Source organism: Nicotiana tomentosiformis, chromosome 2 (genome assembly GCF_000390325.3).
Source record: "Nicotiana tomentosiformis chromosome 2, ASM39032v3, whole genome shotgun sequence".
Lineage (NCBI taxonomy): Eukaryota > Viridiplantae > Streptophyta > Magnoliopsida > Solanales > Solanaceae > Nicotiana > Nicotiana tomentosiformis.
This window is the reverse complement of record NC_090813.1, coordinates 187,084,348-187,156,436: the sequence shown is the minus strand read 5'-3', so window position 1 is coordinate 187,156,436 and position 72,089 is coordinate 187,084,348. Positions and strand designations below refer to the sequence as shown.

At 37.0% G+C, this 72,089-nt stretch overlaps 1 protein-coding gene and 2 long non-coding RNA genes across 4 annotated transcripts; all 3 read right to left on the bottom strand.

Moving 5' to 3' along the window:
* Positions 1 to 19,286: 19,286 nt before the first annotated feature.
* On the bottom strand, positions 19,287 to 31,328 carry LOC104087880 (uncharacterized). The gene is made up of 2 exons (XR_011414432.1): positions 28,243 to 31,328; positions 19,287 to 19,963 (listed from the first exon to the last, which is right to left on the bottom strand). It is a non-coding gene; the product is annotated as an uncharacterized lncRNA (long non-coding RNA).
* A 10,153-nt stretch (positions 31,329 to 41,481) lies between these two features.
* Positions 41,482 to 51,749, bottom strand: LOC104087881 (putative late blight resistance protein homolog R1B-23). Of its 2 annotated transcripts, none has more exons than XM_070196439.1 (6): positions 51,542 to 51,746; positions 51,301 to 51,401; positions 47,960 to 48,178; positions 46,937 to 47,236; positions 42,616 to 46,123; positions 41,482 to 42,540 (listed from the first exon to the last, which is right to left on the bottom strand). In XM_070196439.1, exons 2-5 carry the CDS (start codon positions 51,388 to 51,390, stop codon positions 42,650 to 42,652), a joined length of 4,083 nt encoding a protein of 1,360 aa, XP_070052540.1. In that variant the 5' UTR covers positions 51,391 to 51,401; positions 51,542 to 51,746; the 3' UTR covers positions 41,482 to 42,540; positions 42,616 to 42,649. The 2 variants fall into 2 exon arrangements, with proteins under 2 accessions (XP_070052540.1, XP_070052541.1); XM_070196440.1 differs by lacking the exon at positions 41,482 to 42,540 and having other exon boundaries at positions 43,185 to 43,350; positions 43,433 to 46,123; positions 51,542 to 51,749.
* Positions 51,750 to 69,667: 17,918 nt separating this feature from the next.
* On the bottom strand, positions 69,668 to 70,739 carry LOC108943663 (uncharacterized). Its single transcript, XR_001967615.3, has 2 exons — positions 70,384 to 70,739; positions 69,668 to 70,031 (listed from the first exon to the last, which is right to left on the bottom strand). It is a non-coding gene; the product is annotated as an uncharacterized lncRNA (long non-coding RNA).
* Between the last annotated feature and the right edge of the window lie 1,350 nt (positions 70,740 to 72,089).

Below are 72,089 nucleotides of genomic sequence, written 5' to 3'. Positions count from 1 at the left end.
TAAAAGGGTATAGAAAGATGTCAGTTTGAGGCCAAACAGGCAGGTTATCACCTGCAGGGTAACTTACAGATGTGTGATCCTTATAATGTTGAGTGGAGAGTTTCTTTTCTACCAGCGGAGTGTATGTGTAAAGATTTGAATTTGAATCTAGGTGAGAAAGTTGACTTGATTGTCAACAGAATAAATGCGATCTTAGCGGATGATTGAGGTATTTTATGGTTAGTGTTGCCTGAGCTTGAGAAGAATTTTCGTTGAACTGACTGCAGTATTATGGGAGTAATAGAGTATGAGTATTATGAGCTATAGAGTGTTTTAATCCATGGATTTGAGCCAAGTGGGGGAGCCTGCTATTGACAATTCAATTTAATCGTTATATGTTAAATTTTAGTTTTGTTATGAGACATACTTGTGGGTTAGTCATGACTTGCAGAGGTTGAGATCAAGGCTGACTCGGGTAAGGAAAATTTTTGAATACGGGTTACACTGCACTTTATGAAAATATGAAAATCATGGAATGATTAAGTTGTTACTTTGAAGAATGTAGTGCGCACGAAGTATGAATTTGATTGATGGTGTTAAGGCAGTATTATTTCTTCGAGTATTGTTGTACTAATGGGACATCTGTCTTTCGGCCTGTTTGGGAGATGCAATTTGGGTTTGAGAAAAGTGTGTGACTCTCGAGAATGTTCTAATGGGTTCGAGATTTATGTATAACAATTAAGAATTTCTCCGGACTGGTGTAAGGATAAAATATGAGAGCTGCATTTGATGGTGCATGGACTTGCGATAATTCTGTATGACTATGGACTCTACATTCCAGTATAAGAAAGGTAAAAAAATAATTTTAAATTTACGTAAGGTATTTTCAGAGTGGGAGTTTCGGTTGTGGTACTTACGGGGGTGCTTAAGAAGAATATAGTGGTTTATGGGTCTTAGGGCGGTGTCGTTTTATGTTAGGATGTCTCGTAGTGAGATTTGGGTAATTATGATATGGTGAGGCTCTACAAATATTTTGGTGGCAATATTCTTGGGTTTTGGTGATCTGCGTGGTTTGGTCGAGTTAGAGGAATTTAGTTCTAATAGCTTGATTATGTGCAAATAGATTTCAAAGTGTTCTTGATGGGTTCTACCATGGTTTGAACCGGATATTTTCTATCAGTGTGGGTAATGTGTTGTGTATTGTGATTTCCTCCTGGATGAGAACAAATGGAAGGTTTCTAACTAACCGGGTATGTAATTTGCTGGTGACTCAAAGCTGATAATGGGATTCTTGTGCTTGTCACGTGATGGCATAATAGATGTAGTGTGTTGTGCGGGATTAGGATTTACATGTGCAAGGTGGCAGTTCAGTCTTAAAAGGAAGATCACGAATTTTGGACGGAATGGTCAATTTCAGATATTTAGATAAATGTTATAACTGCTCGGTAATTCCTGAGAAGGGTGCGCATTTCAGAAGGCGCATTGTGTTCTGACTTATGGATGTTCGTCAGTATTGAGGTACTCATCCGGTTGATTGACTGCTGATATTCAGATTCTGCTATGTGACATGGGAGAATTATAGAAGTAATCCTCATGGGATGATCGTGAATGGAAGATGTGTTAGTCATTATAGTGCTGGTGTTGGGATAAGTTACGGTGATTCATGTGTTCGATGAATTTGGAGACTAAGAGTTCTCAGAAGTATATCGTTTCGGGTTACGGCCTGTTTGAGGTGAGTATTTTATTTTAACTCAGTGGAGGCACTAGTTGCGTTAATTATTTGTGATAGCTACGCTCTATAAGTGTGCATATATGTGAGGTTTGAGCCAATGTGCGGGCATCGGGGCAAGTATTCATGCTCGAAAGAATGCTTAGGCTATGATATGCCTAGAGTTGACTGTTAAGCGTAAAGTTATAACGTTTCTCGTGTTTGTACCTTTGTTGAGAACTATCTGGACTACACTTGAGGTTACAAAGAGGATAATTCCCTGAATAAACGGGGTTGTTACTATTTCTGCGTTAACTTGCCGATTTGAAGTGTGATAGCAGACTTTGCATATGCTTACACTATGGCGTGTTATTTACACCAGTTTAGGAGCATGAGAATCTTATTTCATTATCATATACATGTGTACTTGTTTAGTTGCTCCTGTATGATATGCTGGGACTGGAGGCCTGTGACCATGCCAGGCAATTTATATTATTGGCATTTGAGTTGTCTGTGCCGTGTGTGAGAATTTTATTTCTATGATAATTTATCCGATTCATTACTTTCCTTCCTCTACAATTGTGCACATGAGACTATGGTTATCCTCTTCATGAAATTTGAGGAGTTGGTTGTAACATTGAGGTTGTCGTGGTGCTTGTTGAACTTGCAATACGATTCTATTCCTTGGGATATCTCCCATATTTGGGTACACGGATTGCACAGTTGTGGCTTGAGTTATATTGGTGTGGCATGTCTGTGGGATAGTTGTGTTTAATAATATAAGGTCATTCGACCTAGAATGAGCACTATCAGGTTTGATTACGGTGTGTTGGAAGATTAATTTAAAATTCGTCTTAAATAATTGGCCATGGTACTTGTTGAACAAGGAAAAGCTCTGTGACCTGTTGATCTGGTGAGTGGTTATCAGTTCATGTATGTTTCTTTCATTATCAGCAGTGTACGAAGGTTTTGGAATGAGGTTTTGTTTGATATGGGGTTTAATATCAGTACCGGGTTGGTTTTGGAGTAGAAACTATGATCGGGAATGGTGCTACGAGCATGCAAGTTGTGTAGTATATTATGTGATTATATATGCGGTTATGGTTATGGCTTGATACAGTTTGTTCAGTCTTATATAGTGTGTAAATGTGAGATTCGGGTCTTGTAAGAAATTCTAAATGTTGGGAATTGAATTCCAAGGTTTTTAGGCTAAGGTTAAATTATTAATTTTCAGTTGTGTTGTGTTGTCAGGCCTATATAGAATAGGGTGACGTGAGGTCACCTCCGGGTATGTTCTTGGTAAGGTAGAATAGTGATTTGATAGCTTGTAAACAACTTTTGGCACATTCGAGGATGAACGTATATTTAAGTGGGGGAGAATGTAATGACCCGACCGGTCATTTTGGGAATTTACGCTCCTTTTAGCTATTTGAAGTATTGAATTGCTTCATACGATGTATTATGACTTATGTGATTTTTCGGTTTTGGTTTTCAGGTATTTCGTAGATAGTTTGGAAGAATGAAATTCAAGGTTTAAAGCTTAAGTTGAAAAGGTTGACCGAATGTTGACTTATGTGTAAACGACCCTGAAATAGAGTTTTGATGATTCCAATAGCTCTGTATGGTGATTTTGAACTTAGGAGTGTGTCCGGAAAATTATTTGGAAGCTCGTAGTTAAATTAGGTTGGAAATGGCGAAAATATGAAGTTTAAGTTTAGAATTTTGACCGGGGAGATGACTTTTTGATATCGGGATCGGAATTTGATTCTGGAAATTGGAATAGCTTCATTATGTCATTTATGACTTGTACGCAAAATTTGAGGTCAATCGACCTTGATTTGATAGGTTTCGGCATCGAATGTAGAAGTTGAAAATTTTTAGTTTCATTAAGCTTGAATTAGGGTATGATTCGTGGTTTTAGCATTGTTTGATATTATTGGAGGATTCGATTAAGTTCGTATGATATTTTAGGACTTTTTAGTGTATTTAGTTGAGGTCCCGGGGGCCTCGGGTGTATTTCGGGGTGGTTTCGGACCAAGTTTGGCTGAGTCGCTACTGCTGATGTCCGGTGCGTGGTTGTGTTCTTCGCGAACGTGAAGGTGTTCACGCATTCGCGAAGAAGGATCTGTTGGGCACTACTTTTGTGCTACGCATTCGTGACTAGGGCCTCGCGTTCGCGTAATATTACAAGGTGAGGCTACGCGTTCGCGACTGGAAGATCGCGTTCGCGAAGGGAAAACTTTGCCTGGGAAATTTTAACCTTCGCGTTCGCGGAGAGAGCCATGCGTTCGTGAAGGGTTATTGGTGAGGCAGATGAGATCATACTTCGCGTTCGCGAATGAGGGACTGTAATCGCGAAGGTCAAGCTCAGTATTCATCGCGTTCGCATGGGCTGTCTCGCGAATGCGTAGAGGAATTTGACAGTAGTGAAATTTTGTGCTTCGCGAACGCGTGGAATGTTCCGCGTTCGCGAAGAAGAAAAGCGTGGGCAAAAACTTTAGGTTCTGACCCATTTTCCATTTTTGACGAATTGGAGCTCGGGAAGAGGCGATTTTCTGGAGATTTTCAAGAAAAACAATGAGGTAAGTGTTCTTAACTCAATATTGGTCAAATTACTCGAATCCATTGTTGTTTTTAACATTTAATTGGTGAATTAAGTTGGGAAAATTTAGAAAACCCTCTTGGTTTAATTTGAAGATTTGGGGGTCGAGTTGATGTCAGAATTTAGTAAAATTTGTATGGTTAGACTCGTGGTTGAATGGGCGTTCATATTTTGTAACTTTTGTCGGGTTCCGAGAGGTGGTCCCCATGGGCAATATTTGAGTGTAATTTTGGATTTACTCTAAAAACTAGTATTTTGATATGGAATTAATTCCTATAATTTGTGTTGACTGAATCGAATTAATTGTGACTAGATTTGAGCCCCTCGGAAGTTGATACGCGCATAATATAATTTCTTGAGCATTGTATAGCTTGCTCGACATTGAATTCGGCTTGTTCGAGGTAAGTAACTCTTCTAATCTTGGAGTTGAGGGTATGAACCCTGATTATGCGTGTTATGTGTTTGGTATTACGGTGATGCACATGCTAGGTGACGGGCGTGCACCGTATGAACTATGACTCCGTTAATCCTGTGGTACTGTGTAGTTACCTGAACTATCCGAAATCATGTAAATCTCTACGTACTAGAGTTATTGAGTTGTAATCCATGTTAGAAACCATGTCTAAGATACATGCTTATTCTGTTGGGACCCATTGAGGTCGTTACTGTTGTTGAGTTATTTGCTTACATTACAAATGTTCATTTATTTCATATCATATCTTGGTCTCTATTGCTACATATTGACACATCATATCATCATTTTTGGGCTAGTTTCATGACATTGTGAGCCCAAGAGACTGGGAGATCGATGACTGAGTGAGGCCAAGGGCCTAATTGTGAGGATATTGATCCTATGGCACGTGAGTTGTCCGTGCAGCATGTGAGTTATCTGTGCGGATCCAAATATTGATACTATAGCACATGAGTTGTCTGTGCAACATGTGAGTTGTCTGTGCGGTTTACAGCGCTTGGGCTGAAGGAGCCCCTCCGGAGTCTTCACACACCCCCAGTGAGCGCGGTTGATTTATATTGAGGGATGGATCTTCCCTGGACATGGATCTTATCCGAAATATTTATATCTGGGGAAGGATCTTCCCCACGGGTTGGATTGGCCCTACTCAGTACTGAGTGACTGATGGTCAGTTGCTGTATATATTTCGGGATGGATCTTCCCTATGCGGGATTGGCCATATACAGTATTGAGTGATTGAGCATGATGAGTGGAAAGTGTGAGACAATGAGATTGAGTACTCTGAGAGTGTGAGTACATGATTTCATCTCTGAGATACATTGCATTGACATGCACACTTGACATACAGGCACAGAGATGTATTTTCCTCATGTTGTACGATATCATGTCATTCATGACTTCTCACACATATTGACATATGGGCATAGTGATGCATTTTACACTGGCTATCTGGAAAGAAAATGAAATATCTTATTTATTGTTGAAAGGAGTTTGGGGAAAATTACTTTTTTCAAACTTACACATATTTTTGGCAACTTCGATAAACGACTAAGCTGAGCATTTTATCTCTAAGTTACTTCTTTTTTACTTGATTTATGTTGTTATGAACTGTTGTTGGCTATTGGTGTTGGACCCCGACCTATGTTCCGACTCGTCACTACTTTCAATCTAAGGTTAGGTTTGTTACTTATTGAGTACATGGGATAGGTTGTACTTATACTACACTTATGCACCTTGCATGCAGATTTCTAATGCTGATGTTGCTACGTACGGCAGGAGATGGATCTAAAGATGTACCTGTGTTCCAGTCATTGCTGCCTCTTGTTCATGATAACTTTAGAATTTTGAATCTGTTCAGGTATATTTCAGGCAGATGACGTATTTTTATTTCACACCAGTTTCGTAAACTCTAATCTTAGAAACTCATGATTTGTACTACCAGTCCTTGGGGAGTGTATTAGAGTCAGTTAAATATTACTTTAATCGGATATTTGTAAATTGGCTTATCTAACGGGTTGGATTAGGTGCCATCACGGCTAGTTGGATTTTGGGTCGTGAGAAAAGCAAATAGCAGTGATAGCAATAACAATCAACTAGTGATATAAACAGCAAGGCAGCAAGAACACCATAAATATTGTCCAAACAAATAATGAACACAAGCACAACCAATTAATCAAGTTTTTTGAATAGAGATGTTTAGAATATATTCCTTTCAAATAAATATCTTACGAATATAATTCTTTCAAATAAATATCTTTCGAATATAATTCTTCAAATAAATATCTTTCGAATATAATCCTTTCAAATAAAAGTCACCATGTGACACCTCATTTAACTTTCTTAGTGTGAGAAATATATTCAAAATATCACATCAAATGGCACGGCAATACCTTCGTGCACTTGTCTCATTCTCACCCTATATATATATATATATATATATATATATATTGTAGATCAAAACAATTGGCACGGTAACACCCTTTGTGCATTTATCTCTTTCTCACCGAGCATACATATAACAGTACCAACTAGGTGGGAAAAATGTCAATAACAATAAAAGAAATAAAGTGAGAGGCACATAGGAAGCGACAACGACTATAAGTCCCATAGAAAACATAGGTGCACAATAACAGCTCAAGATAAAGGCATGAATGTATACACAACGAAACGATATCACAAAATAATGTATGTCTCTTGTCCTCGCCTACATGGAAATACCCTTCGTGCCATGAATCTATTATAATATAAAAATAATGGAACGACATAACCCTTCGAGCTTTTACTCTCATCCTCACATGATAATATAAATGAAATGGAACTGCATTATCCTTGGTGCATATTAAGAATGGCACGGCACCACCCTTCGTGCATTATACCTTTCCTCACTTGATAATATAACTGAAATGGCACGGTATCACCTTTCGTGATTTACACTCTCCCTGACATGATAATGTATATGAAATGGCACGGCATCACCCTTCGTGCTTTACACTGTTCCTTACCAAGCACATGTATATAATTGACAAGCAAGGTAGGAAGCGTAAATAACATCAAGTAGAATATTTAAACGACAACACAATACAACAATTCATGTCATAATTTGCTAACAGGTCACAACTAACTCCACAGATATAACAAAATCAATTAATTTCATAGCAAAAAGCCCAAGACTCCACACAATGTATATAAAACCTCAAAACAACAACATAGATGGAAAAGTAACTCAGCATAGGACAACGCCTTCTTTAATCCAATTTTTTGATAAATATATATTAATGCCTCATTTTAAACTTTTTAATAATTATTTGCATATAAGGAATCCATAATGAGATTATTTCCAAGAAAGGTCAACCCAACTAACCACGGTATTTCACATAAAACAAATCAAAGTGGCAATCACACCAAATTATCATATAAAAACAACCTCGACAAATAAGGAATGAGGAATGACAAATAAAGGATCAAATAAGTGCCAAAAATATCCAATTTAATACATAAAGGCGTCTACAAATTTTAACCAATATAATTTGCACATATAAACCAAGTACGTACAGGTCACCTCGCGTATATGATTTTCAATTATACAATTTACATATAAGACGCAATGCCTAAGTGGTAATTTCCCCTACTCAAGGTTAGGCAAGATACTTACCTTTTAGAAGTTAGGCCGATATTCTAAAATAACCTTCTTGCTTGAATTGACCTCCGGACAGCTCACAACTATCCAAATTGATTGTATAACTTCATTAAAATTCATCGGAAACAATTCCGGATAATATAACATCAACTTAAAATTTACATTAAGTCAACGCGGGGCCCGCCTCCCAGAACCTGACAGAATTTTCACAAAATCCGAACACCCATTCCGATACGAGTTCAACCATACCAATTTTATCGAATTCTAATAACAAATCGTCCTCCAAATCATGAATTTCCGTTTTTGAAAAGGTTTTCAAAAACAATTTCCTCCATTAAACTCGAATTAAACGATGAATATAACCATAGATTCATGAAATATAATCACTTTCGGATATAGAACACTTACCCCAACCAAGATTGTGAAGAAATCCTCAAAATCGCCCAAGAACCGAGCTCCAAAAATCTAAAATCGAAAATGAAGAAATTACCACTTTTGGCCTTATGATTCTGCCTAGATTCCTCTTTTGCAGACTATTAGTCGCGCCTGCGAGCTTGCTTTTGCGGGAAAATTCTCGCTTCCGCAATTTTGGTGCCCAGCTGACCCCATCGCACATGTGGCAGAAGGTCTGCTTCTGTGATCACGCTGGTGCGAAATGGAACTCTGCTTCTGCGCTAGCATCGCTCCTGCGTTCCAGGCACCGCACTTGCAGTGTCGCAGGTGCGCATTTTCTTCCGCTTCTGCGACCAAACAATAGACCTATACAATTTCGCTTATGCAACGGCTGCCTCGCTTCTGCAATCAAGCCTCTGCATAAGCGATTGCACCAGCAAATAAAATTTCAAGCAGCTCCAACCAAGGTTCAAACGATCCGAACCCCGTGCTAAATTCACCCGAGTCACCCGGGACCTCGTTCGAATATACCAATAAGTCCCGTAACACAAAACAGACCTGCTTGAGGTTTCAAATTACATCAAACAATGCTAAAATTACGAATCGCACCTCGTATCGAATTATGAGTTTTCAAATCTTTCAACTTCTATAATTTGCGCCAAAGCGTATCAAATCAATCCGGAATAATTTTAAATTTTGCATACAAGTCATAAGTGACATAATGAACTTGTTCCAATTTCCGGAATCAAATTTAGACCCTATATCAATAAAGTCAACTTCTGGTCAAACTTTTTAAAAATCTTCCATTATCCAACTTTTGCCAAAATATGTCAAATTGTCCTACTGATTTCCAAATCCAAATCCGGACGCGCCTAAGTCCGAAATCACCATACGAAACTATTGACATCATCAAAATTCTATTCCGGAGTCGTTTGCTCAAAAGTCAAACTCCGATCAACTCTTTTCATTTAAGCTTCAAAAATAAAAATTGTTCTTTCAATTAAATTCTAAATCTTCTGAAAATCAAACTCGACCGCACACGCAAGTCAAAATACTCATCACAAAGCTGCTAAGGACCTTAATTCGCTAAACGAGACGCTAATTCACAAAATGACAATTCGGGTCATTACATTCTCCCCCTCTTAAACATACATTTGTCCTCGAACGTGCTAAGAAACTCTTTGAGGACTTTACATTACTAAGCATATTCTTACACACATACTCACGGGTGATTCTACGTCCCGCAATCGTCATAAGTCCGACAACACCATCTCAGTTGAGATTATTTCTTTTATCCACATTTATACACTTTAAAACCAATTTCTTACACTCCAAACATTTTCAAAGGTCTTATTTTCACATCAACGCACGGTATTAGTTTCAACTGGCTATAGCAACTCGTGCCTACACACACATCGTACGTATGCCCGTAACTACATCTCTGGTCATAATAGTTATTCATAATTAATTCCAGCATCGTCGATTAACCTCATATTAACCAGAACCTAGTTTCAAATCTTCACAACGCTGACATCAAAACGTGAGGCATGAATACCTCATAGTTATTTACCCGACTTAACGAGTGACATTTAACGCCACCTGGGCACTCACTTCGTAGGCCAAAACTCAATAATTACAGCACGTATATGGCTAAATATGCACAGAAACACATAAAAGAATTATCCAATAAGACTAACAGGCATGACTCCCTATTAATAGTACAAATTAAATTTCACAAAGGGAGAATTTAAAACACATGAATTTAATCACAAGGATCTCATCCTGATATAAGTTCCACCGCGGCACGCATCCCGGGTTAAACATATCAAATTACATCATATAAAATTGCGAGTATCTCGCCCTCAACTCTGAATCACAACTACTGTGCACATTGTGCCAACTGAAATTTTTCATTTCTTTTCTTTCTTCTTTTTAATAAATTCAGTGAAACAATTTCACAACACATAATGAACCCCCATACTAGTTGGGCATATAATTCATAAAATTGTAATCAATTATCCCGAAATTACATCAAAACCCACTGTAGTGTGTACTAAAAAGTCATTTTTGGACTCATAGCCCACAATAATGTACGAAACAAAAATGATAGACACAGGCTAACACCATCAAGTCTCCCAACGGGAGTAGAGTAAAGAATAGTGCTCCTCTATTTACAACTCACCATATAGGTAGCATGAAATGAGTTTTCACCTCGATAATCGGAACCGAATCAAAATAAGAATAGTGCTCCTCTATTATAAATCAAATCATACATGTAACTACACCATCTAGTGTATCGTCCTTAGCCAATTCATAGCAATTATATCAACGGGCGGGGACTCCCCCTCTTGGGCGCCCTCTACCTGCTTGTCCTCCACCCCTAACTAGCTGTGTACGTGGAGTATTAACTGGAATAAAGCCTGTAGCCTGAGTGTTCTGATGAAATCCACCCCTCCCAAGTCTGGGACAATCTCTCAGGATGTGCCTAGTATCACCACACTCATAACAACCCCTCTGAGGTCACGGATGCTCATACTGTAATCTATGCCAGATAATTGGAATAACCACCGGAAGAACCTTATGCCAGTGGTGCGCTAAAAGTATTAACTGGAAAACTACGAGTACTCTGAATTGCGGACTGGGCTGACCGACTGCCCGAGCCTCCGCTATGATGAGTCATAGCAGTAGAGTAGAATCCACTGAATCCTCTCGAGTTCCGAGATCTTTTGACCTCCTTAGACTCATTTTCCTCACTTCGAACACGTTCTAACATTCTGGCAATCTCTACTACTTGCTGAAATGGAATGTCAGTCTCCAACTCTCGAGACATACATATTTTAAAATCATAATAGAGCCCTTCGATGTATCTGTGAACTCGCTCTCTACCTGTAGGAACCAAGATAGGTGCATGACGGGCTAGCTCACTGAACATGATAGAATATTTTGACACCATCATGGTGCCCTGACGCAACCGTTCAAACTTTGTAGGCCACGCATCCCAGAGAGGTTGGGGAACAAACTCTTTCAAAAATATTTCTGAATATTGAGCCCAAGTTGGTGGCGAGGCATCAGCTGGTCTACCCTCTTCATAAGCTTGCCACCATCGATACGCTGCTACTGACGATTGAAATGTAGTAAAGTCAACTCCGCTCACTTCCACAATACCCATGGTGCGGAGAATACGGTGGCAGTTTGTTTTTTCTTGAAATCCCTGGTCATCCTCAGTAGTTGTGCCACTGAAGGTAGGTGGACTATATCTCTTAAGTCTCTTAAGACTCTTTTGTTATTATTGTGATGCCTCTAGCCTGAACTCATGCTGAACCAGAATAACATGATGTACCTGTACTATTCCCGGAACCTGACCAATATGAACCTGCAGTTATGGAGCACGGGAGGTAGGAGTTTAAACTCCTCCCCCAATCTTTGAAATATTTGGTGAAACGGAGATCAATCGTGCCTGAGTTAATGTACCAAACATGTTTAGGAACAGTGCTAAAGTCTCCTGATGTCCGGGGGTAACAACAAGTGTCTTTGGTGCATGTCCCCCAACTGGAGCTACTGGCAGCTCCCGAACTACTGCTCTGACATGTGTTCTAGCTGTGACACATGCCCTTCCTCGGCCTCTACCTCGGCTTCTACCTCAGCCTCAGCCTCTTGCAGCCCTAGCAGTATGCGCGGGTGTCTTTTCAGCTGACCCGGTAGCACATGTCCTCACCATCTGTGAGAGAATAGAGATATGAAGGCTCAAATTCAAAAATCAACAAATTTCATATGACGAGAATGAAAGAAATGGAAATTTCCTAACAGTTATGTAGCCTATCGAAGATAAGTACAGACGTCTCTGTACTGATTCGCAAGACTCTACTAGACTCGTTCGTGACTCATAGAACCTATAAACCTAGAGCTCTGATACCAACTTGTTACGACCCAAAATCCCACCATAGGCGTCGTGATGGCACTTAGTCTCTAAGACTAGGTAAGTCGATAACAATTTTATTTCGAACCATTATTTTTTTTGAAACATATAATTTAATACAAGTGTTAAAACCAACAATGAAAATAATTATAACAACCTCCCAAGACTGGTAATACTGAGTCACCAACTATAACTGAATACATGGAATGATCTCGAGGATCGAATATACAATAATGTTAGAATAAGTAATTAACAGTACATTAAAAATGGAAAGACTCCAAGGGACTATGACGACCAAGCAGCTCTACCTTAAGTCCTTGCGATCACACTCTAACTTTGTCTGAGTCCGATATTTCCAATACCCATCTCTGCACAAAAATGTGCAGAAGTGTAGTATGAGTACACCACAGTCGGCACCCAGTAAGTATCAAAAATAACCTCGGTGGAGTAGTGATGAGGTATAGTCAAGACACTCAGTAGTCAATTAAACTGTGCAATATAGCATACAAAAATAATATAAAGCAAATAGTAGTGATAGCAACAACAATCAACTAGTGATATAAATAGCAAGGCAGCAAGAACACCGTAAATATTGTCCAAACAAATAATGAATACAAGCACAACCAATTAATCAAGTTTTTCGAATAAAATCTTTAGAATATATTTCTTTCAAGTAAATATCTTACGAATATAATTCTTTCAAATAAATATCTTTCGAATATAATCCTTTCAAATAATAGTCACATTGTGACACCTCATTTAACTTTCCTGGTGTGAGAAATATATTCAAAATATCGCATCAAATGGCACGGCAATACCTTCGTGCACTTGTCTCATTCTATATATATATATATATATATATATATATATATATATATATATATATATATATATATATATATCTCAAAACAATTGGCACGACAATACCCTTTGTGCATTTATCTCTTTCTCACCGAGCATACATATAATAGTACCAACTAGCTAGGGGAAGTGCCAATAAGAATAAAAGAAATAAAGTGGGAGGCACACAGGAAGCGACAATGACTACAAGTCACATAGCAAATATAGGTGCACAATAACAGCTCAAGATAAAGGCCTGAATGTATACACAACGAAAAGATATCACAATATAATGTATGTCTCTTTTCCTCGCTTGCACGGAAATACCCTTCGTGCCATGGACATATTATAATATAAAAGATAATGGCACGGCATCACCCTTCGAGCTTTTACTCTCATCCTCACATGATAATATAAATGAAATGGCACGATATTATCCTTCGTGCATATTAAGCATAGCACGACATCACCTGTCATGACCCAAAATTTAACCGGAGTGATGGCGCCTAACATGGAACTAGACAAGCCACAACTCAACATCTCAACACAGTAAAATCTTTGAACATAAAGACGGAAGCAATTTAATAATTAAGGAAAGCCATTTTGAAAATAGAAATATCCAAAATACGATACAATCCACCCCAAACCCGGGGTGTCACAAAGTACATAAGCGTCTAAACAAGAATACAGTCCACTACAGTGTCTAGAAAATAAAAAAAACCTAAAATACAGATTAGAGATAAAGAAGGAGAGTCAAGGCCTGCGAACACCATGCAACTACCTCGATAGTCTCTGGGATCTGGCTCCTCAATCAGCAGTCGTCGTGACCAGAAACGCCTGGATCTGCACACGAGGTGCAGGGAGTAACGTGAATACAACCAACTCAGTAAGTAACAAGTCCAACCTTTGGACTGAAAGGTAGTGACGAACTCAACCGGTACAGTAAACAAATAGAAATAACTGTGCAGAAATGTAGGCATGCTTTCAAATTAAATAGATAGCTCAAAGCAGTAAAGTAGATTGAGTCTGAACAATATGAAGAATATAACTCTTCTACTTCTACATGCTAATGCATATGTTGTATATGATGCACCGTGCTCACAGCCTCATGTGCTCACGCCCTCAATGCTCAACCACTCGGTACTGTATATGGCCCATACGGCCCAGGGAAGATCCATCCCAGAATATATACATCACTGACCATCAGTCACCCAGTACCGAGGAAGGCCAATCCGGCCCGTGGAGAAGATCCATCTCTAGGTATCAAATGCTTCAGACAAGATCCATGTCCAAGGAAGATCCATCCCTCAATAATATCAATTGCGCTCACTGGGGGTGTGTACACACTCCGGAGGGGCTCCTACAGTCTAAGCGCTATCATAAAATATGTATAACTGATGCAGTGTGCAGCCCGAGCCCATAATTGTCACTCATAATCAGGCTCTCGGCCTTACTCGGTCATCAATCTCTCCAGTATCACTCACGGGCTCACAATGTCATGAGAAACTTGCCCGAAAAAATGATATGATGTATTAATAAATAACAACTAAGACTGAGATATGATATGAAATGAATGAATATGACTGAGTATGTAATATCAATGAAATCAGTAAGGTGACAGCAAGAAATGACCAATATGGATCCTAACAGTACCAATACAAAGCCTAAACATGATATCTAGCATGATTGACAGCTCAATAACTTTATCACATGATGAAAACACGGATATCAACAATATAGAATCGCTATACGGTGCCATGGAATCAACCAGGTCACAATTCTCCCGGCGCACGCCCGCATGCCCGTCACTTGGCATGTGTGTCACCTCAATACCAACCACATAACACATAAATTCGGGGTTTTAAACCCTCAGAGCCAAGTTTGAAAGTATTACTTACCTCAATCTGGGGAAAACTCAACTCTAAAATGCCTTTGCCTCTCAAATCGGTCTCCAAATGTCCCCGAATCTAGCCACAAGTAGTACAATGCAATCAATATAGGCTAAAGGGATCAATTCCACAAGAAAAGTACTAAATTATAGCCAAAATCTGAAATCGGCTCAAACCCGGCCCCCCAGTCCACGTCTCGAAATCCGACAAAAGTCACAAAACCCGAAATCCCATTCACTCACGAGTCTAACCATACCAAATTTATCAAAATCCGATCTCAAATGGCCATTCAAAACCCAAACATTAACTCTCTAAATTCTTAGCCTTAAACCCCCAAATTTCACCTCAAAAACTCACCAACTATGTGTAAAATCAGTGGGGGAACGTAATCATTGAAGAAAAATGGACACAACGATCTTACCTCAAGAATTTCCCTTGAAAAGCCCTCTCAAAATCTCTAAAATCCGAGCTCAAAATGTTGAAATGAGACTAAAATCGCGAACCCTTGTTTTTAAACATTCTGCCCAGGCTTTTCGCACCTGCGGACACTTAGATGCTTCTGCGGCACCGCTTCTGCGGTCCATCATCCACTTCTGTAGAAACTCACTTAAGGCAACCAACCGCTTCTGCGGTCCAAATCTCGCTTCTGTGGACTAGTGGCTCCCAGCCATTTCCCTTCTGCGATCCTCTACTCGCATCTGCGGACACGTTGGTGCTGAAAGGACCTCGCACCTGTGACTTCTGCTAGCCTCCTCCTTAACTGCATTTGCGAACCCCTTCTCGCTTCTACGAGCTCACACCTGCGGTGCCCACTCCGCAGGTGTGGTTACACCAGTAGCAGCAAAAACTTCAGTTGTTCTTCAAATCAACTCCAAATTCGTTAACCACCCGAAACAACCCGAGGTCAACGGGACCTCAACCAAAACACACCAACAAGTCTTATAACCCAATACGAAGTTAGCCGAATCCTCAATTCACCTCAAACAACATCAAAAGTACGAATTACACACGGATTTAAGCCTAATGAACTTTGAAGTTTCCAAATTCTACAAACGACACTGAAACCTATCAAATCATGTCACATTGACCTCAAATTTTGCACACAAGTCATAAATGACACCACGAACCTACTCCAACTTTCAGAATCGAAATCCGACCCCGATATCAAAAAGTCCACTCCCGGTCAAACTCTCCAAAATTCCAACATTCGCCATTTTAAGCCTAATTCTACTTCGGACCTCTAAATCATAATCCGGACACACTCCCAAGTCCAGAATTACCCAACGGAGCTAACAGAACCATCAAAATTCAAATCCGAGATCGTTTACACATAAGTCGATATCTAATCGACTTTTCCAACTTAAGCTTTCAATTAGAAAACTAAGTGTCTCAACTCACTCTGAATTCTCTCCGGACCCGAACCAACTAACCTGATAAGTGATAAAGCAACAGTGAAGTACAAAAATGAGTAGAAAAGAGGGAACAGGGCTACAACTCTCAAAACTACCGATCGGGTCGTTACATCACCCTTCGTGCTTTTTACTTTTTCTCACTTGATAATATAACTGAAATGACACGACATCACCCTTCATGCTTTACACTCTCGAATGGCACGACATCACCCTTCGTGTTTTACACTCTTCCTTACCAAGCACATGTATATCATTAACAAGCAAGGTAGGAAGCATAAATAACATCAAGGAGAGTGTTTAAACGGCAACACAATACAACAATTCATGTCACAATTTTCCCACAGGTCACAACCAACTCCACAGATACAACAAAATCAATCAATTTCACAGCAAATAGCCTAAGGCTCCACACAACATATATAAAATCTCAAAACAATAACAGAGATGGAAATGTAACTCGGCATAGGACAGATAAATATATATTAATGCCTCATTTTAAACTTTTTAATAATTATTTACAGATAAGGAATCCATAATGAGATTATTTCCAAGAAAGGTCAACCCAACTAACCACAGTATTTAACATTAAAAAAATCAAAGTGACAATCATACTAAATTATCATATAAAAACAACCTCGGCAAACAAAGAATGAGGAATGACAAATAAAGGATTTAATAAGTGCCAATAATTTCCAATTTAGTACATAAAGGCGTCCACGAATTTTAACCGATATAATTTGCACATATAAACCAAGTACGTACTCGTCACTTCACGTACATGATTTTCAATTACACAATTTCCACATAAAACTCAATGCCTAAGGGGTAATTTCCCCCTTTACTATGGTATAATGTGTATAGTAATATAATCATAATTTATTAATCCATATTAAATATTGTCTACTTACTAATATATATGTGATATACGATTGAAGTGTTAAGCTGATATTTCAAAATAGCCTTCTTGCTTGAATTGACCTCCGGACAGCTCACATCTATCCAAATTAATTGTATAACTTCACTAAAATTCATAAGAAATAATTCCGAATAATATAACGTCAACTTAAAATTTTACATTAAAAAGTCAACAAAAAGTCAATGTGGGGCCCGTCTCCCTGAACCCGGCAGAATTTTTATGAAATCCGAACACCCATTCTGATACGAGTTCAACCATACCAATTTTATCGAATTCTAATAATAAATCGACCTCCAAATCATGAATTTCCGTTTTTTAAAAGTTTTTACACAAATCCCAATTTCCTCCATTAAACTCGAATTAAACGATGAATATAACCATAGATTCGTGAAATATAATCACTTTTGGATATAGAACACTTACCCCAACCAAGCTTGTGAAGAAATCCTCAAAATCACCAAAGAATCGAGCTCCAAAAATCCAAAATCGAAAATGTAGAAATGACCATTTTTGGTCCTTATGATTGTGCCCAGATTCCGCTTCTGTGGACTATTAGTCGCGCCTGCGATCTCGTTTTTGCGAGAAAATTCTCGCTTCTGTGATTCTGCTGCCCAGCTGACCCCATCGCACCTGCGGTAGAAGGTCCGCTTCTGTGATCACGCAGGTGCAAAATGGAACTCCGCTTCTGCGCTAGCATCGCTCCTGTGTTACAGGCACCGCACCTACGGTGTCGCAGGTGCGTATTTTGCTTCCTCTTCTGCGACCAAACAACAGCCCTGTCCAATGTCGCTTCTGCAATGGCTGCCTGGCTTCTGCGAGGTCGCTTCTATGATCAACCCTCCGCAGAAGCGATTGCACCAGCAAATAAAATTTCCAGCAGCTCCAACCAAGTTTCAAACGTTCCAAACTCCGTCCGAAATTCATCCGAGTCACCCGGGACCTCATCCGAATATACCAATAAGTCCCGTAACACAACACGGGCCTGCTTGAGGTTTCAAATTATATCAAACAACACTGAAATTATGAATCGCGCCTCGAATCGAATTATGAGTTTTCAAATCTTCCAACTTCTATAATTTGCGCCGAAACGTATCAAATCAATCCGGAATGACTTCAAATTTTGCACACAAGTCATAAGTGACATAATGAACCTGTTCCAATTTCCATAATCAAATTTTGACCCCGATATCAATAAAGTCAACTCCCGGTCAAACTTTCTAAAACTCTTTCATTTTCCAACTTTCGCCAAAATGCGTCAAATTGTCCTACGGACTTCCAAATCCAAATTCGGACATACGCCTAAGTCCGAAATCACCATACAAAGCTATTGACATCATCAAAATTCCATTTCGGAGTCATTTTCTCAAAAGTCAAACTTCGGTCAACTCTTTTCATTTAAGCTTCAAAAATGAGAGTTGTTCTTTCAATTAAATTCCAAATCTTCCGAAAATCAAACTCGACCGCACACACAAGTCATAATAGACATCACAAATCTGCCAGGGACCTTAGGTCGTTGAACGAGATGCTAATTCATAAAATGACAATTTCGGTCATTACACTAGGAATTCTCCCAAAAGTGAGCATGTTCAAGAAACAATGGATAATATATATATCGATATTATCCACCGGTTAACTAATTTTTTCTCCGTATTAAACATGGATAGGGTCGGATAATTTATCCGTACTTACGTTACCCATTTCTGACCCACCCACATCCAACTCGCCCCGCTCGTTTACCACCCCTACTTGCAACACAAATTCGACAAGAGTTGATTTACCACCATAAGAAACCATTTTTCCTTGCCTGCCTTGTAATCTTGCAGCTACCTTTGCCACCATATTGTTAAAGTACGCAACCTTTTACATTCCAGCATAAATAGGACACCCAAGGTATTGCATAGGGAATTCTGAAGCTGTGACACCAGTGATTCTGCCCACCCCTGCAATTGTATCATCGGGAGAATTAGGATGCATAAAGAAACATGACTTCTGCTTATTTACCAATTGGCGTAAGCATTGTTCATAGATTTTCAAATTATCCATCATCATCTTCAAAGATTATGGATCATCAGAGGAGAAAAGAATAGTGTCATCCACATAGGATATAATAATAGGCCCTTTCCTATCAACAACATAAGGAATAAATCCAGCATTTACTAAATTGTCTATCAATCTTGAAAGAAGTTTATCTCCTATGACAAATAATAAGGGTGATCAAGGGTCCCCCTGCTTGATTCCTCTGGTTGACTTAAAGAAATCATATCTACCCCCGTTTATGTTCACTGAGTACCATACATACATTTGAGAGGGTCCTCCATACTTTGTCTATCCATAGTTCATTGAATTTAAGTTGTCTAAGTACTTGGCATAGATAGTCTCTTTCAACTCTGTCATAAGCCTTTGTCATGTCAAGCTTAAGTACTAGATTTTCTTGGTGCTTAGGTTTTCTAATGCTATCTAGCATCTACTAAGTCAACATAATATTTTTTTTGATTGATCTCCCTTTAATAAAGTCTGATTGGTTAGGAGATATCAACTTCGGCATCAATGGGGCCTCTCTCCGATTCAACGAGTTTGAGATGATCTTACAGGTGAAGTTACTTAGACTTATTGGTCTGAGTTCACTAAACTGTTGTGGGCACCTCATCTTAAGTATGAGTACAAGGCATGTATGTGTGAATGCCTTTGGTAATTGAGTACCTGCAAAAAAAATCAAGTATCATTAGTAAAAGATCATTCTTGATTCCTAACAAGAATGATAGAACTTTCCATACATTCCATCAAGTCCTGGTGCACTATGGCTGCTCATCGACATCACCACCTCCCTTATTTCCTATATCTTAGGGATATCATTCAGTGCCAAATTCTCTTCACTCCCTATAATCTTTGGTAGTAGGTTCACTAGTGATAGGTCTCTATTCTGTATTTCCTAAGAAAATTGTTTCTGAAAAAGTTCCACAGCTTCATTGGCTATGTCTTCCTCTCCTTCAATCCAGTTGTCATCCCCTTTCCTTATATTCTTAAGAGAAAGTCTCTTATTCCTTCCCTTAACAACTAAATCAAAACAATGGATAATATGGATATCCATATTATCCGCCGGTTAATCCATTTTTATTCGCATTAAATATGGGTGGGGTCGAATAATTTATCTATTTTTGTGTTACCTGTTTCTAACCCGCCCATATCTGACCTGACCCGCCCGTTTGCCACCCCTACTTGCAACACAGATTTGAAAAGAGTAGCCTTACCACCAAAAGAAAGCATTTTCCCTTGCTAGCCTTGTAATTTTGAAGCTACATTTGCCACCATAGTGTTAAATTACACAACCTTTTTGCTTCCAACATAAGTAGGACACTGTCACGACCCAAAATTCTCACCTTCGGAACCGTGATGGCGCCTAATATTTTACTTGCTACGCAAGACAACGTTAGAATAATTTTAAGCATTTTTAACAATTTAATTTAAATAATAATAAAGAAACTAATAACTTGAATAAATCTGAAAATAAGTGAATAAGCCAAATTAATAGCGATGTCTAAATACCATCCCAGAACTGGTGTCACAATTGCACGATCTACAAGAATAATACAAATAAAGGTCTGAATGAAAATAAAGCTGTCTGGAAAAAAATTCACAGCTAAGATAAAATAAAAGAGGACTTCAGAGCTGCGAACGTCGTGCAACATACCTCAAGTCTCCTCTGAGTAGTTGAAACCGAGCAAGTCTACAGTACGCCGTTGTGACAACTTCGGTATCTGGACAAGAAGTGCAGAGTGTAGTATGAGTACAACCGACCCCATGTACTATGTAAGTGCCAATCCTAACCTCGACGAAGTAGTGACGAGGCTAAGGTAGGTCACTTACATTAACTTGTACGCAATAATAATAATAATAATAATAATAATAATAATAATAATAATATAATAATAATAATAATAATGATGATAATAATAATAATAATAATGATAATAATAATATTAATAATAATAATAATAATGATAATAATAATAATGATAATAATAACAATAACAACAACAACAACAATAATAATAATAATAATAATAATAATAATAATAATAATAATAATAATAATGACAATAATAATAATGATAATAATAATGACAATAATAATGACAATAATAATGATAATAACAATAATCATAATAATAATAATAATCATAATAATAATAATAATAATAATAATAATAATAATAATAATAATAATAATAATAATAATAATAATAATAATAATAATAATAATAAGAAGAAGAAGAAGAAGAAGAAGAAGAAGAAGAAGAAGAAGAAGAAGAAGAACACATGAGATACAATATACTTACGAAATTATATTAAAGTTGTATTATAATTGTATGTAAATTGTAATAATGACAATAATAACGACAATAATAATGATAATAATAATGACAATAATAATGATGATAACAATAATCAGAATCATAATAATAATAATAATAATAATAATAATAATAATAATGAGAATGACAATGACAATAAGAATGACAATGACAATCATAATGATAATGACAATCATAATAATAATAATAATAATAATAATGAGAATGAGAATGAGAATGACAATCATAATGATAATGACAATAATAATAATAATAATAATAATAATAATAATAATAATAATAATAATAATAATAATAATAATAATAATAATAATAATAATAATAATAATAATAATAATAAGACATGAATAAAAGTAAGGCATGTATCTCATATAACCAATCAAGGTCAATTCGATAGTTACAATGAATTATTTCTTTTATCAATTCGGTTGTGGCGTGTAACCCGATCCTACAATATAGCTCTTCAAAATTAATTTTGTTGCGGCGTGTAAATCGATCCCACAATATAATTATTCTCATCTCTGTTGCGGCGTGCAACCCACTCCCCAGACAATATCAATTCTCAACTTATGGATGAAATTACTTCAATCAATGCAAAAATTAATACAAAACTATAAGACAACAAGGCATACAATAATTATGATTTATTTAGGAAACAAGCATAGACAAGTAGCAAATAAATGTGGAATCATGGAGGAATTAGACAATTATATATATAATGGCAAATGTCAAATAGAAATTATTACATATAAGTCAAATATGCATGTATCACTTAAAGCATGAATTCAGGGCATAATATTAAGCAATAAGGATAAGAGAAATAATTAATAAAATAATTAAGTAATGAAATAAAGCAATTTATGAAATAGGGATAAACAAGGAAACAAGCAATTTGACGATGTATTGACACTCGCCACCTCGCCTATACGTCATTACACATGAAATTCACATAATATATAGTTCAAGGGTTCTATTCCCTCAAGTCAAGGTTAACCACGACACTTAACTTGCTTTGTCATTCAAGTGATCACTCGACCACAACTTTTCCTTTCGAATTAGTATCCAACCCAATCAAACATATCCGTTTATTGGCCAACAATTCAATTGAACCTTTAGAAATTATTCACAATTCAAAAGAGACTTAGGGTGTGTTTGCTATGAAGGAAATCCAATTTTCTGATGTTTGGTTGGTTTAAATGTTTTGAAAAATATTTTTCTTATGAACTCATTTTCCTCCCATTGGAGGAAAATACTTTCCTTATCAAGAGAAGGGAAAACATTTTCCAAAATTCCTTCTCAACCTTCCCCACCGTCACCAACCCACCCCACACCCCCACCCACTCACCTGTCATGAGCCCAAATTCCCTCTGTAGGATGTCGTGATGGCACCTAATCTCTAAAACTAGGTAAGCCTATCAATGCGGAAAAATAATAAATATCTGGAATAAATAAACTACAATTCAAACAATTTCAACTCCTAAAACCCGGTAGAAATAAGTTACAAGCTTCTAAGAATTTATCCTTAATGTCTCTATATAACAGAGCCTAAAGAAAATAAGGAAGCAACATAAAAATGATAGAAGGGGACTCCGGAGTCTGCGGACGCTGGCAGATATACCTCGAAATCTCTGTGCGCAGGTAACTCACTAACATCTAGGCTGGTAAGATGTATCTGGATCTACACAAAAAGATGTGCAGAAGCATGGTATGAGTACACCACAGCGGTACGCAGTAAGTGCCGGGCCTAACCTCGGTAGAGTAGTGACGAGGTCAGGTTAGGCCCTACTGGAAAATAATAATTTTATGGTAAAATATTTAACAATATAATAAAATAAAATGACTATGGAAATGAATCAAGTAGTATGTCATATTTAATGACACCAAATAATTGCAATTAATATCTCGTGGAAACAAAACAAACTTTCCTTTTAATTTCAAGAAAATCACAACAAATAATAAGGGTAGCTACGGCCATAAATCAATATCAACAAGGGCACTCCCGAGGTATCGCCTCGTAGTCCCAAATCATAAATAAATTCACAATATCTCATTTTCTTATATCACCACGGGAGCCTTCATATTTAATTTTAAAGAAATTATTTTTTCCGAAATAGCATCCCGCGTTTTAGCCACCCTTATCACACCGCATGACTTCTAGTAGTTTTCCCTACTAGCCACGCGTATTAAGCCACCCTTATCTCACCACATGCGTTTCAATACCCGAATCTTATACCACCGCATGCGTATCAATATCACAATATATCAGAATTTGTACCTCAACTGCTCAAATAATTTAACTTGCCATCATAATTCAACAACAATATTTTTTACAATAAAGAGCTCACGGCTCATGCCAAAGTAAATTATCAATAATATATATTTTTTTACAATAAAGAGCTCACAGCTCCATCACAATGAGTACGAAAATCTTACACAAATATTCAGGAATAAATAATTCAGCAAAATAATATTTCAAAATCTCTAATACGTTGCTTCAATACCAAATTTAAAATGTCAAATACCTCATATTAATAATATTTAAATTAAAGAAAATAAATTTCAAATAATGCACAGAATAAAAGAAACCAAGTTTCAACTAAACAGGTAAAATAATTAGTAGTAAAAGATCAAGCAAATTTAAAGTATACAAATCAAATCAATGATGGAGAATATAACAAGATTTAATAGTTTAATCAATATGCAACAGTGATCTTCACAATTTAAAAACATAATCCTTCACATTTAGTCTGTGTACACACTCGTCACCTTGTGTACACGACTTTCGTCACATTACAATTAATACCAATCCTAGGGAAAATTTCCCCCACATAAGGTTAGACAAGTCACTTACCTCGACTTGCTCCAATTTAACCAAGTAGTATGCTTTTTCCTCGATTTTCTGATTCCGGTTGACTCGTATCTAGTCATAATTAATTCGATACAGTCAACAAAAATTATAGAATTAATTCTATAAGAAAATACTACATTTTTCAATAAAAATCCGAAATTAACTCAAAAATGGCCCGTGGGGCCCACGTCTCGAAATCCGGCGAAAGTTACGAAATATGAACGTCCATTCAACCACGAGTCTAACCATACCAAAATGACTAAATTCCAATAACGATTCGACCATCAAATCCTCAAATCTATCCAAGAGGGTTTTCAAATTTTTCCAACTTAAATCACCAATTAAATGTTAAAAACAGTGATGGATTCGGGTAATCTAATCAAGATTGAGTTAAGAACACTTACCCCAATATTTTTCCTTGAAAATATATCAAAAATCGCCTCCGCTCAAGCTCCAAGTTGTTAAAAATGGCGAAAGGGGACGAAGCCCCTCTGTTTTTATAACTTACAGATCTGTCCAGGGTGACCTCGATCATGGAGTCTGATCCTGGACCTCGATCATAGGAGTCCGATCATGGGGAGTCCGATTAAGGGTAGTCTGATCATATGGAGTCCGATCATGGGGAGTCCGATCATGGAGTCCGATCATGGGAAGTCTGATCATTGGGAAGTCCGATCATGGGACGTCCGATCATAGTCCTCGATCATGGACCTCGGTCATGGCCTTCGATCATGGCCCTCGACCCTGGGGCTCGATCACAGCCATTGATCCTGGCTTCGATCTCTATGGCCTTCGATCACTGGCCTTCGAGCTTGCCTTCGATCATGGCTCTCGAGCCTGCCTTCGGTCCTCGGCTCGATTTCTGGGCTCAATTTTTGGCCTTCGATTATTGGGCTCAATTGCACATCAGAAGAAAATTTGAAGCAGCTGTTTAATTCCCATTTTTGATCTGTTAACCATCTGAAATTCACCCGAGACCCTCAGGACCTCAATCAAATATACCAACAAGTCCTAAAACATCACATGAACTTATTTGAAATCTCAAATCACATAAAATAACGCTAAAACCACGAATTATGCTCCAATTCAAGCTTAATGAAACTTAAAATTTCCAACTTCTACATTCGATATCGAAACCTATCAAATCAAGTCCGATTGACCACAAATTTTGTACACAAGTCATAAATGACATAACGAAGCTGTGAAAATTTCAGAACTGAATTCCGACCCCGATATCAAAAAGTCAACTCCCCGGTCAAACTTCCAAACTCTAAATTCCTATTTTAGCCGTTTCAAGCCTAATTTCACTACGGACTTCCAAATAAAATTTCGATCACGCTCCTAAGTTCAAAATCACCATACGGTGCTGTTAGAATCATCAAAATTCTATTCCGTGGTCGTTTGCACATAATTCAACATTCGGTCACTATTTGAACTTAAACTTTTAATTTTTCATCAAAATTTCATATCTCGGGTTAGGGACCTCGGAATTTGATTCTGGGCATATGCCCAAGTCCCAATTCACGATACGGACCTACCGGATCTGTCAAAATACTGATCCGAGTCCGTTTGCTCAAAATGTTGACCAAAGTCAACTTAGTTGAGTTTTAAAGCTCTAATTCATATTTTAATCCATTTTTCACATAAAAACTTTTCGGAAAATTTTACGGACTGCGCACGCAAGTCGAGGAATGATAAATAGTGCTTTTCGAGGTCTTAGAACACAGAATTAATTATTAAATTTAAAGATGACATTTTGGGTCATCACACCACCTAACCCTATCCCACCCCCTCTCTCCAAAATCACCACCCACCCTACTACTCCCCCGATAATTTTTTTTTTTTGTAATTTCAAATTTCTATTTTTTTATTTTTCTGCACCACCCCATCACCCACCCCACTGCCCTCTCCCACCGCACAAAAAAAGTTTTTTTTTTACTTTTTTTTGTAATTTTCAAATTTCTGTTTTTTTTTCCTGCACCACCCACCCCACTGCCCCCACCCCGCACAAAACCCCACCCCGCACAAAAAAAAATTACTTTTTTTTTTTCATATTTCGGTTTACTGGTTTGAAATTTTACTAGTTCCAAAGTTATGAGTTCGGAGGTTTATGTGTTTGGAAGTTTACGGGTTTAGAAATTATAAATTTACGGGTTCAAAATTTTGCGGGTCGAAAGTTTAGCGGTTAGGAAGTTTATGAAATTTGTGGGTTTAGAAGGCTGTTGATTCGAAAGTTTATGGCTTCGTATTTAATGTATCTAAATTATTTATGAATATTCTTGAGAAATTAATAATGTAAATAAGTATGAAATCAAGAAATATAACTAATTTCAGATAAAGAATACTTACCCAAATCAAACTTTTGAAAAATCTCTCGGCAATCGTCCAAAACCGTGGCCTAAAACTGTAAAAATGAACAAAAATGTCGGACAACAGACTTCTACATTTTGTCCAGGCAAGTCGCATATGTGAAATGCGACTTGTCTCATTATTTCCAGGCAAATATTTGTAGTATCAGCCTTCTATTAATCAATCATAACATTCTGTACAAATATCCAAATGATGAAGGGTTTATCTTTCTGGAAACTAGATTCAAAGGGCTACAACTTTCATATTTTGATCATCTCTAAATCCCTTATAGATTGTGAGATATAAGCTTCCAAAGTCAGCCATGTGCAGCAAATATTTTCTCACGATGTACACTGCCAGGCAAAACAACTGCAGTACCAGTTTTCAGTAAATTGATCATAAATTTCTTTACAAATTGCCCAAATAATAAATGTTTTACATTTCTGGAAACTAGACTCAAAGGGTTACAACTTTCATTTTTGGATCATCTCCAAATTCCTTATAGATTACGAGATATAAGCTTCCACAATCAACCCTATGCAAAACAGAAAATTCTCACGATGCACACTGTTGTAGCCAAAAACTAGCAATTAAAAATGGCCTAGAAATGGCCTGAAACTCACCCGAGCCACTCAGGACCACATCCAATTATACCAACCAGTCCCGTAACATAACGCCTCTGTGACATTGGCACTGACCTGCTTTTCTTCCACTTGAGCTTTGTTCCTCTCATACCTTATTTTATTTCTACAATTGACTTTCCAAATGGCCCTGCATGAAATAATATTGACAATAGATAAGGTCACCCCCAATATTCAATATTCAGCCATACCCCACCTTCCTTGCCATCTAAAGTGTTGAACCCAAGCCATAACTCATCTAACTTTGGTTTTAGCAAGTCAATTTCAACTTTCATCTTAGCTGTATTTCCTCTAGACTTGGAATATGTGGCCATATCAGGAGCTACAAAAGTCCGAATTGCAATTACCATTCTAGAAACAATGTCCCACCTGAATAGATGCCATGGCAGCTGATGTATTAATATTCAAACTGGAACAATAGATGTTTCCACTTCTGGCCTAAAATCTAGGGTCTATTTCATGATTTTCATTGGGGCTATTCCAATATTCACAAATGATCAAGTTCCCACATAAGTAAAATCAACTTCATTATCATAATCTAGATATACATGCTAATAATCAAAATATGAAATTATAACAGTTCCCCTAAGCTGAAATTGACTAACTAACTCTCTCCTTATGTCATCCATCGTTGGTTTTCCCCAATAAAACTTCCCAATAACGGTAAATTTATAATATTGAGAAATATTCACAAAATAATCAACAGCAATGAAAAAGACAATCGTTTTTCCAAGATGCATACCATGTTCGATTGAAACTGGATTTTACCTGAATTCCCAATTGCCAACTTTGCCTGAACATCAGCCGAAAAGATGGTTTGGAAGTACCTAGATTGTTTTTTCTATTCATAGCTATGGTAGATATTCTAATCCCAGCACCATGTGGATACATAGATATTGCACTCTATAATTGATTTGATGTTGGCCTAGTCAGATTAGCACCCATCTGTTCATTCCCAATTGGAGCCTCTGATGCATTTGCCTTCTTATTGTGATTAATCTATCAAAGTTTGATGATACCTTCGGGAAATTCTAAACTGAACTTTTACTATTGTGGTTAGTCTTTGCTGCTTGAGAATCTGGAACTTCATCTTCCATCTTCGATTGCCCAAAAGGCTCTTGTTTATGTGTTTCAAAATCATTGTTGTTGCTATTATTGACGCCCCTAACTTGAAAGTACAAGGGGGCGAATTGTAAAAATTCTTTAGTCGACTAACTTTGTTCTTAGTTGACTACCAAGGTTCTGCAGACAAAAGTTAGTACAAGAAATAAAAGTAACGGAGAACAATAAAAATAAACATGAGAGATAGAGATTTTTATACTGGTTTGTGTACCGATATGGAACCTACATCCAGTTGCCTTGGGTCATAAGGGTTCTCTTAAATCTTCAATTGAACAACTATATATGTTGTTTTCTTCACGTTTACCACAAACGAATTACAAATGAATTCTTGACACAACCTTTAAATCAATTTCTTTTTTCTCTCTATCTTTTGAGACACTAGTAAGCTTAGGAATACAGTATTTTGTAAGAAGTAGAAAGATTGAAAACTTGTATGAAAGTTGCGTAAAATCCCAAGTCCTTTCTTCTCTTCTTATATAGAGCTTGATGAAGTTGTTGGTTCCTTTCTGTAAGATTTTGGAAAATCGTTGATTAAATAATTTTCCTTTTGAGTCAATGTATTCTAAGAGTAGGACCCAAGGGTTGCCTCTTGAATACAGCACACGAAGCAGGGCCAGATTCATCCTTAGTTAATATTAAGCAGGGCCAATCACTGAAGTTGAGTCTTTCGTTGATTTTGCACAATTTATTGATTCCCTTTCCTTCCTTGATAGTCTTTTGTCTATTTTGCATATTGATTGATTCACTTTCCTTCTTTATTTTCCTGATGTACGCACTTGATAGAAGGATTTGAATGTGATAGTTGTGGTTGTACCTTCCTTTGTTTCTTTCCTACCTTGATGCACTTTCCTTCTTGTGATTTGAATAGTTAGCCTACACACGTGGTAGATACATTAGTAGAGAGTGTTTAACTTTTGTTTTGAGTCATCGTTGAAATTCGAAACCTAACAATCTCCCACTTTTTTGACAATAAACAAAAGAGTTTCAAGGATTTTGTAATGTTTTCCTTCACATTGTATCCTTTTATATGCTGTGCTCCCTCGTCTTCATCCTCCCCCTATCTAGCCCCCCTATCTTTATACTCTTTTTCTTCTCCCCCTTTGATATCAATAAAAAATAACAAGAGAAGATACATAGAAAATGATAGATAATGACATAAAATAACCATCATGTAGTACTTATATATACAACCAAGTAGTCATAGTTGAAACATCCCAGACAACAATTCCTTCCAAGGAAATACTTTAGAATGTTGATCGCTTTGGTGTAGAAATTGTCATAAGAGGCATCAATCTCCTTGGTGACTTTAATCAAACGATCAGTGACATCCTACATAGCCCTGATCCTTTGTCTTTTTGTGGTCTGAAGATTGATTCTTAATCTAGCCACATCTGCTCCAGTTTCCTTTGTTACTTCCCTGATTTTGCCTACTTGTTCCTGCATAGTGGTTAGCAAATCCTTGATACTTACAATATTTTGATGCATTAGCAACAACTGATCTGAGGATGAAGATTGTTTGACTTCAGACATAATTCCTCAAGTACCCTGTTATGTTGGGGTTGTAGATTCTGGGGGTTTGTCTTTCTTGACCAAAGTCCCTTTAACTAAGGTGTACCCCATCATAGCAATTGTTGTTTTGTCATAAGTGCTAGAGAAGATCTTAGGGGAAAAGGGAGATAAATCCACTTTCATCACTTGCAAAATATGAGAGATTAGTAGGCCATAGGACAAACTGTTCGCAGAGGAAGAGACATCCCTAATACTCTCAAGCATGAATTGACGTATCCAGGTGAATCAATCAATAGCTTTTTCCATTAATAAGACAGTACAAAACAAACACGTGTATGATAGACAAGGTGCTAAGGGACCCAATGCAAGGTAGGAGGGTGGTAACAATAATGTGGGCTAACACAGAATGCTCAAAAGTTTAGGTTCTTGCGACCTATATCAGGGGATTTTTAGATAGAACACTTTTTGCATCCTCAAAAGATACTTTAATATCATCAGGCCACGAATGTTGTACAAAGAAACTATACCCAAGAAACTTAGTTGAAAAGATATTTTCAAACTGATAATAATCAAGAATGATGCAAGTCCCAAGAACCATAAATTCCAAATCATCTTTGTCATCCACAAACAAGTTTGCATATAACATACGCACAAGATTTTCATAAATGGTATCACCAACAATAGCAAATAGAGATAAGAGTTTTTGAGTTTCAAACACAGAGACAACATCACAATGAGAATTCTTCATAGATTTTAAACTTACAGTGCATCCATAAGAAATCGACTTCCCTTTGTAGGCAACCAATTAGGACTTCTCCTCAGGACCATAGAAGTTCATCTTGTCCTCGGGGCCTAAATCCATGCTTTTGATTTTCCCTTTCTTCTGTGATGATTGTTTGAGATTCGACTCCATTAGTCGTTTGCTGGTCCTTTTTTGAGTAATGAGAATTTCTTCTAGAGAATTACTAGATTCTTCTTCAAAACACTTGATGATCTGAGCCCTTCGACGATTCAATGTCAACATGTTCATCACTGTGGGTAATTTTGTTTTAACTGGTGACTTCTTCGAGGCATCGGGAAAGATGGAGAGGGTTTGAATTTAGCCATGAGAAGAAAACAGGGTTTCTGAGAGTGTGTGTGAGTAAGATATGAACGAGGGGGTGTCTAATAAAGAGAGATGGGTGATGAAAATTTGCCTCAATTAGAGAGAGACGTGTGAAAGACAACTGAAAAGTTGCCTTCTAGAGACACATCGTCAATCTCATAATTAATGCATGCAAAGAGTAAACAAATCAATAAAAGATATTTTGGGCGGAAATTTTAAAACATTGTAAAAGAATTTCGAAACAAATATGGAACTAATGATAATTATAAGGAAATTGAAAATATACCTATTTTATCGCAAAAGGAACAAAATCTTTCTTCAAGCAGAGGTTTTGTAAAAATATCGGGAAGCTAATTTTCAGTGTTAACGAATAAAAACAAAATATCACCTTTTGCAAAATGATCACGAATAAAATGATGCTTGATTTCAACGCATTTAGCTCTAGAATGATACACATAATTTTTAGAAAGACAAATAGCACTAGTATTGTCACACATAATTTGAACAATTTGAGATGGAAATCATAATCTAAAAGTTGATGCATAATCCATAGAATTTGTGTACAACAGTTGCATACAACCAGATATTCTACTTCACTAGTAGACAATACAACATAATTTTGTTTCTTGCTATGCCAGGAAATAAGTGATTTTTCCAGCAACTGACAAGTTCCCCTTGTACTTTTTCTGTCAATTGTCACCTACAACATCTGCATCTGAGAAACCTTTAAGATAAAAAAATATTTAATCTTTCATACCATAGTCCATAGTCGACTGTTCCTATCAGATATTTAATAATTCGTTTAACAAGAGTTAAATGAAACTCTTTGGGAGCTGAATGATACCTTGCGACTTATAAATGCTGAACATAATATCTGGTCGACTTGCAATAAGATAAAGTAAATATCCAATCATACCTCAATACATTATTTCATCAACACTCGTACCATTTATCTCTTCATCAATGATGGTTGACAGACTCATGTGAGTCCCTATATCTTTGGTATCGGACATACCAAACTTCTTATAAGCTCTTTTGTGTACTTTGTTTGGTTGATTAAAGATCCCTTTTTGGGATTGCTTGATTTGCAGCCTAAGGAAGATTGTGAATTCTCCCATCATGTTCATCTAAAATTATCCTTTCATGATATTTGAAACGTCTTTGCATAATTCTGAGTTAGTACTTCCAAAAATAATATCATCAACGTAAATTTTTACAATCAAATTACCTTTGTCTGAATGTTTAATGAAAAGAGTGGTGTCAATATTACTTCGATTAAAGCCATGATTGACTAAGAAAGAGCTTAGCCTTTCATACCATTCTCTAGGAGCTTATTTAAGCCCAAATAGAGCTTTAGAGAACTTGTAGACATGGTTCGGAAAAGGCTCATTTACAAACCATGTGGGTTTCTTGACTTTCATACTTCCTTAGATATAAATCCATTTAAGAATGCACTTTTTACATCCATCTAAAATAATCTAAAGTACTTGTGAGTAGCATAATCTAGTAGAATAATAATTGATTCTAGCTGGCAACTGGAGAAAATATATCTTCATAATCAATTCCTTCTTTTTGAGAGTATTCTTGAGCGACCAATCGGGATTTATTTCTTACTACTTAGCCGGACTCATTTAGCTTATTCCTGTAGACCCATTTTGTTCCAACAATGGATGCATTAGGAGGTTTAGGAATAAGCTCCCATACCTTTTTTTTAATTGATCAAGTTCCTCTTGCAATGCACTTATCCAGCAGTCATCTCCAAGGGCCTCATCTACCTTTTTAGTTCAAACTATGAGATGAGAGCAATATTTGAAGTCTGCTTTTGCGATCTTCTAATTTTCATGCCTTCTTGAGGAACAACAATGATAAATTTATAGGGATATCTAGGTTCACTTTTTCATTCATTTGGTACAATTGTAGTTGTTTCCTTTTCAATAGGAATTGATGGTTCAGGTGTATGTGATTCCTGATTTCCATGTGACTGTCAGTCGAATGATGTTGTTGATCAGCGACTCCTTCATTAGTGTCCTCAATTGCTTGAACAGATTTTAGAACTATAGTAATTTCCTCATCATCAAGAAGTTTCTCATTCCTCGAAGAGGGGTTAGTATCAATAAACACAACATGAACATATCTTTCAATAGATAAGGTTCGTTTATTGTAAACTCTATATGCTCTACTTGACAGAGAGTATCCGAGAAAAATATGTTCGTCACTTTTTGGATCAAACTTACCGAGGTTGTCCTTTCTGTTATTGTGAATAAAGCATTTGCATCCAAATGAGTGAAATTAACTAATGCTGGGTCGTTTACTTTTTCACAGCTCATAGGGAGTCTTTCTGAGAATAGGTCTTATTACACACCTGTTGATAATATGGCATGCAATCCTTATTGCTTCTGCAAAGAAGTGGTGTGTAAGTGAGTTTTCTACAATCATAGTTCTTGTCATATCTTGAAGAGTTCTATTTTTCTATTCCACTACTCCATTTTATTGTGGTTATCCGGGGGATGAGAAGTTGTGGGAGATTCCCTGGTTATTGCTGAAATTTTCTAATACTTTGCTTTCAAATCTCCTCTATGATCACTTCTTATGGAAGAGATATAATATCCTCTTTCTCGCTGAACCTTTTTGCAGAAGACTTCAAAATTCTTCAATGCTTCATCTTTATGACTCAAGAAAATAACCCAGGTAAATCGAGAAAAATCATCTAATTTAACAAAAGTACATTTTCTACCACCAATGCTAGCAGTCCTGGTTGGGCCAAAGAGATCTATGTGCAACTGTTGAATAGGTTTTGTAGTAGAAACAATGTCTTTGATTTTGAAAAAAGATCTGGTTAGTTTACCTAATTGACATGCATCACAAATATGATCTTTTGAAAAGTCTAATTTTGGAAGACCAGTGACGAGATCCTATTTAGAAAATTTTTGAATAGTATGCATGCTAGCGTGACCAATATTTCTATGTCATACCCAAGGATCACCATTTATAGAGACTAGATGGAGTTGATTTGACATGATATCAATATTACAAAGGGTGTATACATTACTATCTCTACTTTCATATAGAATGGTTTTACTTGATTCGTCTTCAATGATTTACCCTTTCTTTATAAAACGAACTGCATAATCATTGACACATAGCTGGTTAATGTTGAGCATGTTGTATCCAGGTTCATCCACAAGGTAGACTTTTTCCACATTGTAAGATGAGTTGAGGGGGACTTTTTCAATACCAATTACATTCCCTTTTGATTTGTCTCCAAAGGTGACTGACCCACCATCAAGTTTAGTGATTGTTTTGAAAATTTGTTTGTCACCTATCATGTGCTGGAACACGCGCTATCAAGATACCATTTTCCTCTTCAATTCTTTTTGTGATGTTCCTGCATCAAAAATGTACTTATTTTTAGGTACCCAAGCTTGCTTGGGTTCTCATTAGTTAGTTTTCTGGTTGTTTGCTAGATTTGATGCCTTAGGTCGCCAAACCCAGCTTCTATTATTCCTAAACCTACAATGATTAGATATATGACCAGACTTTCCACAATAAAAGCAAGAGGGACCATTAAAATTCTAAGGGATTTTTTCCCTTTCATCTCTAAACTGAGCGAATGCATGATGAAGAATTGTTTGCCACAAATATGTTCTATGAGGAGTTGAATGGTATGATTTTATAGAACTATGGTTAGTGGATTTTTATAATCCATTCAGTTGTAATTGAAGTTCACGAACTTCTTCTTGAAGCATGTCTCTTTTAATTTCACATACTTCTAGTTTTAGTTCCCATCCTTTCTTTTCTCGTTGAATCTTTCAAAGTTCGTGTAGAACTTTTTCAATATCTGCAAGATCAATATCAATAAATTCTTGAAGTTCATTTCATTTAGGACACATAGGTGAGCGTACCTCACTTGTTCCTTCATTTACTTCCTCGTGGTCGAATTTTTCGTCATCTCTGATCGCCATGAAACACATATTGGGTATCTCCTCAGGATCAGATCCTTCTTCATCGTTCCATGCTCCAAACAATTTCTTCTTTTGATAATTTCTGTTGAGTTTTTTTTTCAGTTCAGGGCATTCTGCTTGAATATGACCATGTTTTCCACATTCATAGCATCTTCCATCATTCTTGTCGTTTTCATTCACTGGTTTTTTCCATTCCTGAAGTTTGTTTTGCCTCTTCTGCTATTTCGGTTTCTTCTCAACATGCTTGATACTACTTTGGAGAGCATAGCTATGTTCTCCTCCTCCTCCTCTTCTTCTTCTTCTTCTTCTTCCTCTGATTCTTCTTCTTCTGATGATGATGATGATGATGATGATGATGATGACTCAGGCAATGTTGTTTTAAACGCAGCGGTTTTCTTTTTTTCTTCTTGCACTCGTCTATTAAAGTGAGTCTTTTCAAAGACAATAATATCACCTCTGAGTTCATCATCAGTGGCGGACCCAGGATTTCAAGCAAGCGGGTTCAAAAAAAATAATGTTAATACCGACAAGTAAGATTTGTCCGATGCCTTTTTTTACATTAAATTCATAATGCTATCACAAAAAGAACTTTAAAAAGTTGCAGTCAACATCCCTTTTTCCTATAAAAGAAAGTTGAACAAAAAATTTAAAATATTTAACAAAGACTACTTACTTTAAGTAAATATATTAACAATTTATCTATTCAATTTAAAAAAATTATTTCAAAGAATTTCACCTTTGTTACTTTAACTAAAAATGTATTTACCCAGTTTAGAAACCTTCTAGACTCTAGAAATTGGGAAAAATCTAAAATATGTAACGAAAAAAGTCGCTAATTTACAGATAAAGAGCTATGACTTAAGCTAAACTAGTACAAATTTATAAGAGAAAAGAGCTTATAAAGTAAATTAATAATTTTAATGTAACATAAAATAAACAATTCAAGTTGAACTAACAAATTATAAACAATTTAAAATTTGCACTTGCATATTTTAGCAAAAATAATGTAAATTTTCATTTTGTAGAAAAGTTTGATCCTTATAAAGTAAAATAAACTGTAAAATATTTCCTACTAGATTTTAGTAAAGAGATGAAATGTAAAATAAAAATAAAGTACAAAAATAGAGATAAAAACTAAAGCACATAGAGGAAAATGAAGAATCAACTAACAAGGGTAAGTATTTATTAGTCCGCCTACAAAAACTAGGGGAAAAAAACTACCCAAGTGCTAAAGTTTAAACCCGCTTGACCATCTTTCCAAAGGATCATCTTCTATCAAGTAGGTTCAACAAAGGGTTATATCTGTGTTTTACAGAATTTAACCTATATAAAATATCAAAAATTTTCAACGAAGCGGGTTCATATGAACCCTTTTGGCTCTAGGTGGGTCTGCCCATGTTCATCATATAACATTTTATCAAGGTCTAGGCATTCCAATGTAATGACTTTGGGTTTCCAGACTGTAGGTTGACTTCTCAATATTTTCTTGACTTGTTCTCCATTTTTGACCGGTCTACCAAAGGATTTCAGGTCTCCAACAATTTTGCTGAATCGAGAGAATATCTCTTCCACTGATTCTCCGTCCTTCATTTGAAATAGTTCATAGCCATGAACCAGTAGATTTATTCTTGTTTATTTGACCTTGTTTGTTCCTTTATAGGTAACTTCTAGTTTGACCCATATTTGCTTCGCAGTCTCATAGCTTGAGATCTTTTTATATTCTTCACCACTTATTGCATTATACATGAGGTTCTTGGCTTTGGCATTTACTTGCACCATATCAGCATGTTCGTCACTATAATCATCTAAGTCTAGTGGATCAGAAGATACCAAGCCTTCAGTAGTTTGGTCCTTTTTTCCTTGTGGCGTGGGGAGATCTCCCTTTTTTTATGACACGCCAGACTTTGATATCATATGACTTTGCATATGGTTCCATACGCATTTTCCAATGTGATAAATACTGTCAATTGAAGTAGGTGGCCTGACTTGTGATGTTCCTTCTTTAAATAGTACTCCAACAACAATGTTTGTTCACATGATTTTTACTCACATTGCTTTTAAGCAAATAATTTCTTTTGAGTGTGAGACTTGCTCTAATATCAATTGAAAGTACAAGGAGGGAGGGTGAATTGTAAAAATTCTTTAGTCGACTAACTTTGTTCTTAGTTGACTACCAAGGTTCTGCAGACAATAATTAGTACAACAAATAAAAGTAACTGAGAGTAATAAAAATAAATAGGAGAGACATAGATTTTTATACTAGTTCGTGTACTGATGTAGCACGTACATCTAGTTCCTTTGGGTCACAAGGATTCTCTTGGATCTTCAATCGAACAATTACAAAATGAGAGTGTGATTTTCTTCACGTTTACCACAAACGAGTTACAAATAAATTCTTGACACAATCTTTCAATCGCTTTCTTTTTTCTCTCTGTCTTTTGCGACACTAGTAAGCTTAGGAATACAATGTTTTTGTAAGAAGTAGAAAGATTGAAAACTTGTATGAAAGTTGCGTAAAATCCCAGTCCTTTCTTCCCTTCTTATATAGAGCTTAATGAGGCTGTTGGTTCATTTCTATGAGATTTTGGAAAATCGTTGATTATATAATTTTTCTTTTGAGGCAATGTATTCTAAGAGTAGGACCCAAAGGTTGCCTCTTGAATCCGGTGCACGAATCAGGGCCAGATTCATGCTTAGTTAATATGTTGGATTTGCCTTGAACTTATTTCCAATCACTGAAGTTGAGTCTTCCGTTGATTTTGCACAATTGATTGATTCCCTCCTCCTTCCTTGATAGTCTTCTGTCTATTTTGCATAGTTGACTGATTCACTTTCTTTCCTTGTTTTCCTGATGTACGCACTTGATAGAAGGATTTGAATGTGATAGTTGCCATTGGACCTTCCTTTGTTTCTTCCCTACTCTGATGCACTTTCCTTCTTGTGATTTGCATAGTTAACCTGCACATGCGATAGATACATTAGTAGAGAGTGTTTAACTTTTGTTTTTAGTCATCACTGAAATTCGAAATTTAACATAACTTTGTTTGGATAATTGATGAAGATGCAACATCAACGCGATACAGTAACGGGAATTGCTCTGTGGCTTCTGTTTAGGAAGGGTGCAGGTATTAGTTCTATGTTAATCTTTCTCATGCATTTATTTGCCCGGGCCTTGTGTATTTGCACTGCTGGTTGTGGTGGTAACATTGGGAGCTAAAAGTTATGGAGAGGATCGAAGCTCATATCCCATAAATTTTACCATTTGTTGAAAGACTTCACAGCAATTAGTTCAGTATTATCAAAGGCGAAAAGTGCAAAAAGGCTCTAAGGTCCATTAGGGCTTTAAGCACAAGGCGCAAATAAAGCGTGAGCTCTATTGAAGAAAAGCGCAATAGAGAAAAAAAATACAGATATGTAATTATCGTCCAAAACTAATAATCATAAGCATGAATAACAAATATATGGACAAAGAAATTAAAAAAAATATAGTAAAGGAAAATATCAATTTGGTGTCGATCTTCAGGATTATGCTCATTGGCAAGGAAAAAAATGTCTTAGAGCCGTGATCACGGCACTGAAGTGCCCGCTAAGCGAGGCGAAGCGCTCAACCTGGTTCGTGCTCGCTTCAAGGCTTAAGAGGTCTTTAAGCGCGCCTTTGACAACACTGAATTGGTTACAAATAAAGAGTTTGAACTCTTCCTGTTGTTGTTACTATTATATTTTTGGGCGGGAGGGGGCATGTACACCCGTGTATGTGCTATTTTCCATGACTCTTTTCATTGTTATATATATGTTGCAACTTTGTTGGACTGATTCGAGGGTCTATCGAAAATAGTTTTTCGACCTGCACAAGGTAGGGGTAAGGTTGTGTACACACTACCTTCAGGGGCATATGTAATATTAAGATAACGGGTTCAACTGAATTCATAATTTTCAATGCGGAGCATAAATTTATGTGTAAGAATCTACTAAAATTGCAACAAATAATAGATATGAACTCATAGCTTTAAAAATATAATGGGTTCATTACTAAAAATTCCAAAAGTTGAACCCATAGAATTTAAGTCGTAGATTTGCCTCTGACTTCCCTCCCCAGATCTCACTTGTGGGATTACACTGGGTTTGTTATTGTTGTCAATTGCATGTCATGACCTTTCAACATGATGCAAATAGAATTCCATTTGTTGAACTTTTAGTATCTGTTATTTGCCTATTTGTAGGCTCTTCTCTTTACAATTGATTAAATTGCTTCGAAACTACAAACTTATCACACTGTTCATTACATCATATCATATCATTTCATACTATATTATAAGTGTGAAAACGTAAAGGAAAAATTAAAAGACCAAAATGCCCATTAAAAGTTGAATGTCCATTTTGCCTTTCAGTCAAATATTACTCCTATAATGTTATTGTGTGCGTAAATGTAAATATTACATTTATGTTTTGTTTCTTTCATCTTTCATGTTAATAGCCTTTCTATACCTTTTTACATTCTTTACATCATTATAAATTTTCTTACTTATTACTGATTGTTTGTATCTTTCATCTTCTACTCAAGTAATAATAATTTTCTTGCACAACTTTTCACATTCTTTAAAGTATTCTATAAAAGTGCAAAATAAGGTGTCTAAATATTTATATATAGTAAAGTAAAATAAAATTCATCAAAGAAAGATGGCTTTCTCTTCGAAAATAATATTTTTAGTGGTCTTTTCTTTATCAAACAACTCGTATTCTATCAAAAACTTTCTGATAGAGAACAAGAAGCAAAAGAATATATGTACATTAACAACAAGAGGATTATTTGCAGTTTACTCTTCTGTCTTCTCATTTTTTTTAAGTAAGTGTCACTTTATCTTTTTTATATAAAAGAATTTTAAATTCTTCTCCGAGTCACTATCCCTTCAAGATCTATTTCTATGGGGTTATACAATGCTGGTCGTTTTATATTTCATATTAAATTTTCTTTGTTACTTCCAACGAGTATTCATGGAACTGTACAAGTATTTTATTTTCCTGAGATATATTCTCATTCATGTTAGAACTGGTAACTATGATAGATAAATTGTGATATTCAAATTAAAGTTTACTGTGCAAGTATCTTTTTTTTATATAGACTTATCCATGTTAGAATTGGTAACTACAACAGATAAATGGTGATATTTAAAGTTTGACGTCTATTCTAACTTGAGGTCATATTACTTCGACAATATTTACTTACAAATTGTATTTTTTTTGGTTAGTTCTTGGAAGAGTTTTAAAATAAAAATGATATTAATGCAAAAAAAAAGTCATGTAAAAAGTCACAAGCATGTTAAGCTTATACGAAAAATTTTCAGGACTGTACTGAATATACCTTGAAATTATCATCTTTTATTCAAATTGGCTTATTATTCATCAAATTGAGCTTGTAATTTTTTCGTTTTTTATTTTTTATTACTCATTATACACATACTTTAATATATTTATCTATATTATTTTAAACAAATATGTTCTAATTTATATGGGACACACGTGTATAGAAACTAGTTATATTAATTAGTCTCCAATTGTAATCTTGTGTTCCCCGACATCAGATTTCTCACACCCTTTTTGTCGGGCTTAAAACTTCTTATGCTATTCATAGTTCATTACACATCTTCGGCTAACATGCCTAAATTATCATCAGTCGCTTTCTTTAGCCTTTGAGGCGACGATATTTGTTTGCAGAAAGTACTATGAATCTCTAGGAGAATGGAAAATACATTATAGTTAGTCTGCTCTTTTTATTAGCGTTGGATTGTGTTCACAACTTATTCAGATTAAATGGTGCTGTCATGTACTTCTTAGCTAATAGTTAATTAATTATGTCATGTATGGTTAAACATTAGTTGTAATTCTCTCTTGAAACTAATGTGTACGTGTACCAAGCAAGTCATTAATTTCTGTCCTGTCTTTTAAACTGATTGCAAATGTTGAACTCTTATAGTATCTGCTACTTATATGCTCTTGTCAAGGTTTGGTTATATGATTCTTTGAGTTCATTGACAGTATTTATCAAGGTTTTGTTATTACTAATCTCTTCCTTTTGTTTAGGCTTGGACTTGATGTGCTTTGCATAGTTCATTCTTCCACACGTCGCTGAAATAAATTGCATTAGATTTCTTTGACCTTACAATATTTAGTTGATTTTCCATGCTATATAGTAGGTAAAAGTTACAGTATTTGGGAGTTAATTGGTGGAAGAGATTAGGAGAATGGCATTGTATTGCATTCATAACATTTTCATCACTGTACTCGCCTATATTCAAGCATGTCACTTGCAGGTTATACAATCACTTGTGAACTCATTAGCAAACATCAAAGGCGTAGTGTTGTGGTGGTATTTTACATTCACAGACTTAAAAATCGTGGATTATCTTTGAACAGGAAAAAGAAAGGAACAGGAAATATGAAAAAAGATGCCATAGCGAAAAAGAAAGAAAACATGGCTTCAACCCAAGTTGAATGCCCAAGTAGCCTACATTGGAGAGAGATTTCCGGACAGTTTACAAGCAGTTCACAACTTTTCACATCACGAGTTAGCTTTTGCAGCCAAAGTTGGCGAGTCTGTGACAGAGTGCTATCGAAGCTTAGCATCACTAAAACTAGTGCTGCAGTTGAGCCGGGCTGTTGAACAACAATCAAGGCATTGTCAATTTGGGAGGATGAAAGTGTGAGCTTCTTGTTTGTTGTTTCACAGAAGACGGAGCAAGAGTAGCAGGAAAATTATCTACACATGTAGAGCTAGCTGCAACTACAGCTGCATCTAATTGCAAATTCATCGACCTGCACTTGTTTTTCTTTCATCCCATGTGCATCAACTTGTTGCGCTTCACCACTGGCAGCCAGCGAGGTAGGTATAAAGACCGGAGAATTTGAATTTTCTGCATTACAGTTGAAGTTGCACCACCATCTACTCTTTCTTCACTGTTATGTAAAGTGAATTCACATCTTCACTGTTATACAGCCAGCCTCAACTCCAAATACGTCTATGGGCTTATTCTTGGTGCGTGTGAATTCCACCAGCCTGCATCACAATTGAAACTCTATGCTGGACTGATTGTGAAAAATATATAAAAACTTGAAAAAGCTGAGATATAAGATAACATTCATATAGTACAGAGGTTTCCCACTTCTTGCTATCCTCCAAATCCACTTCCTAAAGTATTATTCTATCATTGCACTCCCATGTATGTTTCTGGACTTGATATGCAAACAATTCAAGCCATGCCGAAGAAAAGAGATTATACAAGAACAACAATTTGAAAGAACAAATGTAACTAGCAGGGAGAATGCTGGATTTATCTTTAGCCTCTAAAGCTGGATGTATTCCTTACATGCATTCTGCAAAAGAAGATTCCACTGGTCAAACTCTGCCACATATAATAAAAATGAGGTAATAAATTCGTCTATACTCACATATTTTCCAAGGGTAAAAGTGCTCAAGACTTGATCAGTTATAAACAAGGACCTGAATATCCCCCATCATATCTTCAACATCTTGCTTAATCTTCAGAGCAGATGATTCAAGTCGACGGCTCCTCACCAGTTCGATACTTTTTAAGGAACAAATATCCCCGAAACTAGGCGGAATCTCCTTAAGCCTACGACAGTACCGCAGTCGTAATTTCTCAAGCGCAGGAAAGGATTCCTCTCTAACCTCCCACTTAGAAAGATTCACTCGCTGCAATGTCAAACATTTGAGATTCTGGAATGTGTCTTCCTCCCCCATGTTCCATTCCTCCCCCTCGATGATTGCGTTTTTAAGGTACAGCTGTTCAAGGTTGGACAGTCTTCCTATTGTTGATAGTAAATCGGATGTCAGAGGAAACTCACACAAACACAACATTTTCACACTCGAAGGGAAGTGAAAATCCCAAAGCCGATTTGTCGCTACAGAGAGCGCACTATCATTTGAATTTGAACTTTTAAAAGTTACTTTGAGAGATTCTAGTTCATTTAGGAAGTCCAATTTCGGGAACCAATATCGCCCTGTTGAACAATCCCATGATTCCTTGAGATCAAATCGAAGCTCTTGAAGATTGGGAAACCTTTTGAAAATATCCTCTGTTTCTTTTGAATAGGAAACTTCGAGTCCCAGTAGTAATCTCAAGCTCACTAACTTTGAGTCCTCTGCTACCAGTATTGGTTCATCTGTATCCAAATCAAAGAAAGAACAATCAGCTATGCCCAGCACTCGCAACTTTACAAGATTCCAAATTGTTGGTAATATTACCAAGGGGGGTCCATTTTTATTCACCCACAGAGTTTCCAGATTCCAGAGATTTGAAAAAGACGAAGGCAGAGATTTAACTTCTGTCCGAATGTATAAGTACCTCAAATGAACCAATGTGCATATTTTATTCAGCAAAGAATCATTCGCCCTGATAAAAAAGCTATCCAGTTGCAACACTCTAAGAAGCCTGAAGTGTCTTAGGTGGCATATATCATAAAGAAGACTATTGTCATGATATATGTGGTCAGTTATCCTCAAAGAATAGAGGTGTTTACCGGAATGCCTTTTATTTTTTGAATCGAAGAGGGAAAAATTGTTATGCCCAAAGTGCCCCTGACCATATTCAATGTTCATTTGACGTGGCATCAGATCTGAAGAAGATGATGATGGAGCACTTGAACTTATCTCGTCAAACAACTTTTCCTCTCTTGCTTTTATCAAACAAAAGTCATGCACAAGATCATGAATTTGGCAAGTCGTGTGTTTACCTATCTCATTGAAAGAAATTACCAAGCTACTGGAAATTAAATTATCCAAATAAACATCCATCACTTCTTCCACACTGTTCATCTCTGTGTCTTCCGCAAATCCTTCGGCACGCCAGAACCTTTTCAAAAGTTCGACTGGAATTGCTCTGTCCTTCCGATAACTTGCAAAGTAAAGTAAGCACGACTTTAAGGGATCAGGTAAATGGTCATAACTTAATTCTATAACCTTCATCACGTCCTCTTCTTTCTGGAAAATGAAGGAATTCAAATTATTTCGAACTTCAAGCCACACACTCCTTTTCTTTTCCTTCCCTGCAATGACTCCAGCAATCAAATCAACCACCAAAGGAAGCCGTTTGCAGTTTTGGACTATCTCTTCTCCAACATCCACTAATTCATCAGGGCAACTTTCTTTTCCAAAGACCTTTTTCTCTAATAACTCCCAACTTTCTTCCGGTCTTAGCAATCGAAGGTCAAGAGGATCACTGTGGCGTTGTGCATGCATAGCCACTTTCTTTTCTCGAGTCGTCAAAATAACTCGACTTCCTTTCTCAACTTCAGGAAAAGGTCTTGTCAACTCATCCCATGCTGCAGTGTCCCACAAATCATCTAAGACTATAAGGTACCTCTTTCCAAATAGATATTTTCGTAGCTCATCAGCAACATCAAAATTCTCACTGAATTTCAAAGTTGAGCCAGTAACTTGATTAAATAGTTTTTTCAGCAACTCCATCTCGTCATACTTTTGATCGACTGTACACCATGCACGGATGTCAAAATGACCAAAAACTGACTTATCATTATACACTTTGTACGCTAAAGTAGTTTTACCGGAACCCGGCATACCAGTGATCGAAATGACATCTAGCGTTTTTGGTCCACTGGTGAGCTTCCTAATTATCAAATATGTCTCCTCTTTAAAACCTACGATTATTTTTCCAGCTATTGATGAATTGCGCTCAAATGGCTTGTTGGGAGAGTTTACAACAATGACGCCCATGTTGTTGGGAATCTTCTCAAATAAATTTGAGACATCTTCTTTGATAAGATTGATCTTTTCTATGGCAACGGGAAGTGAGAAAATAAGATGTAAGAGGCCATTATCTCTCACAATAATTGAATCAATGACATCTTTTGTCACGTATGCCACATCTAAAATACCTGCCCAGAGATCTTTATACAATTTTTGCTCAACATTCCCGAAGAAAGATCTTATGAATTCTAGATCTTCTTTCACCAGCCTGATTTCTTCCTTTATCAAAGCAACTAAATAAGCATTGGAATTGAGCAAATCATTTAGGTGTCTAAGTAGAAGATGCATGAACAGGGGTCCATCACTCATGGGAAAGCAGAGTTGAGATGAGTCCGGAGCTTTCAAGTAAACATCTTTGAGTTCTCTCTTCAGGAGTTCAATATTTTCAAGCAAGCCTAGAGTTGCACTGTTTGTTACATTGGTACTCTCTCCATTCTTTGATTTCTCTTCTAAGTCGCAAGCAATAGCTGATACGTCCCTGGTTAGTGCTTCAACACGTGCTAGGAATTCAAACAACTTGCCAGTATGAATAAAGTCCTTAGGCACATCAGTGAGAATGATTAATAGGAACTCTATCATGATATGAATGTTTCGAGCCCCTGGAGTGCTAGCGGTAATAACATTTATCATGTGCTCTTGTAGGTGAATCAGATATTCTCTAAGAATGTCCGGAGAGGTTTCTAGGAGCTTCTTAATAAAGTGTCCAACTTCTGCTGATGTTGAAGCGTTCAAATTTGTAAAACATATGTGCATAACCTCCAACTGAGTTGGAATAATCTCAAAGAATAGATGTTCTAGCTTGAAGAGTCGAGAGTGCCCACCAATTTGATTAGGCCACAGGAAGCGTCCTACTCTCTCAGCCATTAGTTGAAACTGAGGTAAGACATATTCAACAATCTCATGCCCAACGCAACCATTCACTATCAACTCGTGGAAATCTCTTATATTGCCACATACATTCTGAAGAATCTCATATTCTGTCATGAATGGAGAAAGTTGTTCAGCATGATACTTGGAAAGATGATGGAGATTCAAAAGGAGGAAGTCCAGCTCCAATACCATCTTTTCAGTTAGATCCACGTCAACAGCTTTTTGAATTTCTTCATTCTTTAAGCTCTCTATGAAATCCAGAACATTGAGAGTGTCCTTGCGAAGGGTAGAAAATGACACCTGCCAAAAGACCAAACATTATATCAAATTCTCACAAAGAAAGACAGTTAATTCTCTATATATTATGTTCTTAGAGTTTGAGCAACTAGTTATGTATCCAAATAAGCATGTCAAGAAAATGGTTTACTATGCATATGTTCAACTGCATTAAAAGAATATGTTCGGCTGGTGTCACCCCCCCCCCCCCCCTCAATTTACTACATTATGCACTAAACAGAGGGAGGGACGATTTAGTGAAGATTTATTCTAACCATTCTGAGGAAGAGATGAATATAAGTAACTGTCAAACATATAAACACAACCTCTTGAAAATCATACTAACCAGGATTGATAAGCTTTATAATGTTTAGTTGTTTTTTCTTTATTCTTACAACAAGAAGTTTATAATTCTATCAATAAGTTCCTATTCTTTGTTATAAAATAGTGAATGCACATGTCTCTGGTAGCAAAAACTTGCTCATACTCGGTATTTATACCAAATCATACTAACTTATAATGGTTAACCGATTTAATAACAAAAGAATATATATTAAGTGAAAAAACTTTATGTGCAGACACATGGCATGCATCTGTTGGTTTAGTATATAAAGTCACAATTAATTGGGAAGAAATAAAATAGAATAAACAAGAAATAAAATTTATCCGATTCATGATATTAAGAGAAAAAGTAGTATAGACGTCATGGATTTCGATTTCTTCAACCATACGTTCATTTGCCTCAATATTTTTAGCTTCGGGTTCATTTGCTGAAGTATTTAGTGAAGAAACGGAAGTAGAGGTGATTATGTGAAGGTGGGAATAATCACAACATACGTCACAGATTTCAATGTCTTCAACCATAGGTTCCTTTGCTGAAGTGGGAGGAGCAAGTTTCTGCAAATAAACACCAATAGCATCAAGGTACAACCCAGAACGCCCGTGAAATCCCACAATAGCTACACCTTCTTTCATCACAAGTGAAAATGGGGTTCCACCAGCCTCACACCCAAATGGTCCATAATTCTTTGCATTAGTTATAAAACATAGAGATTTTATAACCGAATGGTCGTAAAAACGTCCAAATGTCCCCTTGATGCCTGTTAAATATTCCAATGGAGTCGCCTCAATAACAACCTGAGATTATTGCAAATTACATATCGGTTAAATAAGTAGCAGAGTCGTGAATTTTGACAAGAATTCAAAAAAGTGCAAGCATGTCATATTAGGATTCAAAATCTCTGACCTAAAGCAAATTTGGACACCTAGTTGAATCCTCCCAATGCAAAGGAAGCATCAAACTTAAATATGAAGCAACAACAACAACAACAACAACCCAATATAATCCCACTAGTGGGGTATGGGAAGGGTAATTTATACGCAGACCTTACCCCTACCCTGGGGTAGAGAGGCTGTTTCCGATAGACCCTCGGCTCCCTCCCTCCAAGAACTCCCCACCTTGCTCTTGGGGTGACTCGAACTCACATCCTCTTGGTTGGAAGTGGAGGGTGCTCACCACTAGAGCAACCCACTCTTGTTTAAATATGAAACAACAAGTTCATTCATATCTTTGACTTGAAAGATGCTTATATAACTATAGATTTTACACTGTGTATACTAAAATTGCAAAACGTTGCTACACTATCATATTAAGTTAACCTATAACATGATTTTTCATATCAAGAGTTTGATAAGGTAATTTGAAGGCTGTAAGATAAACGAATAACTGGTTTAATTGTCTTAATAATTAAATTTTTTACAAAATTTAAGCTCATTGCTATGACATGACACAAATAAACTTGAGAAGAACGTGACAATTACGAGAAATAAATATGTTGACCACAATATTTTTGGACTTGCCTTGTCTCTTTGACCACCATCCCCACCAAACTTTGGTGAGTCGATGGTAGTACCTTGTTCAATAATGGTTTTGAACATGATGGAGTCTATAACATCTCCATGAGCAATCAATATTTCTTTAATAGGACTTTTCAAAATGTAATTCCATTCTGATCCACCAGTGCCTCCCCATGGCTCCAACAATATTGAGTCCGCTTGATCGTAACTCACTTGATTTCCCTTCACATACATAACAAATCAATGGCTCCATTATATGCCGTGAAAAAAAAATAGAATGAATATAGATACAGTCATGTAATAGAAGAGAAGTCAAGGTACCACTGTTGGCGATTTACTTTGATTTTTTTTTCAATCCCTTTCTCTTAATATTTCTTATGATCATTCTATTTAAAGTTATTCATTCTATATAGGGAAAATGCATAAGTACCCCCATGACTTATAGTCGGATTTTCAACTACACACTTTATCTTTATGGGGACTATTACCCCTGAACTATTTTGAAATAGAATTATTTGCACCCTAAAGGCTTATGTAGCAGAGCGTGTGTATTTCACTCTCCCTGAGAGAGTGAGAGGCAAAATTATAATTTTAATTTCTAGAAAAAATTTACTTTCTTAATATTTTAAAATTAAATATACAATTTCTCACGTTTCCTTTTTTCTGTTCTTTTCCTTTGACTTCTTTTACTTCTTTTCTTTTCTCCTACAGTTCCGTCTTCACTTTTTCGACATCATTCGCCGGCGACGTTGTCCGGCTTTTCTTCTTTCATTTATCATGCTAATATGCTTCTTCTTTCTCCTCCTTTCACACACAATAACACTCTCAAAAAGATTTATTCATATACAAAACAAAATATACTCAGATCTGAAAAAATATCTATCATCGGAAAATCTTTTCTACGCCGGAAAAAAATGGTGTCAATGAAATTTTAACCGAAAGAATTTTTTTTCTAACCCAACAACACATATATACTCAAGATCATTCACCATCACTCACCTTTTAATTTTGATTACGCCGCCCACAACCACCATCCAAAACCCTCAACCACAATAGCCATTAAAGACCTTAAGCCAAGCATAACAAAAAAAAAAAAAAAAAAAAGGTCACTGATTGAAGACATTAAGGTGAATCCTTGTTGTTCAGCTTGGTTAGGTGACATAAATCAAATAGATAAAGAAGAAAGGAAAAAAGAAGAGAAAATGAGGAAGAGAATAAGAAATAAATAAAAAATTTAATGAAATACCATGTTTCAAGCGAGTGTGGTTCACCTCCTAAAAAAAATATTGTGGTGTTTTAAGGGTGAATTTATTCTACTTCAAAATAGTTCAGGGGGATAATAGGACCCCCGCAAAGATAAAGTGTGTAATAAAAAATCTGACTATAGATCAGGGGGTACTTATGCATTTTCCCTTCTATATAAGGTGTTAGAAGAGTAACATAAGTCATTAGTTTTTTTTTCAATCCCTTTCTCTTAATATTTCTTATGATCATTCTATTTAAAATTATTCATTCTATATAAGGTGTTAGAAGAGTAACATAAGTCATTAGTTTTAAGAAAGGGATTCATGCTTGTGTGTAAGTATGAGGTGAAGTAAAGGAAGTAGAGGTGATTAAGCAAATGAGGAAATAATCACTTAAACCTAGCATTTAATCACATCGTGTCTCTCCGTTTTCATCTTTATATTTCTTTGTTGCCCACTGAATACTAAGATTCAAAGGTTAGAGGATCAATTTAGGGAGAGGAAAAGAGGCATAACCTCAAAAATTAACATATTGGAACCAAAAAGAAAGATCATAAAGGATCATTGACACATGGACATCTAATCATATGTCAGGTTGTTTAAAATTATTGCATAATGTGCGAAAAATATATAGATGTCCTGTGCTTCGCCTGATGAAAGCAATGTTGTAGCCACCAACGAGGGTTCAACAAAGCTTGTAGGAAATTTGGTTTTGAAAAATATTCTGTGTCCGGCTTAACGTGCAATTGATATCTATGTCGCGATTGATGTATCACTCAGATTTTTTTCCTATGCATTAAACTTTTATGTGTTATACATGACATCACCTCAAGGATGTTGACTGGAGTGTGTGAACGAAGAGATGGATTCTACTATTTTTAGAACAAGTCGAGGGTGTGTGCGCTGAAGATAGGTGGCGTTGACTTGTTGAATCTTTGGTAAAAGCATTTGGGACATCCTTCTCTACAAGTGACCTAATCAATTTTTGTTGTAGATGTAAAAAACATTTGACGTTTTGTATAAGAGTTGTGATGTGTGTCATCGGACAAAACAAAAGAGAGAAAAAATTTCTTTGAGTAATTTTAGAGTTTCTAGCATTTGTGAATTAATTCATTGTAATTTATGGGGACCTTATCGAATGACTTCGTCTTGAGGTGCATCGTATTTTTTATTATTGAAGATGATTATTCGCGTGCTGGTAGATTTTTTTATTGATTGATAAGAAAGAAGTAGCCAAACTGTGAAGAAATTTTTTGCAATGATAGAGAGACAATTCAATAAGCGTGGAAAGAAAACATCATCACATATTGAATGTAGCACGAGCCTTGCATTTTCAAGGTAATTTACCTATAGAGTTTTTTTTTTTGGGGGGGGGGGGGAGGGGGATGTTTTTGACAGCATGCCATTTGATTAATCGAGCTCTGTCCTTAACTTTGAATGGAAAAACCCCTTATGAGCTTTTATACGGTCGAGTGCCTATGTATGGGCATCTTCAAGTATTTGGATACATGTGTTTATGCACATAATTTAGGGAGGACGGGTGACAACTTTTCGAGTAGAAGTCGTAGGTGTATTTTTTTCATTTTTGTTAGGACTAGGATTTACTATTTGTATATATATTCTTGTTACTCAATAGATGAAGGCAAGGCTTTTCTCTTCCTTTTTGACCGAAACTCGGTCTATATTTTGGTAACCATTAAGTAAATTGTATATATCTTGTATGTCGGTTGTATAAACGGCATATAATATATACAACTAACATAATTTTATACAAGTTGTATCTAAGTTGTATGTATATATAATTTTTTTACCGCATTCTGTACAATAAAAGGTTATATTCAAATTGTATATAATTGTAGCTTTTGACTGAAATTACTGTTGAGAGTCCCATTATCATAAATTCAAAGGCTTCCTCTGTCGAGAATTCTTAATATTACTTATATTAGGGAGAAAATTAGAAAAACGATTTATGAGCGAGTGAGAGAAAGAACACTTTGGTTTTCTTCTGGCAGAAACCTATTGGTAACTTTGAACAGATACTACTATTAAGGGTTGTGTGCCTTCCCTTTTATATATGACTGTACAAATTGTATGACATACCGATAATTTGATTGCTTTCCCTTTCTCTCTTTCTCCTTCAATTTCTTTTCCTCTTTCCATTGTTGTAACTGTTCCTTCCCTTCCTTTCATGTTCTCAAGATCTGATGTATAAAATATACATAAAACCTAATCAGGAGAAAGAATACAAAGAAACTGAAGAAAGTCATTGCAGAAAACACGATTGCAGATATAAAAATTCAGTTAAATAAACTTCGTTTAGCTAAGACCATGGTTGACTAACCTTTTTAATTGATGTTGAAGATGAAAATTCTGAGATATATACTGAGTCAACACAGATTATGTAATGGTTGCTCCTCTCTGTTTTTGTGTATGTATGAATTCTCCCCTTTTCAACAAACCAACTAAGAGATAAGAAAAAAATTCGAAATAGGATAAGGGCACCATATCATTGATGTTAGGTAGAAATTGGTTGGACGCCAATTTTGAAATATAGTCTTTAGTGGAGAAAATGCCCCAAATAGTCCGATATCTCTCTATTTTAACTCAAACTAATTTTATTTCTTTTACATGAGCACTAATAATCCATATTCTTTAATAAAATAGTACACTTTTAGTCTCCATATTTAATATGAAAAAACAAAATTCCAGAGGAAAATATTTTCCTAAAAAAAGAGTTGTTATCATTTATTTTTCATTGTTTGTTTGGTTGGTTTGTTTAGAGAATAAAATATTTTTTAGAAATTATTTTATGCTACTTTTCTTACCCCTCCCCTTCTCTCAAATCACCATGTTTCTCGTGCTGCCCTTCCCCCTCCCGTACCCTTCTCCCAACCCCAATTACCCAATGTTTTCAAAACTCTATTTTCTTCAAAAATTTAATTATTTTTTAAAAAAATTATAAAAACCTAAAGGGACTAATGTGTTGCTTTACCTTTTCTCACAAAAACAACATTGAAATTTGTGTTACACAACTAAAAAGAAAATACTCTTTTTTTGTTGAAAAAGAAAGTACTCTTTCTACAACATGAAAAAGTACTTATTTTGTTAAAATGAAAGAAAATACATTTTCTATATCATGAAAAGAAAATACTTTTTGCTACATCATTTTGTTGAAATGAAAGAAAATACTTTTTCTACATCATAAAAAGAAGAAGAATTAACCCAAATAGCCGCCTACCTAACTACTTAAACTAAAAATAGCCGGTGGATGTATAATATATATATATATATTATTTATGTATTATATGTGTATAATTATGTATAATAAATGTATAGTCTATGTATATGGCCAGAAAATATAAATAGTGAAGAAAAGCTTGAAGAAAAGGGTGTGGAAGGTTGAAGAAATATTTTAGAAAATATTTTCTTCTCTTGACAAGGAAAATATTTTTCTCCAATTAGAGAAAAATGAGTTGATGAGGAAAATATTTTTCAAAATATTTAAGCCAACCAAACATGAGAAAATTGAAAAATACTTTTCGGAAAATATTTTTTTTTCATATCAAACATGGAGACTAAAAGTGTATCACTTTATTAAAGAATGTGGACTATTAGTGCTCCATGTGAAAGAAATATGTCACGACCCGAAATTCTCACCTTCGGTACCGTGATGGCGCATAATATTTCACTTGCTAGGCAAGCCAACGTTAGAATAATTTAAACTATTTTTTTTTAACAATTTTAGATTTCTTAATAACAAAGAAACAAGTGCGGAAATAAAATCTGAAATAAAGTGAATAATTCATAATAATAGCGATGTCTAAATATCATCACAAAACTGGAGTCACAAGTGCACGGGCTTGTAGAATAATACAAACAAGGGTCTGAATAAAATAATATTGTATGAAAGAAAGCACACAGCTAAAATAAAGTAGAAGGGGACTTCAGAACTGCGAACGTCGTGCAGCTATACCTCAAGTCTCCACTTGTAGCTGAATCTGAGCACAATCTACAGTACGCCGGTAGGACCAACTCCAGAATCTACACAATAAGTGCAAAGTGTAGTATGAGTACAACCGACCACATGTACTCTGTAAGTGCTGAGCGTAACCTCGACGAAGTAGTGACGACCATAAGGCAGGTCACTTACATTAACATGTATGCAATAATAGTAATAACAACAATAATAGAAATAAAACAAGTAACTCATTTCAACAGTTGAAGCCAACTCGGCAGTCATAACCAACTATTATTTCAATCCATTTCCATTGCGACGAGCAACTCACTCCAACAATATAACTCTTCAATAAATTTCCGTTGCGGCGTGCAACACGCTCCAACAATATAAACTTAAATTATAATCCGTTGCGGCGTGCAACCCGATCTCCCAATATATTCCTTTTCATTTCCGTTGCGGTATACAACCCGCTCCAACAATATAATTTAATAACTCTTTAAATATAATAAAAATACTCCAATAAATACCACATTCAGTAAGTAATTATTAGGCAACAATGAACACAATATTTATAAATTATTTAGGAACAAGTAATGATAAGTAGCAATTAATTGAGGAAATCAGAGAGAAAATAGGTAATTTAATTTCTAATATACTAAATGTCAAGTAACAATTAAGTCACATAAGTCAAATAAACATGTAACAATTATAGCATGGATTCAAGGCATAATATTGAGCAAGGAATATGCGAGAAATAATTAATATAATAATTAATTTATGTCTTAAAATAATTTATGATTTCAAATAATTATGCTAACAAGTAATTTGACGACATATAGACACTCGTCACCTCGCCTATACGCCGTTCACATGAATTTCATATAACAAATCATTCAAGGTTTTTATTCCCTCAAGTCAAGGTTAACTAAGACACTTACCTCAATTTGCAACCAACTCAAGATTTCAATACACCCTTGCCTCGCGAATTAGGGTCCAAAAGCTTCAAATCTAGTCACAAACAATTCAATATACTCAACACGAATCTTAGGAATTAATTCCATATGAATTTTACTAATATTTTGGATTAAAATCCGAAATTCATTTTAAACATTGACTGTGAGACCCATGTCTTGAATCTAGGAAAAACACACAAATTCCGAACACCCGTTCCGATACGAGTTCAACCATACAAAAATTATCGAATTCCAACATCGGATTGACCTTCAAATCTCAATTTTATATTTTTGGAAGATTTTATACAAATCTGATTTTTCTTCCATAAATTCACAGATTCATGATGTAAATGAGTATGAAATTATGAAATATAATTAATATAGGATAAGGAACACTTACCCCAATATTTTCCCGTGAAAATTGCCCAAAATTCGTCTTACCCGAGCTCAAAATCGTGAGAAGTGAAAAATGGGACGAAATCTCATTTCCACAACTTAAGTTCTGTTGCCCAGTCATTTACCCTATACGATCACGGCCAAACTCCCGCGATTGCGAAGCACAATAATTTTCCAGCATTTTTTACTCTATGCGATCGCGGCCATTCTCCCGCGATCGCGAAGAACAAATTTTTCCAACATCCTTCTCCAACTCTTCCGGACAGTCTCTAGTATAATGGTCATAACTATTTGTACAAAACTCCAAATAACAAATGGTTATCTTTTTTAAAACTAGACACCAATATCTACAACTTTCATGTTTTGGCCATCTCCTAATTACTTATACATTTCGAGATATAAGCTGTCAAAGTTAGCCCTGTGTAACACAAATTTCTTCATCGCGATTTCCAAACATCTTCCCAGACAGCCTATAGTGTACTAACCATAACTTTTTGTACACAACTCCAAATGCCAAATCGTTTACTTTTTTGAAAACTAGACATAAATGGCTACAACTTTTATTTTTGGATCATCTCCAAATTTCTTATAGATTGCAAGATATAAGCTTACAAAATCGGGTCAGTGCAGTAAAAGTTTCCTCTACGCGATCGTGAAAGGTAATCCGCGATCACGAAGCACTAGTCAATTTCTCCCATTTTATTCATCGCGATCGCGAACAATTACCCACTATCGTATAGAACACAGCTGTAGCCAAAAACCAGCAGCTAAAATGGACTAGAAATAGTCCGAAACCACCCGAAACTCACCCGAGCCCCTCGGGACACCGTCCGAATATTCCAACAAGTCCCAAAATATAATACGGACTTACTCGGGGTTTCAAATCACGTCAAACAACTTCGAAATTACAATTCACATCTCGATTCGAACTTATGAGTTTCAAACTTTTCAATTTACAAAACTTGTGCTAAAACATGTTAAATGAATCCAGAATGACTTCAAATTTGGCACACAAGTCATAAATGACATAACGGAGCTACTCCAATTTTCGGAATCTCAATCTGAGTCCGATATCAATAAAGTCAACTCTACGGTCAAACTTTTAAAATCTTTAGCCTTTATATTTCTAGTTTCCGTTAAATAGGGATAAGTTGAGCTAAGGACCTTTGAATTCAATTCTGGGCATACGCTCAAGTCTCAAATCACGATACGGATCTACTGAAACTGTTAAAACACTTATCCGGGTCCGTTTGCTCAAAATATTGAGCAAAGAAAACTCAGTTGAGTTTTAAAGCTCTATTTCATATTTTAATCAATTTTTCAGATAAAAACTTTTCGAAAAATTATTCAGACTGCGCATGCAAGTCGAGGAATGATGAATAGTACTTTTCGAGGTTATAGAACATATAAATAAATGTTTAATTAAAGATGACATTTTGGGTCATCACATTCTTCACCTCTAAAACAAACGTTTGTCCTCGAACGGAATTGGAAAAGTACCTCGGCTGGTGAAAAGGTGTGGATATTTACTCTGCATGTCCGACTTAGACTCCCATGTAGATGCTTCTACCGGCTGACCTCTCCATTGCACTCGAACTAATGGATAACTCTTAGACCTCAATTGTCGGACCTGCCGGGCTAGAATAGCTACCGACTCCTCCTCATAAGTCAAATCCTTGTTCAATTGGGCTGAGCTGAAATATAACACATGGGACGGATCACCATGATATTTCTGGAGCATAGACACATGGAACATCGAATGGACTGCTGATAAACTAGATGGTAATGCAAGCATGCAGGCTACTTCGCCCGCCCTTTCAAAAATCGCCCAAAACTCGTCTTACCCGAGCTCAAAATCGTGAGAAGTGAAAAATGGGATGAAATCCCATTTCTAGAACTTAAGATCTGTTGCCCAGTTATTGACCCTATGCGATCACGGCCGCGGCCAAACTCCCGCGATTGCGAAGCACAAAAATTTTCTAGCAATTTTTACTCTGTGCGATCGCGGCCATTCTCCCGCGATCGCGAAGAACAAATATTTCCAACAGCCTTCTCCAACTCTTCCGGACAGCCTCAAGTATAATAATCATAACTATTTGTACAAAACTCCAAATAACAAATGGATTATCTTTATGAAAACTAGACAGAAAGATCTACAACTTTTATGTTTTGGTCATCTCCTATTTCTTTATATATTGCGAGATATAAGCTATCAAAATAAGCCCTGTGCAACACAAATTTCTTCTTTGCGATTTCCAAACATCTTTCCGAACAGCCTGTAGTGTACCAACCATAACTTTTTCTACACAATTCCAAATGCCACATGGTTTGCTTTTATGAAAACTAGACACAAAGGGATACAACATTCATTTTTGGATCATCTCTAAATTCTTATAGATTGCGAGATATAAGCTTCTAAAATCGGGTCAATGTAGCAGACGTTTCCTCTATGCGATTCACACCTCGATTCGGACTTATGAGTTTCAAGCTTTTCAATTTATAAAACTTGTGCCGAAACATGTTAAATGAATCCGGAATGACTTCAAATTTGGCACACAAGTCATAAATGACATAACAGAGTTATTTCAATTTTCAAAATCTCAATTCGAGTCCGATATCAATAAAGTCAACTCTGCGGTCAAACTTTAGAAATCTTTAGCCCTTATATTTCTAGTTTCTTCTAAATAGCGATAATTTGAGCTAGGGACCTCCGAATTCGATTCTGGGCATATGCCCAAGTCTTAAATCACGATACAGACCTACTGGAACTGTCAAAATACTGATCCGGATCCGTTTGCTCAAAACGTTGATCAAAGTCAACTCACTTAAGTTTTAAAGCTTTATTTCACATTTTAATCAATTTTTCATTAAAAACTTTTCCAAAAAATTATTTGGACCGTGCACGCAAATCGAGAAATAATGAATAGTACTTTTTGAGATCATAGAACACATAAATGAATGTTTAAATTAAAGATGACATTTTGGGTTATCACAAAATAGGACTAGTTTGAGTTAAAGTCCAAAGATACTGGAATATTTTGGGCCTTTTCTCGTCTTTAGTTTCTTTATGTTTATTAGAAGTGAGCACTGTTGATATATTTACTCTTTTATAAGGCGGTGTTTGACTTGTCACCAAGTTAAAAAAAGAAGGTAAGGCTTTGAAAATTTGCAGTCTAAAAAAATTCATAAATGTATGTGTGGCTTTAAATCAATTCATTAAGGATAAAGTTGAAATATTAAAGATAAATTATTTCTAAATAAGAAAAGATGACATTCTTTTTGGGACTGGTTAAAAAAGAAAGAGTGTCACATAAATTGCGACGGAGAGAGTAACAAACTCTGGTTGTAAAATTTAGCGGAACTATTCATAGTTAGAAGTGCAATTTTTAGAGTTTATGCCATTTCGGTCTTTTTCTTGTGACTAGTGTTGTAATTTGGGATGTAATTTCTACTATTTTGCCCTATTTTGTTTTGCGTGGTGCATTCTTTGGTACTCACAGTCACGACTTTGTCTAACTATTCTTCTTCCATTTATTCTGTTTTTCTTCTTCCTCTTTCTATCCTTTTCACACATAAATTAAACTCTCAAAAAGATCTATTCATAAGCAAATCAAAATACACTCAAATTTGGGGCGGGGGGGGGGGGGAGTGGAAATTCGTCATCAGAAAACCTTCCCATGCCCGAAAAATGAAGGTATTGGAATTTTAACTAGAAAAAGTTTTCTTCTAACCTAGCAGACACCCTTTTTCTCATACTATATATCATCACTCACCTCTTAGTTATAACATCCATCATCTTTATGCCACTCAAAATCACCAATTATAGCCACCATCCAAAAATCTTCTACCGTAATAGCCATTAAAGAAGCGTAGCAACAGAAATAGAAAAATATGAGTGAATCTTTTTTATTTGGGTTTACTGGAGTAATGAAGAAGAGAAAAGAGAAAGGAAAAGAAAAATAATATTTTTTTAATGAAATATTATGTGTCAAGCGAGTGTGATCACTGCCTAATGAAAATTTGGTTATGATACTTTAAGGGTGGATTTATTATATTTTAAAATAGTTTAGGAGGTAATAATAACCCCGCAAAGGTAGAGTATGTAATTGAAAATCCGACTATAGGTGGGGCGTACTTATGCATTTTCCCTATCATGCACTAATAGAACTAGGGAGTACCATGGCTATCTACATTGTCCATTTGATAAATCCTTAATTATGTTGAGGGGAGTTAACTAAGAAAGAATTGTTATTTTTTATTTTATTATATAGAAATGGAAAGATGGTCGACCAGGGCATATATGTCATTTCAGAAAAACTCCTACATTGTTTGCAATTCTTAAATGCAAAGTGTCATTAATACACGTGGACCCCACATTCCCATAACCACAACACTCATTTAAATGTTCTGTTGCTTAGACTACTTTTGCATAGAGTACTCTAAGCAAATACTCATTTGGAACATTCTTTTTCTTATTTGGTAAAATTATTAATTTTGGTTTAGTCAACTAGAAGTTTCCATAGAGAAAGTAAACTTAATTTTTAAATAATAGAGCAACAAAAAGAAATATTTGTAAATATTTACAAGATTTTCATATTTCCACATACTGTTTTAAAAGCAACTTAAAAATTAAAATTAAAAGGTTTTCATCTATCCATACTATTTGAAGGCGATTTCAAACTAGAAAATTTCATATTCAAAAGTAATTTTAAAAAGTAAAGTTTATTAAATCTCAAAAGCTAATTTAAGTGATGAGATTTGTTCATACTGTATTAGGGGGCTATCTCTTACTATATGCTTAATTGATGTAAAAATTTAATCTTCATGGTTTGAACTCATTCTTCCTTGATAAGTTTTCAACTATCAATAAATTATCCTAAACATTATTTGTTATAATTTTTATATTGTTTCATTATGAAAATTAACATATGATAAATCTATAGAAAAATAAAAACATTTCTCTTATCTCCTAAATTTAGAAAAAAATTAAAATCCCTATAATAATTTATATAGACTTCTGTAACGACCCGACCGGTCGTTTTGAGAGTAATAACCCCGACCCCCCTATTTACTGCTTTTCCTATATCTTTTTCTGCTTATGTGACTTGTGGGGAGGTTTTGTTCGTAGTTTCAGAGTATTTTGGGACACTTAGTCCCTAAAACGAAAGCTTAATTTCTAGAATTTTGACCGTAGTGGGTACTGTGTGAAGACGACTCCGGAATGGAGTTTCGTCGGTTCTGTTAGCTCCGTTGGGTGATTTTAGACTTAGGAGCGTGTCCGAATTGTGTTTTGGAGGTCTGTAGCTAAATTAGGCTTGAAATGGCGAAAGTTAAATTTTTGAAAAGTTTGACATGTAGTGGACCTTTTGATATTAAGGTCGGATTCCAATTCCGGAATTTGGAGTAGGTCCGTAATGTCAATTATGACTTGTGTGCAAAATTCGAGGTCAATCAGATGTGGTTTGGTAGGTTTCCACATCGGTTGTAGAAATTTGAAGTTTCAAAGTTCATTAAGTTGAATTGGAGGGTGATTCGTGTTTTTAGCATTGTTTGATGTGATTTGAAGGCTCGACTAAGTTCGTATGATGTTTAAGGACTTGTTGAATTGGAGAAAGACTGTAGAAGCTGACCATTGTCTGCAAGTGCGCACACGCAGGTGCGGCCACCTGAACCCAAAAGCGGTCCCAGATACCTTAAGTCATTTTCGCGGTGTCACAGGTGCGACTGGAAGCCCGTAGATGCGAAATCGCTGGGCAGAAAAGGGCCAAGTTCGAGGGTTTTATCCCATTTTCAATTTTGGGACTTTGAGAGCTCGGATTAAGGCGATAATTCAAGAATTTTCATAGAGAACTTTGGGGTAATGATTCTTAACTCATTTATAGTTATATTCCACTAACCTATAGTTGATTTCATCATCTAATTAAGGAATTTGGTTGAGAAATTTGGGGGAAAATGGGAGAAGTTCTTCAACTAAGTTTTTGAGTTTTGATTGGGATTTTGATATCGAATTTAGATAATTTTGGTACGAGTGAACTCGTGAGTGAATGGGTATTCATATTTTGTGATGTTTACCCGATTCCGAGTCGTGGGCTCGGGGAGGTTTTTTAGGGTGATTTTCGAATTTCTTGTTAAAATCTTGATTTCATTACTTAGATTAGTCTATTATAGTTGTATTTATGATATTTAATTGTGTTTGGCTAGATTTGGACCATTCGGAGTTGGATAATCGAGGAAAAAGTATTCTTACAGATTGATTGAGCTTGGTTCGAGGTAAGTGGCTTGCCTAACCTTGTGTGCAGGAAATCCCCTTAGGATTTGGTACTATTGTGATATGTGAGCGTCGTGTATGCGAGGTGACGTGTGCGTGCACAGGCTTTTATTGAAAAAACTTATTTTTACTAAGTAGTAACCTGTTTCCATTCTTAATTGACTAATACCAACATGTGTAGTTATCCTGTCTAGTCTAATATCGCATGTCTACGTGCTTTAATTGCTTATTTTAACTTTGTGCATCATGCCTAGGTTATTTTCCTGCTCTTTCCTTGTTCTTTATCAGTCTTAACTGTAGGATTCTTGCCGTTAACTACTGTATTCATCGGTTTGAGCTCTGTGTTTACTTTTGAGACTATGAGGCAGTACCTCGGGAGTTCTCCCGGCACATTTACTTTTGAGACTACGAGGCGGTTCCTCGGGAGTTCTCCATGTATATTTACTTTTGAGACTATGAGGTGGTTCCTCTGGAGTTCTCTATGTATATGTTTTGAGACTACGAGGCGGTACCTCGGGAGTTCTCCCTGCACATTTACTTTTGAGACTACGAGGCAGTACCTCGGGAGATCTCTTTGCTTATTTACTTTGGGACTTTGAGATGGTATCTCAGAAGATCCCCTGTTGTTTACCCCTATGTGTTGTACTGCTATTTTTGCTGTGTTTCCTTTTGTTAAATTCCAGTCTCTTAATATATTGTTATATTCCCCTGCCTTATTTATTACATACCAGTGGGCCTGACCTGACCTCGTCACTACTCGACCGAGGTTAGGCTTGGCACTTATTGGGTACCGTTGTGGTGTACTCATGCTACTCTTCTACACATATTTTGTGTGAAGATCCAGGTACTCATTATCAACCACGTCATCAGTGAGCAGTGAAAGTTGGAGACTTTAAGGTATATATGTCGCGTTCGCAGACCTCGGAGTCCCCATTTATTCTCCTCTGTGCCAATTACCTTCTGTACTTCTAGTATCTTTTATAGAGATACTAGTTTTCTTCTGTAGCTTGTGACTTATGATGTTTCGAATTTTGGAAATACTGTGTATTTCTAGAGTGTTGGTTATTGTACATGCCGAGCGGCATTGTTACCAGCTATTTGGTTATCTGTTGTAGTTAGTTGTTAAATATTACTTCTATTTTTGTTATTTCAGCAATTAGATAGGCTTACCTAGTCGTAGAGACTAGGTATCGTCACGACATTTTCGGAGGGAGTTTTGGGTCGTGACAAGTTGGTACCAGAGCTCTAGGTTCATAGGTGTCGTGAGTCACAAGCAAGTTTAGTAGAGTCTCGCGGATCAGTACAAAGACGTCTCTATTTATCTTAGGGAGGCTATGGAACAATTAGGAAAAATTACACTTCTTTGATTCCTTGTCGTGTGAAATTGTTGACTTCGAAATTCTAAACTTCTGTATTCTATTCTCTCAAGATGGTGAGGATACATACAGGCGGATCTGATGACCAGGCACCCACTTCTCCTACTAGAGCCGCGAGAGGCCGGAGCTGGGGTAGAGGCCGAGGATGTCCACGCGGTGCAACCAGATCACCCGTACAAGCTGCTACAGAGGAACCCCCAGTAGATCCAGCTGGAGGGAAAGCACCTGAGGTAACTGTTCCTGCACCAGCCCTCCAAGAGACTCTAGCCTAGTTTCTGAGCATGTTCAGCACCTTAGCTCAGGCTGGATTGATTCCACTTGCTCCTGCCATATCTCAAGCTGGGGGAGGAGCACAATCTCCCGCAGCCCGTACCCCAGAGCAGCGGGTTCAGGTTGACCAGGTTCTAGAGATTATACCGATGCAACCGGTAGCTCCAGTCCGACCCAAGTCTAGTGCAACAAACTTTGAGCTGGAGAAGCTCAGACATGAGAGGTACAAGAATTACCACCCTCCTATCTTCAATGGATTGGCGACAAATGATGCCCAGGGTTTTATGGATGAGTGTCATCGTATTCTCCGTACTATGGATGTAGCGGAGTCGAGTGGGGTTTCTTTTACTGCATTCCAGATTTGAGGAGCAGCCTATCAGTGGTGGTGTGCTTATGAGTCGAGTAGTCCAGCTGAGGCAGCTTCACTTACATGGACTCAGTTCTCGGACATGTTCTTGAGAGAGTATGTTCCTCAGAGTCTTAGGGACGCATGACGCATGGAGTTTGAGCAATTGCGCCAGGGTGCTATGACTGTGTTAGAGTATGCAGTTCGCTTCAGTGATTTGGCCCGACATGCACCCGCCTTGGTTGCCACGGTTCGAGAGAGGGTTCGTCGGTTTATTGAGGGACTCCACCCCAGTATCAGGCTTAGCATGGACCGGGAGTTGGAGATAGATATTTCTTACCAGTAGGTTGTGAGTATTGCTAGGAGATTGGAGGGTATGCGTGCTCGGGAGAGAGAGGAGAGGGAGGCCAAGAGGTCTCGAGAGTCTGGCACTTACAGTGGTACTCGTGCCCCAACTGCAGTTTGTCATGGAAGGGGCTATGTGACTCGCCCCGTTCACTCAGCTCTTCCAGCCGCTAGTGGTATTCCGGCCCCTTCTAGGCCCCAGGAGCCTTATTATGCACCGCCAGTATCTAGTGCACCTCCTACACGATGTGCTCTTAGCGGTCAGTCCAACATACCTGGCCCGAGCCAGTCACAACAACCACGCCCTCCGAGAGATTTTTTTGAGTGTGGAGACACTCTCCATATGGTGAGGGATTGACCCAGACTTAGGAGGGGTACACCTCCACAGATTTCTCAGCCACCGCGTGCTCCACCGGGTCCTTAGGCTATGATTACAGCACCAGCTACTGCCCCACCTGCTCAGCCAGCTCGAGGTGGAGGTCAGGGAGGTAGAGGTCGCCTTAGAGGGGGAGGCCAGGCCATATATTATGCTCTTCCTACTCGTACAAAGGCAGTTGCTCCCAACTCTGTCATTGCAGGTATTGTTCCGATCTGTCATAGAGATGCATCGATTTTATTTGATCCAGGTTCCACTTATTCCTATGTGTCTTGTTATTTTTCCCCGTATTTGGGCGTATCTCGTGATTCTTTGAGTTCTCATGTTTATGTGTCTACACCTGTGGGAGATTCTCTTGTTGTAGACTATATGTGTCGGTCGTGTTTGGTTGTTCTTAATGGTTTTTAGACCAGAGCCTATTTATTATTGCTCAACATGGTAGATTTGATATTATTTTCATCATGGACTAGCTGTTGCCCCATTATGCTATTCTTGATTGTCACACTAAGACCGTGACACTGACTATGCTACGATTACTACGATTAGAGTGGAGAGGTAACTTAGAGTATACTCCCAGCAGAGTTATTTCATTTCTTAAAAGCTCAACGAATGGTTGAGAAGGGGTGTGACGCATATCTAGCTTATGTGAGAGATGTCATTATTGATACCCCTATAGTTGAGTCAGTTCCAGTAGTAAGAGACTTTCTAGATGTATTTCCAGTTGATCTTCCGGGCATGTCGCCCAACCGGGATATTGATTTTGGCATTAATTTGTTGCCGGGCAACCAGCCCATCTCTATTCCTCCATATCATATGTCTCCTCCTGAGTTGAAAGAGTTGAAGGAGAAATTACAGTAGTTGCTTGATAAGTGCTTCATTCGGCCTAGTGTATCACCTTGGGGTGCTTCGGTCTTGTTAGTGAAGAAAAAGGATGGTTCTATGCGTATGTGCATTGATTATCGCCAGCTGAACAAAGTTACAGTGAAGAAAAGGTATCCATTACCTCGTATTGATGGCTTGTTTGATCAGTTATAGGGTGATAGGGTGTTTTCCAAGATTGACTTACATTCAAACTACCATCAGTTGATGATTCGGGAGCCAGATATCCCGAAGACTGCTTTCAAGACTCCGTATGGTCACTACGAGTTCCATGTGATGTCATTTGGGCTGACCAATACCCCAAAAACTTTTATGCACTTGATGCACAGTGTGTTCGGCCCTATCTTGACTCATTTGTCATTGTATTTACTGACAACATTCTAGTGTACTCCCGGACTCGAGGGGATCATGAGCAGCACGTGGATCCGAAAAAGCTGGAAGCAGTGCAGAGTTGGCCTAGACCGTCCTCAGATACGGAGATCCGGAGTTTTCTTGGGCTGGCGGGGTATTACCGTTGATTTGTAGAGGGTTTATCATCTATTGCAGCACGTATGACCAGGCTAACCCATAAGGATGCTCCGTTCAGGTGGACAAAGGAGTGTGAGGAGAGCTTTCAGAAGCTCAAGACAGCTTTGACTACAGCCTCAGTATTAGTATTACGTATAGGTTCGGGGACTTATACTGTATATTATGATGCGTCATGGATTGGTCTCGGCACTGTGTTGGTGCAGCACAGTAGGGTGATTGCCTACGCGTCCAGACAACTGAAGGTGCATGAAAAGAACTATCCTATCCACGACCTTGAGTTAACAGCTATTGTTCATGCCTTGAAGATTTGGCGGCACTATTTGTACGGTGTCCTTTGTGAGATTTACACAGATCACCTGAGTTTGCAACACCTGTTCAAATAGAAGGATCTTAACTTGTGTCAGCGGAGATGGTTGGAGTTGCTTAAGGATTATGATATCACCATTTTGTACTATCCCGAGAAGGCCAATGTGGTGGCTGATGCTTTGAGTCACCGGGCAGAGAGTTTGGGGAGCTTAGTATATCTACCAGCAGTAGAGAGGCCCATGGCGTTGGATGTTCAGGCCTTAGCTATCTACTTTGTGAGATTGGATATTTCTGAGTCGAGTCGAGTATTGGCTAGTGTGGTCTCTCGATCTTCTCTTTATGATCGTATTAGGGAGCGTCTGTATGATGACCCTCATCTGCTTGTCTTTAAGGACACGGTCCAGCACGGTGATGCTAAGGAGGTCACTATTGGGGATGATAATGCATTGAGGATGCAGGGCAGACTATGTGTGCCTAATGTAGATGGTTTACGTGAATTGATTCTCCAGGAGGCTTACAGTTTGCGGCATTCCATTCATCCGGGTGCCACGAAGATGTATCAGGACTTGAGGCAGTATTACTGGTGGAGGAGAATGAAGAAGGACATAGTGGAATATGTAGCTCAGTTTCTAAATTATCAGTCGGTGAAGTATGAGCATCAGCGGCTAGGTGGGTTGCTTCAGAAGTTAGAGATTCCAGAGTGGAGATAGGAGCATATCACTATGGATTTCGTTGTTGGTCTTCCACGGACTCAATGGAAGTTTGATGTTGTTTGGGTGATTATAGATAGGCTGACCAAGTCAGCTAATTTCATTCCTGTGATGACTACCTATTCTTCCGAGCAGCTGGCTTGAGTTTATATCCGCGAGATCTCCAGGCTTCATGGCGTACCAGTATTCATCATCTCTGACCGAGGTACGTAGTTTACATCACGGTTCTAGAGGGCCGTACAACATGAGTTAGGTACTTGAGTGGAGCTGAGCATAACATTTCACCCACAGACGGAAGGGCAGTCCGAGCGCACTATTCAGATATTAGATGATATGCTCCATGCGTGTGTGATGGAGTTTGGAGGTTTGTGGGATTAGTTCTTTCCACTTGCGGAGTTTGCCTACAACAACAGTTATCAGTCGAGCATCTAGATGCCACTGTATGAGGCTCTATATGGTAGACTGTGTCGGTTTTCAGTAGGTTGGTTTGAGCCGGGTGAGGCTAGGTTATTGGGTAGAGACTTGGTTCAAGATGCTCTAGAGAAAGTTAAGGTGATTCAGGATCGAATTTGCACAGCCTAGCCCAAACAGAAGAGTTATGCAGATCGGAAGATTCGCGATGTCGCATTCATGGTTGGAGAGTGGGTCCTGCTCCGAGTGTCACCCATGAAGGGTGTTATGAGGTTCGGAAAGAAGGGCAAGCTGAGCCCAAGGTTTATCGGCCCATTTGAGGTGTTGCGAGGTGTTAGGGAGGTTGCTTATGAGCTTGCCTTGCCTCCTAGTCTAGCAGGGGTTCATCCAGTATTCCATGTTTCAATGCTCCGAAACTATCACGACGATCCGTCTCATGTGTTCGATTTCAGCTTAATCCAGTTGGACAAGGATTTATCTTATGTAGAGGAGCCGGTGGCTATTTTGGACAGGCAAGTTCGAAAGCTGAGGACAAAGAACATTGCTTCCATGAAGGTTCAGTGGAGGGGTCAGTCGGTCAAGGAGGCGACTTGGGAGACCGAGCATGATATGCGCAGCCGTTATCTTCATCTTTTCACCACTTCAGGTATGTCTCTATACTCATTTAGGGACTAATGGTTGTTTTAAGAAGGGGAGGATGTAACAACTCGGTCGATCGTTTTGAGAGTAATAGCCCTGTTTACTGCTTCCCCCGTATCCTTTTCTACTTATGTGACTTGTCGGGAGGTTTTGTTCGTTGTTTCATAGTGTTTTAGGACACTTAGTCCCTAAAACGGAAGCTTAAGTTATAGAATTTTAACCGTAGTGGGAGGTGTGTAAAGCCGACTCCGGAATGGAGTTTCATCATTTCTGTTATCTCCGTTGGGTGATTCTGGACTTAAGAGCGTGTCCCAGTTGTGTTTTGGAGGGCTGGAGCTAAATTAGGCTTGAAATGACGAAAGTTGAATTTTTGGAAAGTTTGACCGGTAGTGGACTTTTCAATATCGGGGTAGGATTCCAATTCTGGAAGTTGGAGTAGATCTGTAATGTTAATTATGACTCATATGCAAAATTTGAGGTCAATCGGACGTGATTTGATAGGTTTCGTCATCGGTTGTAGAAGTTTGAAATTTCAAAGTTCATTAAGTTGAATTGGAGGGTGATTCATACTTTTAGAGTTTTTTGATGTGATTTGAGGGCTCGACTAAGTTCGTATGATATTTTAGGACTTGGTGGTATGTTTGGTTGAGGTCCCGGGGGCCTCGGGTGTGTTTCAGATTCTTAACGGATCGTAATTGGACTTGTGTAACTGCTGAAGTTTTTTTTTCAACTTCTGGTGTCATCGCACCTGCGATGGGGTTGGCCGCAGGTGCGGACACGCATGTGCGAATCGAGGAGCATAGAAGCGGAGTTGGGAGGTTTGTTCAGGGGTCACAGGTGCGAGAAAAATGCCGCATCTGTGATGTCCGCAGATGCGCTAGAGGAACCGCAAGCGTGGGGAAGACCGCAGAAACGGACCATTGTTCGCAGGTGCGCACACGCAGGTGCTGCCACCTGACCGCAGAAGCGGTCCCAGATACCTTAATTCATTTCCGCATCTGCGATGGAAGCCCGCAGAAGCGAAATCGCTGGGCAGAAAAAGGCCAAGTTCGAGGGTTTGATCCCATTTTCTATTTTGGGATTTTGATAGCTCGTATTAAGGCGATAATTCAAGGATTTTTCAGAGAGAACTTTGGGAGAATTGATTCTTAACTCGTTTATGGTTATATTCCACTAATCTGTAGTTGATTTCATCATCTAATTAAGGAATTTGGTTGAAAAATTTGGGGAAAATGGGAGAAGTTCTTCAACTAAGTTTTTGAGTTTTGATTGGGATTTTGATATCGGATTTGGATAATTTTGTTATGAGTGAACTCGTGAGTGAATGGGTATTCATATTTTTTTACTTTTACCCGATTCCGAGTCGTGGGCCTGGGGAGGCTGTTTAGGGCAATTTTTTGAATTTCTTGTTAAAGTATCGATTTCATTAATTAGATTAGTCTATTATAGTTGTATTTATGATATGTAATCGTATTTTTCTAGATTTGGGCCATTTGGAGTCGGATAATCAAGGAAAAGGCATTCTTACAAATTGATTGAGCTTGGTTTGAAGTAAGTGGCTAGCCTAACCTTGTGTGGGGGAAATCCCCTTAAGATTTGGTACTGTTGTGATATGTGAGCGCCGTGTACGCGAGGTGACGAGTGCGTACACAGGCTATTGTTGAAAAACACGATTTTTACTGAGTAGTAACCTGTTTCCAATTTTAATTGAGTTATGCCAACAAGTGTAGTTAACCTGTCTAGTCTAATATCGCATGTCTACGTGCTTTAACTACTTATTTTAACTTTGTGCAGCATGCCTAGTTGATTTTCCTGCTCTTTCCTTGTTCTTTATCAGTCTTAATTTTAGGATTCTTGTTGTTAACTGATGTATTTATCGATTTAAGCTGTGTGTTTACTTTTGAGACTACGAGGCGATACCTCGGGAGTTATCCCAGTACATTTACTTTTGAGACTACGAGACGGTTCGAGGTTCCTCGGGAGTTCTCCCTGAATATTTACTTTTGAGACTACGAGGCGGTATCTCGGGAGTTCTGTGTGCACATTTACTTTTGAGATTATGAGTTGGTACCTTGGGAGATCTCTTTACTTATTTACTTTAGGACTACGAGACGGTATCTCGGAAGATCCCCTACTATATACCCTTGTGTGTTGTACTGCTATTTTTGTTGTGTTTCCTTTTGATAAATTCCAGTCTCTTAATATAGTGTTATATTCCCCTGCCTTATTTATTACATTACAGTAGGCTTGACCTGAACTCTTCACTACTCGACCGAGGTTAGGCTTGACACTTACTGGGTACCATTATGGTGGACTCATGTTACTCTTCAGCACATGTTTTGTGTGCAGATCCAGGTGCTCATTATCAGCCACGTCATCAGTGAGCAGTGACAGTTGGAGAGTTCAAGGTATATCTGCCGCGTCTGCAGACCTCAGAGTCTCCCTCTATTCTCCTCTGTGTCAATTACCTTCTGTACTTCTAGTATCTTTTATAGAGATACTAGTTTCCTTCTGTAGCTTGTGACTTATGATGTTCCGAGTTTTGGGAATACTGTGTATTTCTAGAGTGTTGGTTATTGTACATGCCGAGCGACATTGTTACCAGCTATTTGGTTATCTGTTGCAGTTAGTTGTTAAATTTTACTTTTATTTTTATTATTTTCGCAATTAGATAGGCTTATCTAGTCGTAGAGATTACGACTCTCATCCGTCAATATTTCATGCTCATTCTGCAAATTTTCCAAATAGTTTAGCCACAAATACTCAGATAGAGAGAGGGAGAGGGAGAGGGAGAGGGAGAGAGAAAGAGAAACGGGATCCGATATGTAACATACACAAAATCCGATGGTCACCATAGTACCTCTGGTTTGGAAAAAAGAAATCCCATGTCTTGATAGTAACTTCTAGCACTTGTCCGCCTTTGTCATCGCGAATGACACCTTTGTACAATCTCCCGTGCATAGTCTTTGCAATATCCTAGTCAAAGTTTTCAATCATATCTTTCAAATCGTCAAATCTGTATGGTTTCGCATCACCCAAGGGTGTTGGAGTCATTTTCCAAAGAGAACTCCTGAAGGAATATATAATCAATTAGAGTTGAGAATTTGCAAATGAAGATCTCCTCAAACTATATAGTCCTCTCCTTATAATTTTGGAACTCATATACGCTAGAAGAAGAAAATGGAGGATATAATGATCTAACCAATTGCCCCGAGTCTTAAAAATTCGAGTAAGAAATGCAAGTATATGTTTGTGTAATTTTCTTTCCCGGGAGTGATTTGAGTTAAATTTACAAATGGGTCTATAATCGTTAAGGTGATGTGACAAGAATAATTAAAATCTCATTATTATAACCAAATAATAGACAAAACCCAAGAAAATTATAGATCAAAAGAACCAAAAATCAAGAGATAGAAGCATACTCATCGGTGGCCATCTGCTCCTTTATTTTCTCGCAAACGATTTAATAAGACCCCGCTCACCGCATCGTTTGTGGGACTTAATATAATTTTCCTTTTGATAATAGAACACTGCATAGTCCCACCGCGCCAATTCCTTCCTCATATCTTCCAGGCTTTCCAAGCGTTCCATTGATTTGCACTTGCATGCAGTGAGAGGAATGTCATGTGTGAATTTTTTTTTTTTAAAACTCCTCCCAAATTAAGAGGATCTATAGTGTTTCCACATGACTCGAATCCAACAGCCGTAGGTGGAGGTGTTTTTACCATCTGAACAAGCCTCATTTGTTCACGTGTGAATTTAAAAGTTAAGTTATAGGAGGAACTACTTACAATTGTTAGGGAAATTTTGTATTTTTAGTTTAGTCCCTCAAATATGATCGAATCCTTATCTTGATCCTTCTGAATGTGACATTGACGAAATTTGTTAAATGACATGTGCACTTTTGATCCATGTGTTTGTGAATCTTCACAAATTTTACGAATTATTAATTATATAATTCGTATATTTCATTTTATGTGAACCTATTATTATTTGGGGAGTTAAATAAACTCTGAAAAAGTTCACATAAAATGAAACTGCATAGTATCAATGTTTTATAAAAAAACACATAGTATCGAGACAATATACACAATTTGAGGAAGATTGGATGAACTAATTTTGGAGTCAAAATTTGTAGTTGAAATCGAGTTAAAAGATTGGGAGAAGGTCCAAAATTGCCCCTTTACTATCGCTTATTGTTTACATCTAACCTCGTTATACTCTTCGCCCATTATAGTCCCAACCGTTAACAATCCATTTTAAAACCTAACCCTAACGGTCGTCCACTGTGATAGCTGACCCCTCCAACTTTTTTTCCATCTCAGCCGCCACATCAGATTACCCCACCAAATTAAAACCCCTATCCAAAAACTTGACCCTAATATTACCAACCCGATTCTACTGGTAATTAGGGGTGTTCATGGTTCGATTTGGATCGATTTTTCCCTAAAAAGAAACCAAACCAAGTAAGTTAGTTCTTCAAATATTTGAACCAAACCAAATCAATTAATTCAGTTTTTTATCGATTTAATTTTTGTCGGTTTTTGTCGGGTTTTCGGGTTTTTTCTTAATATGAGACATACACTACCGAACACATATTCCGGCGACTACATTTTCAATGTAACACAATCAAACCAATTGCTCTTTGAGAAATCTATCATTTACCAAGAAATATTGATGATAATTGAATCAAATAGTGATGAATAATTTAAGTACTTAATTAAAAAATAATTATTTTTAACATGAAATAAATTTTTGTACTTAGCAAAAGAAAACTACCAATCAAACTAGAATGTAAAGGCAAAGAATTAGAATATTAAAATAGCAAAAAACTAGCCAAAAAATACAAACGACTAATATGTACTATAAAATATTATAAACTTTATATAAAAATATATAGGTGTAATAATAAATTTTAAATAGTCATTTCTATAGTCGGTTTGATTTGTTTTTTTTCGTTTATTTTTTGATTAAAACCAAAACCAAACCAAATTTGACCGATTTTTAAAATTCAAAACTAAAACCAAACCAAACCTAAAAAGTATCGGTTTTTTGGTCGGTTTGGTTCGGTTTTTCGGATTTTTATGAACACCCCTACCCGTAATTCCCTACGCTTATTTAGGCTCCA

Coding starts and splice junctions, on each gene's coding strand:
- LOC104087881 (XM_070196439.1), bottom strand. CDS start 51,390: ATGAAAGGAAGGGAAGGAACAGTTACAACAATGGAAAGAGGAAAAGAA. Junction 48,179..51,300: donor GGAAAGCAATCAAATTATCG/GTATGTCATACA, acceptor ATGTATGTGAAG/GGAAATCAAGTGAGTTACGA. Junction 46,124..46,936: donor AAGACATTGAAATCTGTGAC/GTATGTTGTGAT, acceptor GTCTTTTGGCAG/GTGTCATTTTCTACCCTTCG.